The sequence below is a fragment of the Solanum stenotomum genome, chromosome 1, assembly GCF_019186545.1.
Source record: "Solanum stenotomum isolate F172 chromosome 1, ASM1918654v1, whole genome shotgun sequence".
Classification (NCBI taxonomy): Eukaryota; Viridiplantae; Streptophyta; class Magnoliopsida; order Solanales; family Solanaceae; genus Solanum; species Solanum stenotomum.
The window spans coordinates 1190541-1254696 of NC_064282.1; the positions used below are offsets into that span (position 1 = coordinate 1190541).

Sequence of the window (64156 nt, forward strand, 5' to 3'; positions counted from 1 at the left end):
ACCCGCATAACTAATCACTGCATAAAATAATACATAAATTCCCTTATAACTAATCAATATATTACTTATACCTGCATAACTTTAACCAACTACCAAAACGACCCCTAAAAGCGTTTTATATTTCATGTTACTAATCTCACTTTTTAACATATGAATATATCTTCTAGGTGACGTTATCAAGAAAATGTTAGACTTACTGATGTGGGCAAGCTGAAGCATCCAAATAGGGGAAATGAGGCATTGGGGGTAAAGGAGGCCATGAGGGTAAATGAGGCAATGAGGGAGTAGGTGGATATGGAAGTGTTGATGGTGGTGTAGCAGGGGAAACAGGGTTGGGGTGTGGCTGTGGGTATGAAAATTTTGGACAGAAAGACATTGGATCTGAAGGCTGAGAAATCAAAGGATCAATTGTGTACATATTCATATCAAACATCCTAAATATTAATCTTGGTGACTTTCCTGGTCCTCCTCCTGTCCCACATCCTCTTTTCCCTTGCTCATTACTGCTTGTAACCTGTGGAACAATAATAACAATTACGCCTCAATCTCAAACAATCTGAGGTCGATCATATGAATCTTCATTCATAGTGTCACTTCATTTAAGCTCATCAGTCTCATGCTAATGTCATGACGAGTTGATTTCTCAGATGTTTAGTGTGTTGAAGTAAAATGGAATCAAGAAGAAAAGTGACTTTCTGAGAAATCAACCGTCGGTATAGAAAAAAAAATGAAGTACTTTAGATAAACCTGTGCAACACAGCCACTCAAATCTGGATTTCCATCAAACTTCATGGCAAAATTTCCTAGCCAATTTGTTGTATCTTCTCCCCATGTTGTCATTTGTCCATTGTTGTCTGGGCACGCCATTGCTACATTTATTCCTGCACACAATTTGGCACTCAAAAACTTAAGTAACAATGCTAGTAAGAAGAGGATTCTTTTCGAGTCTAATCAAGATTCAAGACTGAAAAGGGAGCTTTGATGCAATGTAAAGAGTCTTTGTCATAGATTCAAACAGTGGAAAGTAACTCTTCCAGAAATGTAAGGTAAAACTACGTACAATAAACCCATTGCGATCCAACCCTTTCCCGATCCTATGCACAGCAGGAGCTTTATGCACTATGCTGCCCTTATAACCAAGATTTTCAAGATTCAATTTTTCTGTTATAATCCAAGAATATCAAGAAGTAGGACAAAACATTGGATAAGAAATATCAAAAAACCCTGTCCATAACGGGAGCTTTGTGCACCATCCTGCCTTTTAATCAAGATTTTCAAGACTCGATTTTTCTGTTTTAATCAAGAAGCAGGACAAAACATTGGATAAGAAGTACCAAAAACAGAGTTGATTATAATGTCATATGGGAACTTAAGTAGTAATTAAATAGTTTTAGTTACCATTTAGAGGATAATCAAAGAGAGAGATTTGGCCATCTTTGCATTGGTCACAGAAGACAGTTCCAGAGACCATAGTATAACCATGAATTCCCCGAATGGCTGCTGCAACAATTAGAAAAGCTGTAAAGTAAAGTTTTTGTGACCAATCCATGATGTTCTTTTGAGTTCTGATGGCAAGAGAAATATGGAGTACTTAAGTAGTAGCCAGTAATGGGTTGGTTTCGACCCCAATCTTGAATGTGAACAAAAAAAAAAAGTAGGGAAGGAATTTATGAAGCTTTGGTTACACAGCAACACTCAACTGTCTCAATTAATGAGTTTTTTGAAAAATTGGCAAGTACTATTCCCTCCCTCTGTTTCAAAATAAGTGTCGTTGTAGCTCATTTCATATCTATTTTAAAAGAATGTAAGGTATAGTTTACTAAATTACTCAATTTACTGTATTTTTCTTGAGATTTTAGAAGTATTACTTATTTAATACTCACAAGGATATAGTTTAAAACAACTATTGTTATTTTTGTCTTGATTTTTTTAAGCGATATTTATTTTGTGAGGGAGGCAGTATATTGGTACGGAAATTCATTTAAGATATGGTAAAAATCATTATGATCCAGCTTTTTATTGCAATCACCGACCTTTCTTATTTGCCATACTGCTTTATGTACAGATGGTACATAATTATAGACATAATTGCAAATTAAACTAGTAGTCTTTTAGAAACTTAGTTTCATGATCACTTAAATATCCTTCAAATTAATGTATCCATGTGTTTTAGGAACCATGAATATAATCGTTTTTAATTAAAGTGTCAATTTTAAAGATTCTTGATGACCCATTACAACTTAATTGTACAACTACTTTTGGATCAAGCGTTGAGGCATGTACGCAATAACAATTATTCTCTTTTAGGACTTTCGATCAAGCGTTGAGAAATGTGGATAGTTGTACTTTTAGGACTAAGTAAGACAGACATTGAGGGAAAAATAGAAATAAAGCTCCCATATTCTTTCTACAATACATCATTATTAAGCATTCGTTAAAAATTAAACCAAGAGTCATATGTCTCATGTGACAAGAATTGCTCATAAGAAAATGAATTATTTATTTAATTATACAAATGTGAAACGAAAGAAAGTTGCAATTACAGCTATGACTTTCAAATTGAGGAAACATAAAGTGTAAATATGCAATAATAATAGACAACATCTTGTTGAGAAATGCAGTTTCCAGTTGAACGTTGACAAACAGAGTAAAAAGCAGGTCCACTTTTGGGTTATAAAGGGATATCCGGTTGATGTGTGTGTGGTAATTATATAATAGTATCTCTTACGGTTGATGGTTAGTTGATTATCTAATTTTTCTTATCAAAATTGTTATTACTTTTCTCTTCTTTTGTTTTAATTAACATACTATTTATTGTTTACTGTTATTTCTTAAATTTGATTTTTTTTCCTATACCTAATTTGATACTTTCTTTTTTAGTCTGTTTCAAAAGAATGATCTTTTTCCATTTTTGGTAATATTTTAATTTCAGCTTTCCACGTACCATTTTTAAGGCCACAAGACTAAAGAACAATTTTGTATATTTGACATAACTTTAATTTAGGACCATAAGATTCTGAAGTCTTTTTTATTTTCTTAAACTCCGTATCAACTCAAACTAGGTCACTCTTTTTGAAATAGAGGGAGTATAATATACTTGAGTTGAGGATCTATTAATAAAAGTAGGAAATAAGATTACATACATATCACTCTTTAATTTGATTTCCATTTGTAAATTTACCGTGGTTGATGCATAACATATTAGAGAGCCGTCCGAGTCGTGTGGACTGTGGAGCATTCATGAATAACATTAGCTAAAGAAAACAATAACAATAGAACTACAAATGACACAATGATGTGCTGTCGTACCATGAAAATGTATTATGATTGATAATTAGAGACATTATTACTTAATAGTAATGTAATTAACGTGTCAACACATCGCAAAAGGACTAATCTATCTCTGAAGATAAAATGTGTAATCTGAAGATCGCCACGTATCTTGGATAATGAATGGACCTATTTCTTAGACTAAAGTTGTCCGCTTATTTTATAATTGTAAAATGACAAGGGAAATAGTTGACAATTACGTTTTAGTTCCAATATAGCTTTAGCTTTAGATGTTAGGTGAAATTGTTGCAAATAGTTCTTTAAGAAAATCGAAGTTACAGTTTCTTATCATAATGTCTTTTGATCTCTTGCCGACCAACTCGATACCAGGGAACACACAGCAAATGATCATGTTGTCCAAAGAATTTAAACTATAACACGCATTACTATTTTATTCTAACTTCTTTGATGTGTTACTCGAACTAAAAACATTTCAAAAACAGATAATATGCATATAATCTATTATCCGATGAAATATTGATATATAAGCAAATTATTTTTTTGTACTAACCATGATATGTTATTAAAAGAAAGCTCATATAAAGCATAACCCACTAGAGACAAAACGTTAGTATTTCTTAAATTTAAAGTCTAGAAGAAGCAGAGTGAGGAGATGAGAGTTCAATAAAGAAGAATCTTCATTCCAGTTAGAACTTAGAACATCTATTTTATACTAACAAGAACAGAACATGATAAGAATCACGGAAAAAGTCCAAAAATAAATTAAGAGTGATCATCAAAAATCAAAATCTATCATCTTTAACAGTCTTTATCCCCTTTGTGTTCCACACCCTAAGAATGATGCTTAAGAACAAACAATTCTAAATTGAGTCAACAGAAAAAAGAACAAACATAAATAGCAAAATGATAATGTTGGTGTAGGTACACAGAAAACAAAACACTAAGAATAACAAGTTCTATCAAAATTGCCTCAATGCTTCGCATCACATGAATCTATTTCAAACTCTGAAGGAAACATAGCTCATAAACTTTTACTTCCTTTGGCATCATATTTGTGGTTCACCACCAGATTCAGCAGTTTCCTTTACAGTTTCTTCAACAGCCCCGTTTACAGTTTCCTCAGCACTACAACAAAACATTACAAAAATGAGTGTCAGGAACCATGTCATTTAGGTACAAGACTGGTGCACAATCAGCAAAGTATGTAAAACTCAAAGCTGCGGCTCAAACAAAACAGAGGAACAAGAGAGAAAGTTCCCCCATCCACAGCATAATCGACCCAATCCTATCTGACTCCAAGTTGACTCCTTGCCAGAAAATGCACTAACCAGAAGCAAGAATCAGCACATCAAGCATTTTAAAGCCTCATTCTTTTCACAAGTTAGTTAGAGTTTGTACAAAATCATTTGTATACATTTTGCATCCAAACCCCCACTTTATTACCCTAAATTAGGAGGAAATGCATCGAATACAAATGTTCCTCTGAGGCCAATACATGGGAAAAAGGGGAAGGCAGCTTTTTACTGCATTGCTCGACACCAAGGTGGTTCACTAAGTCCTACCAATGAGTGTCAGGTCCAAGAGCTGGTTAATAATCATTCAATATCAAGCAAGCAGATAAAAAACTAGTGTCATCAATGGCTTTACAACTACACTTGGACTATGTGAATACACGACTACATCATACTTGGTACACACCATGCTCTAGCATATGGGAGTATAGGGAGTTAGATTTAGGGAAATCCAGCAAACAATAAAAGTAAGCTTAACATAACTTGTTAAACCCCTAAACAAGGCTACACAAATATCTATAACCAATTAACTAGTCACAGTATATTTTGCGAATAGCAAGCAGTAATAATCAATGAAGTCACGAAAAATTAAACAGCAATCAGCATACAAAAAGCGTTGATAAATCTAGAATCTAACATAAGAATCCATCAGACCTGGAAGGAGGAACTTCATTCAACTCGGGCTTCCTCCAACTCTTCTCGGTCTTGTCCTCGCGAAAAATCAGCTTCCCGTTAGGACTCCCCCAAGCTTTCTTTACAATCGGAGCACCATCACTGGACTCAGAAGCCTCCTTTACCTTCAAAGACTCAAGCTTTTGGTCAATCTCCTTCCAATCCTGTCCCTTCTCCTTCAATACCTCCTCTCTTGGTCTAGCTGCCCCAAATGGATTAGCCCCTTTCGGCTTCGCCACAGGGACAGGCGCAGGCTCATTACCGTTCTGCTGTCCTTCACTCAACGGCAATGTCCTTGGTTGCAAATTCAACTTTGGCCTACCACCACCAGCAGAAACTCCGTTCTCTTCTCTCTTCTTCCCCCAATTTTCTGAATCCACGCCACCGTTGGAATCATAGCCGCCTCTTCTTTCCCTTAAACTGTCGAATGCACCACCACCGGAGGCAAATCTCCGTCCACCTTCCTCTTCCTTCCTTTTGGTCCACCGATCCGAATCGGAATCACTACCGTTTGACCCAAAACTCCCTCTCCTATCAAATCTTCGACCAGAAGAAGGTACAAATGCTTTATTCGCAGCCCAATTATCAGATTCATCAGCTTTAGACTGGGAATCGGAGAAAAAACCTCCCCTTTCACCCCTCTCCCCTCTTCTTTCAAAACCATTACCAGCCGATGTTTTCTTAGCTGCACCCCAATCATCAGTCTCGTCGGCACGAGAGGGAGCAATTTCCCTATCGGTATCCCTTCGGAACCCTCCCTGCCTACGAGAATCGTCCGACGAACCCCTCCCCCCTTGCCTGTCGTAACCGTACGATCTGAAACCACCTCCGAGTCGAGACTGGTCAAGTTCCTCCGCAGTACGCTCGCGAGGACCGGTGGGGAGCATCAAGACTTCCTCCGGTGTCAGGCCTTTGGTTGCCGCAGCGGCGGCAGTTTGAGACTGCTTAGCAGCGCTATAAGTGCTGAACTCCTGAAGGGATAGGGTTTGTGGCTTCTTCTTCTTCGTTTTGGTGGTGGCGGCAGCGGCCAAAGATGGAAAATCGGCAAGGCCACCGGCACCGCCGCCATTGGAGTGATTTTCAACCTTCACTGACTCTTCCCTTTGAAGCTCCAACTCGTTCTCCTCCGAATCAAGTGCCCACGCGCCTGGTTTTGCCCACGCGCTCACGGTTGCCGCCATGTTTGCTCTTTGCTATTGCTCTTTGGACTCTCTAACTCTGTGTAGGTTTTTTTTGAGAGAATTCGCTTTCGTTTCAAGCGAAGAAATAGGTTTTTAGGATCTGTTGATTTAATCCAACGGTCAACGTGCGATAAGAAACGATTTTACGGAATAGATTCGTCTTGATCAACGGTCGATGTTAACTCCTTCGTCTGAAAGGAAAAGGACTTTGCGTTGATTATATAATTTTTATTTTTATTTTTATTCAAGACGTGTAAATGTGTAATTGTAGACCACAAATATTGCATTCCATATCTTGCTGTAATAGTAACTAAGAAAGTACAGGTAATCCTCATAATAATTTATTGATAACTAGAAAATAAAGAGGGAAAAGGAAAACCAACAAGTAGAAACACTTGAAAAAATAAGAAAGAATTAAAAGGAGTATTATGAAAAAATAATAATAATAATAATAGTGAGAGCTTGTGCTAGGATTTATCATGAATGGATAAATTTCAGTGTTTAAAGAAATAGGCCTCTTTTATATCGACTTAAGACTGATAATATGAATAAAATTATATCGATTGAGTTTAATAATAGGTTTAATGATTTATTAAATTCCTTACTAATAATTTTGTCAAGCTTTTCCAATATGTTGAGTATCTTATTACTCTTTCCTAACTAAAAATTACTAAATTAAATTCACAAATAGTAAATAGTCTAATACATATTGATAGTAATTCATAAACCGTTCTCTAATCTTAACATCAAACGAGAATTACTAATTATGATTAAGTCCTAAAAGTATGAATTACAAGTAGAACCTCATTATATTAATACTCGATTAATTAATAATCTTTTTAAAGATAATATTTTTCTTCGATCCCGACTTGGGCCAATGGAAAAAATCATTCATTTTGATAAAATAATATAGTATATTTTTAGAAGACCCCTATATAAATATATGGTCCCATTAATATTATAAATTAATAATTCTTTAAAAGTACAAATATATCTAAGACAATTTAGTGAAATATGATTCTAATGTGTTCTGTTTGTTTATCAAAATTTAAATCTAGTTGAAATTTATCACTTGCATCCAAACGTTTTGATGTTGTCTTTTCAAACTGTAGCATAAAATTGTAAAAAGTTCTAGATGTGATAAGTGATGTATTGTATAATTTTCAACTTTATCATTAACATTGTTTTTTCCAATAGTATCCACAATTTCTTCTAAGTTTTGGACCTCTGAACATGTATCATTTCCACCCATCTGACAGGTTATTAACATCCAATTTATTGCAGTTACAAAGATCATTAATCATGACCTCAAGTTAATGAATGACATTTTCACAAGTGATTTCATTCAAATTCTCTGAGATTTCATCCCAAAGGAATTTTACGATGTTGAAACACTCTTTTAAATAAATAAATACTAATTTATCAATTTTAAATAATACCTCTATAAAATAATAATATTTCATGGTCCCATGAGTTTTATTGTATAAGGAAAAATATTGTGATGGTAATTGTCTAACTATGAGAATAATTTGGGTTATTTGATCATCTATTTATGCTCATACCTACAAGTGCAACAAAACAAAAAATGTCCCCCGTTAGCTTTTTAGGCTAAATTTGTCTACAAAATGAACAATTCATCCAATCACTCTTAGATGTGAAATTAGCTCACCATACAAACATGAAACAGATTTTAAAGAGTGGCGGGTCAAGAATTTAGCAGGCCAGATTTCCATATCATGAACTCCAGAAAATACATGATCTAACTTACTGCTGCAACTATGCTACATTCTCACACTATAAAACTCCTAATATGTTGCACCAATTTGGTGGCACAATAAATTACAACATGAATCAACTAAAATCCTCTACACAGCCAACTGAATAAAGAGACATCACCGGGTATGTACAAACCTCAATTTGAACAGCAGCACAGCAAGGATCCATGCCAAGCTTCAGTTACAAGGTGACTTCGACTCAATAGCCTTTCCCAAAATTGTGCTTGTACGAGAACTTGCCTCCCACTTGTAAAGCTCAACATTGCAGAGCTTGAGCAAGAATGCTCACAAATTAAGCATCAGCTGTGGATACAGCTTCAACTTTTGCAGTCGAAATCTAGAATCTCTATCAACGAGATGATATCAGCGGAAATAGTTTGAATCATTCAACATTATGTAATGTCCATCCTCCATAACTTTTATATCTTCTCCATCATACCACGATATATTTCCTGCATAAACAAATGGATTATAAGCACAAACTTGCAATACTTTTGAGTCGTATAAATATATTGAGGCATCAATTTGGAGTTCCAAGTCTAGCTTCTACAGAAGCATTTCTAAGAACATAAAGTATACTCCAGACCTGAACTTCTACTGAAAGTTCTATAACATCAAGATTAATACCAGCATGTGCTTAAAAATTTCTGCCAATCACTAGCTCAAGGGAGTCATCAGTCCCAATGTCAATTAAAGGATGCCAATGTGTCACATGATGGAAACACATGCTCTTTTAAGATGTTTAACCATAGAACCAAGTACCCAAAATTAGAAGAGCATGTGCACCAGTTAAGAAAAATTGGAGCAGCTAATCTCACTATTTCACCATATGCTGCACCGCAAAAATTTGTGCTCCTTTCGTGGTCTAGCCCCATAACGAAGAGGAATAATCATTGTGAAAGGTCGAGTAAAATCAGACGGAGTACAGATTCGATTATTTTATTTGTGTTCCTTACCATCTTCATTGAAATCAGAAAAACACAAAGTAACCAAATTTAGAAGTTTCATTGAAAATAAGTAGTCAAATTGACCTAAAATAGGATAATTACACCCAAATCAACATATGTTTTTAGGTATTGCAGACCTACAGATCCAATGCCATACATTTTAAAAGATTTTAGACTGCATGATATCAAGGATATACATACATCAAGATGAGAGGCATACAATTTATTTAGCTAGCTGGTACATGCTTCAACTTCAAATTTTACCTGGTGGATTTGCTGGTTCTTGTTCTCTAGTCAGATGGAGTAAAATTGTTCCTGAAAGAACTGTGATAAATCCACAGATCTCAGATACTATGCTACTAGCATCTTGCCCAGCCCAGTCCTGCAAAGAAATATAACAAAGCAAATGATGGGTTCGCAGCCTTTGCTCTGCATACATATTAATGGAGGACCACAACAAAGAATAGCTTCAAATTGATAACATACCTTGAACATTATTGCGCTTGCGATGATGGTCAAAGTGGTGAACATTACATAATATATTGGAGAAACAATTGCAGCATTGAATGTATCCAGTGCCTATCAAAATGATGCATAAATGTTAGAAAATGCTTCAGACCCCCTCCCCCCCCCCTCCAAAAAAAAATAAAAATTCCCATGTGAATAATCCTGAAATATCATTCATATCACTAAATTGCAAAACCAAAAATTAAGCATAATAGCATGCACTGCCCATTTACTGCACTTTGTAATGGTCAAGGAGCATCTCAAGGTTCATGTAATAAGGAAAATTTTAATATCGTAAAGCCAAATAACTACAATAGGAGTAACATTCAAATTCAGAGGAATTGACATCCATCATATATACACATGATGAATGGTCTGAGTTAGTCCTGATTATAGGCATTTGTTTTAGAGAATTGGGAATTCACGCTAGTAAAGGCAATGCAAATGACTTATCAGATGGATTACAGCAGATCTCAGTCAAGCTGGAAAGTATTATGCCATTACCCTGTTTAGATAATTTAACTGCGTGATGATACAGATTACTGCAGCAGCTAGAAAAAACCAAGTCTGCGGATAGGCAATCTGACTAATTCCTTCCAAAGTAAGTTTTATTGCAATTCCAATAGCCTTTATGCTGACAACCTGCAAATACAATAAATTAATAGAAAGCCACAGAAACATCTTGACGGGCTAGGGAAGTGTTCACATCTGCAAAACAGCTTTATGTCCAAGAAGAACGTAGTGTACAAATTCTACGTAGGAATAAAGATGATGACTTGAAGAAGCCTAGAAGAAAACATAATTACCGTAAGTGCACCCATTAAGGAACATATTCCCAAATATATCAGCATGTTTGTCTGCCCATAACGAGGTTCATAATGAAACATCAAAGCTGCTACTATGGAGATTGTTGCTGCTACATAAATCACAAATGCTGCAGGCAAAATCAGAAGGAGAAATTCGTAATGAGCTCACAGGAGAGAGAAATACCATAACCTATAGCAAGATAAACAGGAAAAAACACTAAAAGTCCAGAACCTGGTTGAATTGCCAAAATCCAGATTTCTTGTACAGAAGTTGGCATATGCTCCTGAGGTGCATGTATAACAATTACCACAGATCCTACTATGCACAATATGCATCCCACTACACCTAATCGTTGTAGCCGTTCCCTCAACATACAGTGTGCCAAGACAGCACTATTCAGATTCACCAAGGTTAGTTATGGAAACATCAGCAGGAGTTCCTTGACAGAGTTTCAAAACAGCACATAAGACTTCAAAATCTCACCTGATAATTATACTCAACGCACCAAGTGGGGTCACAAGAACTGCTGGAGCATAAATATAGGCCACAAAATTGGAAACCTCTCCAACAATCACTGCATAGCCAAATCCAAATGTCATTAAGACCACAACAATACTAATGCATATTTATCCTGAATGAAGTTTACTCGTGGAGACAACTCATGATCCACTTACTTGTAATCATGCCTGCCCACCAAAGGGGTTCAAGCAAATAAGTATAGCCTCCAACTCCTGCAGTGAAGATCACAGTCGCCAATAACTGTTTAACCAGGCGAATTGAAGTTGACAAAGTATACAATAAGGAAAAAGGATACGAGAGAAAATGTTAAAGTTATTTGGCCAATTAAAGTACTAAATGGAAAATTGACACACTAGACTGCAGTCTGAAAAACAAAACAGTATAAACTTTCAAGCAAAATATGCTCCGCTACAAGTACAGCCATAGGTTACTCCTTGTGAACTCATAAGTACTTCATGGATAAAAGATTCTGCTTGCACTATAATGTCCAACCGAAAATGGTTCTTCTTATGTAATGTATGGATTGGCAAGATCATGAATAAGAATAGAAGCTGTTCAAACTGGCGTTGCAAAAATTTAATCAGCTAGAAAACCAAGTATTATTTATCAATCTTCCTACTCATGGTTCAAATTAAAGTAACTGACAAATGGGATTAGAAACGTGAATGTCAAGAATCCAATTTTCCAATTCACATCATGTAACTGTTAGCAGAAAAAGAATGGACCTAATGGGGTTAGAAACGTTGTCAACACACACAGCACGAAAACGTTAAGATGAATAGTTTGCCTTTAGACCTCATATTTGATAATTTTCGCATTTCCTGTCCATTTCCAAATAATGGATTTCATGTGTTCCATCCCCCACTTCATTTGTGTTTTCCAACACATGCCTGAACAGTAACACCTGACTGAAAGTGATCCTTAATGAAATTGAATCCACCACCGAAATGAGCAAAATCCTAGTAAACTTAGCTCTAGTTGTATGTCAGTAGCACTGTTTACCAGACGTATCTACCAACCCAATTAAGGATCAGCGAACTATCTTTAAAAAGATTGTCATAATCAATCAAAGTAGAACCAACAATACAACAAATTGAACAGAACAGTTCACTCTATATTGAAGATATACAATATCATAAACATGCTTAGGAATTAAGTACTATATAAAATAACAACATCTACCAAATAAGGAATTATAAATGCAGTACACTCTTTCACTAATATAATTTTTCCCATGTGAGTTTCACAAAGCATATCGGTCCTAAGCCATGATAAAGGAGGAGGGATGGTCAGTGTAAAGTAAGCCGACTATAATGAATCTTTTGAATATCGAACAAGCGTCAATTGAGAGGAATAGAGTTCATAAGGGATAATAATTCGCAGTTGATTGATATATTATTTCACTAATATCACACATTGAAGCAGTTCACAACCCAAACAATTCGCAGTTGACTGATACATTATTTCACTAATATCACACATAGAGCAGTTTCTCAACTCAATTCCATACTTAATTGCTGGAATTGTGCATCCATACGAGCACTGCAACTTTAATGCAGGAGCAGTTACATATACACAAAATAAATGAGAAATCAAGCAAGCGAACAGATTGTCCCAATTCAGACCTGCTCGAGTGCCAGCAGCAGTAGCACGCTTGAGACCTTTCTTCTTCAAGATAAAACTCGTTCCAATAAACAAGCTTGAAACCATTGCTAGAACTAAACCAGTTGTGTTCTCCGAAAACCCCATCCTCTTAATTACTCTTCAATATATATAAATACACACAATCAAACAATCAATCTGTAAGAATAACCCCTCCACTATACCCTTCCTAATTCTTCTTCTTCTGTAGGTATATATATATATATACATATACACTGTCAAAAATGTAAACATATACAGAACCTGAAAGAATGTTAGTTCCACAAAATTCTTACAACTGTATGTTGGGAATTGGGAGAGGGAGATCTGAAACAGCTGAAGAATAAATTTAACTACAGTTTCAGAGAATTCTCTTTCTCTTCTCCCTCCCCAATAACCCAAACTTATCTTCCGCTGTAAGCTTCCGCACTATGTTACTCCTCCTTCTTCTTCAAAGTTTACTGTAACGCGGAGACAATTTTTGTTAGACGTGAAAAATGAAGCAAACTTAACGCCGTTAATATGAGCTTTGAGGAAAATGATCAGATAACGGTAACGAGTCTAACGAAGAAGGCCACCTCAGCCGACAAATAAAAAGGGTGTGAGCTGTGACCCAACTGACCCTAATCAGTAATCAGGCAGCTGCCGCATATTCCCTTCCATCTCTAAATAAATTAATGTGCTATTTTCACTATTTGATTTAATTAAAATAAATTTTAATACATATTTTAAAATGGAGTAACAAGATCTAAACGATACCTAATTACGTTTACAAATCACAGAGACTCCCTCGTGAAATCATGATTCAAGATTCACATCATCACAGTTTATTATTCTATCCTAATTCACTTTCATGATATAGAATCTTTTATAATTAGCTTTTAACTAAATTTTAATCGACCAAGGTAATATAGTAATATGGCCTAATCAGGGCCGTCTTAACCCCTAAGCCACTAAAGCCATCGCTTGGGGCCCCATATATTTTGGGGGCCCATTTAAAAAAAAAAAACAATTATTTATATATGTTATTTTTAAAATAAAAAAATTATATGTACTATGAGTGTTATGATTTCTACCAAGGAAATTGCATATGAGATGAAAATAAACCTGAATTTCGTAAAAAACAATTTGATGAAAATAAGGATAGCGAAATCACAAAGTCCCTTGAAGAATCTTTTAGAGTTGATTGCTTTATATATGTAGAATAGATCAAACTATTTTTTCACTTCAAAATAGTTTTGGACCAATTGAAGCATATGAAAATATTTTTGATTTCTCATTTAATGGTAAAATATTGAGATCACTAGATGATGAGAATTTAAAAAAATATTGTCTTAACCTTGAACTTTTTTTAACACGTAATAGTTATTAAGATATTGATGGTTTAGATTTATTTTTAAATTTAAAGTGTGAAGAGAAATAATACAAGTAGAAGGTAATGATCTAATGAAAATACTCAATCAAATAAAAAGACTTGATTCTTTTTCAAATACACATATTGCTTATAGATTAATGTTAACAGTTCCTGTAACTATTGCCTCAGCCGAAATAAGTTTTTTCGTAATTAAAATTGAATAAATCTTCTTTAAGATCAACAATGTCCCAAGAGAGATTGAATTAGTTAACTATATTATCATTTGAAAATGAATTATTAACACAAATCGATTATAAAACAGTACCTAATGACTTCGCATCTAAAATAGCTAGAAAATTAGATTTTAAATAAAAGTTATATGATGAAAAAAATAATATTAGGACCCCTCTCTTGAATTTCTCTTTAGGCCCCCAATGTTGTTGAGTCGGCCTTGGGCCTAATTAATTTTTCTTTGACTGATTATTAAAAATATGTATATATATATATATATATATATATATATATATATATTCATTAGAATCATCTCTATCCTAGGTATTTCATTTAATTTGAATAAATCTATGTATACACTATCTCAAATGGGCAACATATTAATCAACTATAATACTCAAAAGACTCATGTTTCAAACGTTTTAGAATAGCAAAACGGTCCTTTTTCCTCTCTATCTTGCGAATTTTTTTTATGTATATATAAAGTACTTTTATCATTATTCAATTGACGCAAATGTACACCTTCTCTGTTATAATTGTCGAACATCCAATACCATGTAGGGATGGCAGTGAAGAGGGTTGGGGCGGGTTGAATTTAATCCGAATTATAAGAGTCCGGAGCTAAAAGGGTAAAAAAATTGAGTGACATTTCCAAAAGAACAATAAAAAACAAGGTTGAAATTAAAAGGGCAACATTTAGACAGAAGGATAACTCTGTAAAATTTTAGTGGAAAGGTGCAGTGTCCTTCCGAGACGCAAGATACAGTGTACTTGTAAGTCGCAGGATTGCCTGCACCTCGCTTTCTAAGTTTTGTCAGAAGCAAACAATTAAGGTGCAAAGTTTGCCTTCTTTTAAATATTTTTTTTACATTCCTTTAGATTTTACTTTTTTGCATGTGAATAGTTATAGTGTTGAATTTGATTCAACACTATAATTTTATTAAGAAAATAAGTATAAATACTGTAGTGTTATTGTTTAATATTTTCAAAAATTTTGAAACATATTTTGAAGAAAATAAGTAGAAATAATTTTTTGCATAATATGTACAGTTTGCTTTTTAAATGAATTGATTTTTAATTATTATTTTTAAATAATACTATCAATATATGACTATCTCAGTCCCTCTAATTCATATAAAGTAAATTGTTGAAGTATGACACACTTCTTAAGAAAAATATTCAAGGACATAAATCGAAATGCTACTTTCTACTATAACTCTTTTAATTATTTTCAAAATTATTCTCTTAAGTTAAAAATCATGTTAAATGGATAGTAAATTCAATTATTACCTAATAATTTATATTATTTTTAAAAAATTTTAAAAATAATTGAAAATGTAATGTAAAATATTTATAAGATATATTCATATTATTTAATATTTTCACTTGTATATTCATTTTACTTCAATTTTTGTTAGATTGTTATAATTTGAGAGATTAAAATAAGAACACAGAACATAAACAACTTTTTATTTTTTTAATAACTTCAATTCTTCACGAAATTATCTCAAATTTTTTGTTACATCATTAATTTCACTACATCAAAAATGATTTGTAGCGGCAAATTAACAGCAATAGCTCAATTGTCGCTAAATATGTATTTTTAGCGGCAATTAGAACTCTTTGTATATGTCCCTAAAGCCTTTAGCGACACTGAATCTAATGACAATTAACTAATGTCAATAAAGACTTTAGCACTCTTTATTAATGTGTCTATTTATTGCCGCTAAAAGTTATTTTTTGTTGTAGTATTTATTTTTTAAAAACCAAAATTCTAAAATCATTTGTAAGTTAAAAAATTGGGAGGTAAGAAATGGTTTTGCAAAATCGAAGTTAAAAAAAATGGCATGAATGAGCCTTTTCTTTAACAACAATAGTATAGATGAACCAAACTTTTAACAGATAACCAAAATAAACCTTTTCTAAAAGTTAGATGGCATATTTGAGTTTTATCCCAATATAAAATTAGTTTAGAACCAACTTGAAACACTAGCAAGATAAATTATAAGAAGCAATGAACGTGTCTAAAAAACTATTGCAATTAAGAAATCATTTTTGCAATTCTTTAAAAGAATTTATAAGAAAATACTTACATATTTTTAATCAAAAGTAGATAATATAAAACTAAAACAATAAAAAGTATTGAAAAAACATAAACACGAAGATACATAATTTCAAGCTATTGACTCATTTAAAATATATTATGACAGCAAATCGATGAAGTGACTGTGACGGTGATAAAGGCAAAACTGAATCATACATATCGTAACAGAGCAAAATAAAATCATACATAAAGTTTCTCGTGTTGCTCATTATAATTCAAGAGATTAAGGAACTTCGTTTATGAGATTTTAAAATATAATGTACAAATAAGATAAACATATGTGCACACTTGATACTATTGATCAATTCTTAGTGATATTGGGTGTCTAATTCTGAAATTTTATTTTGTTCTTCTTCCCCCACTATTTTGCAGTTGAAGTTCACTCAAAAATAATTCTTCAAGAAACCCCAAATTTCAAATATGAACTCCCATAGGTGTTCTTGAGCTTTTGTAAAATGCTCACTTAAAACAAAGTTCGTTCTAACCTAAAATTTCGAGTTTCATTTATGGTGCAAATTAAATGTAGCTTAAGGATCAAATTTCACAGTTCAATGAACAATATATTTTCAACAAGAAATTATCACTTCGAACTCAACAACTCCATTCAATCTACTCCTTAGCTAAATTTTCATAATCAAATGAAATTTTTAATACATAAACATTAATAGTTCATCATATGGGTCAAATTTGTTTAGTGGATCGAGTCATGCAAGTGACAAAAGCAAGTAAATTAGATTATTTCAAGTGAAATCGAAAAATTGAGGTTGATTTCAAGAGATACATCAAATTAAGTATAATAAAATTTAGTAATATCGAGAATATAAATAGATAAAGTTAATTAATAGATGAAAATAAAAAAGGTATATTCCAAGAAATAAAGAACATGACCCTAAACTTTCAGTGGAGCCAATAATGTTCTCCGAGGTCAAGGACCACTAGTTTCCACAAGAATTTCGAAGTGAACGACCATTATTTTCAAGAGTGGAGGAAACGAATCTGATAATTTTTATTTATATCTTATATTTTTTATGCATTTTTAAATTTAATATATACAAACATATAATTGCAAACTTAATTATAGAAACGAGTTATGTATTCGTAATAAAGTTGGAAAGCATAAATTTTGGCATCTGATTATATATCCTCACTTCAGTATCAATGAATGTGGTAGAAAAAATACAATTCAAAGTTGTCCACTTCCCATTTACGAATGAATTCCTTTTAAAAGTCTTTTGAAACATAGAATCCAATCATTTCAATTTCTGAAAATGATGCTAGGACACATGGCCACTTGTATATGGTCTTAAAAAGAAGGACCTCTAAAACCTCAAGAATAATTAAATCCCCTAAATGCCTATTAAAGTTCAATCTACAACAAAATAGCATTGACTATTTTTGTCACAAAGTCCAGAATATTAATACAACGAAATGTGCACCATTCCCACATTTTGCAAAAGGAAAAACTTTGTCATTTCATTTAAAAAACCTATCATTACTAATAAAGTTGAAGGGCAAATGAGAGCGAAGTTAACAAATACTGATAGATTGATGTATTAGATAATATCTTGTCTAAATACAATAGATGATCCCCTAAACAAGTTTTCATATTTCATTTAGTCACCTAAAATAAATTTATTTTCATAATAAACTAATCTATACTAAAGTGGTGTTATGAGGACAAGTTAATCATTCTGAAGTGACCTCTACCTCCTAAAATTAGTACTACTAACTATTACTCCTGAAGTAGTATAATAAACGCATAGTGGAATCTTGCTTTAAATTTTTTTGATTGGCACGGAATATAAAAATAAAAAAGTTGTTTAGCACGGAACTCAACAAAGTAAAGAGACTTTAACACAAATGTATAATGTTTAGATATACAATTATATTTATAAGATTTATTAGCATATTATTCAGAGTAAAAGTCTTCAAATATGAAGTTTTCTTTTGAAAACATATAAAAAAAAAAAGTGCGACATAGGTAAAACTAGAAAATATTACAAGGTATAAACTCTTTACCAAACATTTTTCCTCTACAAAAATTAATGCAAATGTTCTTTTCCTGAATAAATCAGTTAGGATTATGTCTTTTAGCAGTTGAAATAAACCAAGGAATATGTACTTCTCGATATACAGAAATATGTAAACAAATTTAAACAAGTTACCATTTCTATGAGAGCTAAATGAGTCATACATACACTCTAGTTTTCTAAACATAGTCCTCTGTTTTTTCAACTTAAACGAGTCACACATATACACTTCTATCTAATCATCCTTATTAAGTATAAATCATCTAAATATTGAAAAATAAATATTGTTTGATAACAAAAATAAAATAGACATAATACGATAAATTATTCATTGATATTATAAAAACGACCGGAATACTAACTTATGTATAATCTTTTTTCTAAAAGACCAACGACAAAACAATCTAAACGAGTCACACTAGTATATAAATACTAGTAACTTGTCCCAAATGGAGTATCATGTTTAGTATAGTTTTCGAAAAGTAAATTTATATCGAAGGTTAAATGTAAATTGCAACTATTATTATTGGGGAACAGCGTAGATAAACTTTTCTTGTTATGCTAATTAACGACACAAGGGCCACCTCACTTAATATTACACTCTTCGGTGGTGCGCCACATCCTGCAACTGTGGACCCTCCACAACAATCACCGTTCAATTTGATCTTCAACAATTTACCACAAATTTAAAATATCGGAATCAGATTCAAGTGTAGGACCCACAACTCTGAGAAAGAGTGACACATTCAATTCACGCAAACCACCCCGGTCAAAAGTCGGTCACATCTTTATCGACCAAAAGAAAACAACAAAATAATGACTTGGTTCAGTAAAAGACTAGACAACATTCAACCGGAAATTGGAGATTAAGTAACAAAATCGAGATTAGCAGCAAGTCTATTATCTTATTTAATTGTAGTCTTAAGATTAAACATAAACTGGTAGAAGCAACACCACAACCAATTACGGTTAACCCTAGAACTCGACCCGACCAGACCCAAGCAAGTAAAGATAGGTTGAAATTAAAAACAAAGCCTAAAACGGCGACTCAAATATAGAAAAGACTGATAAAAACTAGATCATCATCAACGTTTATAACATCATCATCAGATCTAGAGTTGACCGCAGTCAGCAATCACCACAGGCTTGGAACACCTTCCAGAGCTAGATCCAACAGCCTCGGCCTTCTTAATCACATCCAAGCCTTCAACAACTTGTCCAAACACGACGTGCTTCCCATCGAGCCACTCAGTCTTAGCGGTACAGATGAAGAACTGAGAACCGTTGGTTCCAGGTCCAGCATTAGCCATGGAGAGAATTCCAGCGCCGGTGTGCTTCTTCACGAAGTTCTCGTCCTTGAATTTGGCGCCGTAGATCGACTCTCCTCCGGTACCGTTTCCGGCGGTGAAATCACCTCCTTGACACATGAACCCTGGGATCACACGGTGGAAGGTTGAGCCCTTGTAGTGCAAAGGCTTACCCATCTTTCCAACACCTTTTTCACCGGTACAGAGAGCTCGGAAGTTCTCAGCGGTTTTGGGAGTGGTATCGGCGAAGAGCTCCATCACCACGCGGCCGGCTGGTGCACCGCCGATGGTAAGGTCAAAGAAAACCCTTGGATTTGCCATTTCTCTCTAGATGTTTCTCAAACTTACAATATGGTACGATTTGTGCTTAGGGTTTAAGCGAGACGGAATATTATATAGGAAGATGTGAAAGCGGATAATTTATGAAAAAATAATCACCACCGTTTGATCGGACAGGTGTCAGGATCTTGGAGAGTCTGATAGAGGACGGACTTGAGTTAAAAGTCACCGTAGTTGGTGAAAAGTTACCATAGTTAGTTATAGATATGGCAAATCATGTGATATATGCGTCACTGATGCTAACGGGCCGTTTTAAGGCGGCAATATCTATAAGCCCATTTCTAAGCCCAAGCTCTTTCTGTGCGGCGATGTCAGCAAGCCCATTATTAATGGGCCATTTTATTGGGCTTTGTGTTTGCAGGCCGCAGGGAATCCAAACGTTGCACTCTTTTCTTTCTCAACTGGACATGTCTCTCTTTCTGATAAGCTTTTTTTCTCTCTTGTTAATTTGTGCATGAATTGCCATGCTTCTCCACTTCCTTATTATTATTTTTTCGATCTGCTTTGAATTGTTGTTTCTTTAGCTAAGGTCATATCTGAAGGCTGAAGCAACCTCTGAGTTCTGAGGTAAGGGTAAGGTATGATGTTCATGAGATTACACTGGATATGTTATTGTATTAATTTGTGCATGAAGAGTAGTTCAATAATGGGAGAAGGCTCAAATTTGCCATTGAACTTTGAGAAAAATGCTCAGTGTCCGTTTGACTCATTTATGTCAATTTCTGGACATTTCCGTTTGATGGCATATTTGAGTTTTTTCTAATTTAAAAAGTGATTTAATTAACGATGTGGCTGAATCATAATTGACTACGTGTAAAAACAAATTTTGAAATAAATGAGTCAAACTAGTAAATATAAATTAGACTTTTCTCAAAGTCCGATGACATATTTGAGTCTTTTCCTTTCAATAATTATAAATATAAATGGCTTGCAATGTTTTTCCTCATACAATTACCAATTTATCATATAAACCTTGTTTCTTAAACGAAAGCAAAAAAAGAAAAAAGGTTTCATTCACTCACGAGCTATATGCAGCGGTGGCCTCAGTGCGGTACAATTTATTTGTATTATTTCAAATTATTATCAAAGATTAAAACTTTAAGTTAAAGTGTGGCACTGGTTTACAAAGTACTCTAAGATTATAGCTGGACAAATTTAATGGAATTAATTAGGAATAGTTCCCATAGGAAATAAATTATTGTCTGTTAATTGCTTAATCATGGATTGCTAATTATAGGTGTTGAAAAACTCTATGCACAGCGGAAGCATACTAGAATCTTACTGCTTACATGAATAATAGATAACCAATAATCATTTATGCTAGATCACATAATCATGCTAGAGCACATAAACATATTGAAATTTAATTCGATAAATACCTCTTGAAGCGTGAACAGATACCTTCAAGCGAATCCCCAAGTTAGACAGACTTTCAAGTGAATCTGCAAGATAGCTATGGTCTTCTACAATGATCCCAAGTTCACATCTGAACTCTCTCAATACTTGGGTGGGCAAGTATCGAATAGAAAACTAATCAATCTTTTTCTAGGTTAGGAGAATCTCTATTTATAGAGATTTCTTCCCCAATCCAAAAAGGAGAAGAAAACCCAGTTTTCTTGAAAAACAAGAAAAACACACGCCTACTCCTTTTTCCCCTAAGAAATAGGATTCTGAGTTCTAGTTACATATGGGCACTGGAGGGACCACAAAATTAATTACTGAGGCTTCCTATTATGGAAATAATTTCAAATAATTAATTTGAATTATTCTTACCATAATAAATTACAAATCATTCCACTAGAAATTCGTAATTGCACTCCTTTATTTATATTTCATAATTCCCCATTAAACACTTATGAAATTCCCCATGTTAAGATTTCAGATACTAATGAATAAATTAAATTACTGATGAATTTAACTTAATGATTAATTTCCTTTAGAGCACTACTTAACTTATTTCATGTGTCGGATTCATAAATTCACTTGCAAGGTTTGACACGATGAAAACTTATAAGTTTCTCAAAAAGACATATCAATCAATCTCTATAATGAGACATGAATTCCATCAACTAACTTATTATTTCACAAATATATATTATTATCATCCAACTTACCAGGCATATTGACTCATCTCAGAATGCACTAGCACAAAATGCACTAGCACAAGAAGTTGGAACTATACCGTTCCCTAATCAAGATAAATTACATATAACCTTTTGCTACAATCGTACCGATGGCATGCCCAATTTTCATCCTAGATTGTGAACAAAAAACTTTATACTTATAAGAACCGATGATTTAATCCTCTGTGTATAAACTAAAACTCTACACACTAAATCATCTACTATATAAGTAAATAGACACCATAAACGAATATATGATCTATTAAAATTGAGCAAATATTTATTCTATAATAAATATTATTTCTTAACACATGATTAATAGTATATATCCCAACAATCTCCCACTTAGACTTTTAACTATCACAATTGTTATAATGTACTGTATCTAAATGCATGGTTAATAGTATATACCCTAACAATCTCCCACTTAGATATTTAATCTTGAAAATTGTTAGAATACTATGTCTAAACACATGATTAATAGTATATACCCTAACAATAGGAAGATTGATTGTTTTATCTACACATGTAGGTAGATAGCATTTAATGATATTTGTCGGTAGCCGTGGAATCTGCTACATAATTAATTTTGACTCTTTAATGCAACCGTAAATGAGCATATAAGCCAACAATGATTGATAGAAATGTGTCATCTCTATCAATCGCCAATGATTACTGAAAATTATATTCTAATAAGTATCCTAATACTGACACATTAGAAAGGAATAGGATCAAAATGGAGTATAAAAAAGGAGCAGTACAAGTTTCCATGAATAACAAAGAGCAATATGAAGAGTATAAAGAAAGGAGCAGTACAAGTTGACACATGAATAAGAAAAACCAACATTGCATTAAAAAGATATGAGTAATACAAGTGTCTATGAATGAGAATAAACAAGAAAATTTAAAAGATCCGTTCTTGAACGTGTACAACATATCACGATTATTCACTACCGGACCATGATTCACTTGAAGATATACAAACATTTGCATGAAAACTTAACTAAGCAAACCAACACTGTGAAATTAACTCCCCTATTTCTCTGATCTTTTACTTTGACATTCTCAAGCATCATATCTCTTGGCGGTCGATTTTATTCATTAAATTGCAAATAATTTTCATGGTTTTAAAACAGAAAAAGATTCAGCCCTACATACACCCAAAGGAACTCTTGAATTTTAATGTTTGGTCTATGGGTGAGGAATCTTAGGTGGAAGTGGTGGGAAGAGAGGATGGTGGAAGGGAGGAATTTTAGGGAATGGTGGAAGTGGTGGGCAAGGCTTTTTGTAAAATGGCGGCTTGTAAATTGGAACAGGTGGTGGAAGAGGTTTTACTACTGGTGGCTCGTAAATTGGAACGGGTGGTGGCAGGGGTTTTACTACTGGTGGCACGTAAATTGGAACTGGAGGAGGAAGTGGCTTCACTATTGGTGGCAGTGGTGGAAGGTGTGGAAATGGTGGACATGGCTTTTTGTAAATTGGAACAGGTGGTGGAAGGCGTTTTACTACTGGTGGCTTGTAAACTGGAACTGGTGGAGGAAGTGGCTTCACTACTGGTGGCTTGTAAACTGGAACCGGTGGAGGAAGTGGCTTTACTACTGGTGGTTCTGGTTTAGGCTTGGGTTTGTAAGTTGGAACTTTAGGGGGGCATGGTTTTTTAACTGGAGGAGGCTTTGGTTTTGGAACTGAAGGGGGACATGGCTTTTTAACTGGAGGCTCTGGTTTGGGCATGTAAGTAGGAACTGGAGGAGGTTTAGGCTTGGGCTTGTAGACGGGAACTGGAGGAGGCTTTGGTTTTGGTTTGTAAACGGGAACTGGAGGAGGCTTTGGTTTTGGTTTGTAAACAGGAACGGGAGGAGGAAGTGGCTTTACTACTGGTGGCTCTGGTGTGGGCTTTGGTGTTGGGTTGTAAACGGGAACTGGAGGCTTTACTAGTGGTGGGGGACATGGCTTTTTAAAAAGGGGAGGAATAGGTGGAAGAGGGAAAGGGTGGCCCCAGTGTTTCAATGGTGGCATTGGTGGAAATGGTGGCAACTTAGGGAACTTCTTCATCCAAGGATGATCTTTTGGGAAAGGTGGCAACTGTGGCAATGGTGGGTACTTATAGTATGGCCACAAGAAAGCAGAAGTGCACAAGGGTGTTGAGAACTTAAGATTTCCAGCTGGTTTCAATGTATGTTTTCCATCAGTTTTGATAGTAACAATCTTGGATGATTCAATGCCATTGTGTGCTGGACATGGTGCAGCTGATGCACTGTGTAACTGTGCATAGCATTCCTCTTTCAGCTTGCCATCTTTCATCATCTCCTTAGGAAGTGACACTTCAAACTTGCCATCTTGGTCAAGCTCTCCTTCACCCCTTGTTTTGATTTCTCCATTTTCAAGCTTGCAGTCAATGCTTACATGAAGTCCTGAAACCAATAATATAACATTGTTATGGAAATCTACTACGAAATTTTTAGACACGTTCCTTGAACCTAGCTAACTTAGTCAAAAGCTAGCTCAACAAGTGATAAATCTTTCAAAACCACATAAAAGACAATAACCTTTTATAATCTTGCATGCTCAAGAGTCAAGACGAGACATCTGGAGCATGAACAAGAAAATGTGTGATCCAACATTGTAAGCCTGACTCGGATACCATGTGTAGTAACTCAACTCCATCATATAACCATTATAATTTTAAGACAGTTAACATAACATGCATTCAAATGAAATAAGAAAGAACCTGATAGAGCATGAATAGTGTTAATGTTATTCTCCTTGCAATCAGCACATTCTCCAAAACCAACCACCTTAATTGTCTTGTCATCAGCAATGCAGAGACTAGAGAGTAGTAAAGACAGGGACAGTCCCAGAAGGACTCTGCCACAAAGGGACTGAAGCCCCATTCTGTTAATACAAAATAAATGTTAAGTTGTGAATGGTATTCTTGAATGTGTTTGTCTCAACTTACTTAAGGGTATATTTATAGTACTTGTTTACTTACCAACAAGTAAAGAAAAAGGCTGTTTTTATGACCGGCTCACCGGCACGTAGTTAAGGTCCTCACATGAGTTTAGGTCCCATGGTCTTGAATTTTTATGAATGACAGAAAGATTATAAAATTGAAAGGTGATTTTTGTAAATAAAAATAAAATTATTCGGGAATGGGTGGTCACAGACATAGGTAGCTGTTTGATAAAACGCCATTATCATCATTCAATGAGGTCTCCAACTGTACACAAAAATCCCTTTTCTAGCTGTTAACCTACTTTGTTAGCTCTCATTTATGTCACTTATTTTACTGAATATCCTCAATTATATGTGAAACTTTGACTACTTTTTGATCTAAACTGTTAATAATGATATGATTGCCATTCTTTCTATTATATATACTTCTTTTATTTTGTTTTAAATTGAATACAAGGGGCAGGTAAATGTTGGCATTTATAGTGAGTGACAAAAACATGGTCTCCCAATCTTCACGTGATTTTTTGACATTTATCAACTAACTTCTACTGCGGCAAATTATGGAACAAAAATTATTGTACTAATCATGAAGAAGGATAATTCATGATTATTTATGTATTATTATTCTAGACTACTTCTACCATAGCTGCATCCTCTTCCTATAATTCAATAACGTTCAATCTTGCATCTTTTGCATTGGTTAGTTGCAGTGGTGTTAGAGCGGGTTAGAATCCCATGTCAGTTAGATGGATTGATGTTTGTTTATATGGACTTGGGAAACACTCCCTTTTTGCGTTTGAGTTATGTGCATGTGTCGTATTTTTACAAAGTGGTATGGAATCTCCTCTACTAGAAAATTACATTATCCATAGGTTAAGTCTTTTTTAATAGATTGAATCTCATTAATATAAGGAAAGTTTGCAGTCTTCCTCTGTTGTTGTCAAGGTTTGTTGGGTACATTGACAATTGAGAGAAGCTACATAAAGTTGTTAAGAATATTTTATTAATGCGAGTTATTTTCGAGAAAATCATGTTAAGAGTGTCTTTGTGTCGGTTTAGCCCAATAAAGTGTGGAACAAAATGGAAGTGCATATATAAAAGACTTTTCCATTGGTTCCATTCATCGACAATTGATATGAAATCCTATTACAATAGTGTAATATATGTTGGGTTTAGCAAGGTGTGAATGGAAAATAAAAAGAGAAAATGAAAGAATCAATGAAAGTGGGGGAACCAATTTTGGAGAGAAAATGAAAAGTCATCATTGCAAAAGTGCAAATGAAAGGTCATTTTTACCATATCGGTAGAAGAAAGGAAATTATTGTCCTTATATTAGAAAACACTTCCTTTAGTTCTTAAAGGGTTAAGAAGAAGGTGCCCCCTCGCGCCGTCTTTGGCTTTGGATTTGGCAAATGATGTGATCGATTGATAATATTTTTGGACAAAATTTATTTAATCAATCTTGTTAAATCATTTCCTTTCTCTTATAAATTAATTCAGAATGTTAATTAAATAACATAATTAATTTGGCGCAACTGAATTTCAAAGTAACGGTAATCCTTCCAAAAAGTCGTTACTTTTCCCAAACGGTAATCCTTCCGAAAAGTCGTTACTTTTCCCAAAGGACACAATGTTCTGGAAAAAACGGGTCTGAACAGATTTTCTGAACAGACGCGTTCCTTGCTGCAAATGGCTATAAATAAGAGGTCTTTTTCGTTTTTTCAAACACTGAAATTTTTCCTCTCTGCATACATTTTCTTACATAAATAAAATTGTCGATCGACTGAGTCTGTGTGTGCTCTTGTTGCTGTTCTTGCGTTCGCTGAAGTTATTGAAGTTTGCGGTACCGCTACTTCTTTAACAGGTTAATCCATTTTATCTTGGGAGGAATTAATCTGCAACCTCGGGTACAGTGAGGGGATTAAATTTCTTAAGGAAACACAGTGATTTCTGTGGACTCAGATTAAAAATTATTCTGTCAATTTCATCTTTTTTCTATTTTTGTATTTTTGACTAACCTGAATACAGGAGATAACAATATAGTCTGGGATAATTAGAATGTAAGCTCTCATTTTTGTTACTTATATATGATTACCCCTTTTATGGGAAACAAAAGGGGTCGATTTAATAAATGATTATGTAACTAATACTATTAGTTATTATCTGAATGATCATATAAAAAATCAAACTCAAAACAAAATCGTGACATTTGAAAAGTTCATTAGTTATTGGACAGTTGAATTGACACATACTGCAAATATATATCAGTAATTTGTTTGATTCCGCTTAAAAGATTAATTTTTTAAAAAAAATGAAAAAGGGGAAGAAAATTGCTGTCTTTTGTTTGTCCCGCAAATTAAATCCCACCTCTATCTACCTCGTGGTGGCTTCTTCACTTACCTATTTCTGACACACAATCACTGCAAAAAATGTTACTTTCATAAATTTGACTTTTTAGCTCATTTTTTTGTTCTTTTATTGACTTATGCATCACACACTAATAAAAATTGTTTCAAACTGTCTCGTCATATGACTTTCATTCCTACCCTATCTTAAAATATAACTAAACAATATCTTGATTGTCATTGCTGTCCAACTTGCTTTGTTTGGTGCTGTTCAACAATATCTTTATACTATTAAGAAAATTACCAAGTATTAGATTGTAAATTTAGTTATTTAACTTTGAAATTTACGTTTTGAATTCACCGCTATCTCTTTTTACTTAGGTGGAAAAAAAGAAGAAGAATAAGAATGGAAAGTGGTTAAGCTTTCTTAGAACCGAGTAAATGATTCCCCAACTGATTAAGCATGATTTCACTTGAATGCGATTTCCCACATGCAGCGTTGTACTAGGCAAAGCACAAAATTGGTTAGTCACGTTAGAAGGTTTGTACTTACGTTGTCAATATTAATTCCAATGTAACGCAATAACAACAAGCTTAGTAAAATCTCACAATGGAGTCTAGGAGTATGGTGTGCAAATGTTCATTCGTAACTGTTAATGGGAAATATTTTCAGATGACAGTAAAGATATCGTGGGGTGCAAAATGAGTGAAAAAAAATTCGTTTTTCCCTTTCTCAAACCAAAAAGAGGAAGGAAAATGATACCTCACGGTTAGCAAAAAGTTTTGTGAGGATCCACAATTAAACATATAATGAATGGTAGCTTTATTTATTTTCTGTGGCATGTGATGATTAATTGCATCTACTATTTTAGAGCAATAAACAAATGTGGATACTAGACATCCAGCAAAGCTAGAAAATAAAATATCTTTAATGAAATCTTTTGCTTCTTCACCAATCTCCTAAATGTCATAATAATGAAACAGGGCTTGATGATCTGTATTGATGTGATCTGCTTCCATCTAAGTTAGGTGTTCACATTCCCATGGTCCAACCTATCGCTGATTTTGTTAGGTTTTTACCACATTATAAATAAATAAATAAATCTTCCTAGATGACACAACTATATGGAAAAAAGGGCAGTCTGGTGCACAAGCATCCCACATTAGCAGGGTATAAGGGGTGTGATATAGACAGAACTATCTAACTCAAAGAAACAAAAGGGAAAGTAAATTTGTTGCAAGGGGAAAATGAGAGTGAATTTGACAAAATTGTTTCTTTGCATCCTTGATACCCAGTTAGTTCATTGGCAGTAAAAATTGGAGGAAAATAAGTTATACTTCATGCTACAACAGTGAAGCAGGTCTAACAATTCTAATTTAAAACCTCACGTTTTGGAGATCACGTGAAATCCAAGCCGAACTCAGGATTGTAGACTTCTCATACTGCTTCATACAGCTAAAGCTAGTAGCTTCAAGTCATTCATTTCTTCTTCTTCAACTTGTTGGCCTGCGACTGAGAATATGCAGTTCCCTAGAAAAAACAGAACAGGACAAGTTAGTCAGCGAATTCTTGAAAACCAAGTCCAAAAAATAAAAGTAAGCATTGATAATTTGAAGACTAGATTGCCAAAACATTTCCAGAATTATATTCTTTTAACATTATAATAAACCACAAACCTGCAACCATTCGTCTGTGGATGCATCAGTTGTTGCAGTTCCAACTTCAACCTTTGCCTTTGGTGCTCTCTTAGTTTTCTACACACATCCAAAATGAAAAAGAGAATGATTCAGAAGGGGAAAAAAAGCACAGGAATTTTTATGCTTAAACCCCTAATGTGATTATTGCTGACAAAAAACAAAAAAGATATGTTACTCAGAAAAGAGCACTAAGTTGCACTAGATGGCAAGGTATATTTATTAGGTCCCAGCTGCTCAGCAAATCGTTTTGTTCTCATATGTAATGCCTCAAGTCTGAAAGACCCTCTCACCATCACTGGCACATCAGCTCTCAGTCACTCTTAGAAGCAGATTTCAGGGTCCTTTGACACAAGACATGTCAAGAGGATAGTGATGTAAGATATAAAAAAAAATAACCCCAGATACTAACTACTTGTGGCCCCTCATACATGCCCTACAGGCATTTTACGAAATCACTGAGGTTTTGAAGCACATTTATCCAGTCTTACAAGGAACATAGGTAAGTATAAGCACCTTCGAGAGATTTTGTATCTGACCACGGATCCAGAACCCAAGAAGACTAAGGAGGGCTACAGCAAGACAAAACAAGAAAACTGACTCAACACTGAGAAGACCACCAGGTTCAGTCACTTCAATAGTTCCATTGTAGAACACGTTTTGGTAAGCGTTCTGATCTATCTCGTAAATAATTGTGCCAACCAGATCAAAACTTCCAGGCTGAAACATGACAGAACAGAGTCATCAGTGCAGAGAAGAAACTGTGAGAATTACGTGAAAGCAAATTATATGAAAATAAGCTGGACAATATTTTCCCTGTTAGTTGATGAGAGAAGAGGGTAACAATGCTCTGTAAACAAACCTGCATAAATTTGCTGACAGCAAATATATATGGAAAGGTAGCCTGAGCTGAAGGAGGAACTGTTGCGTTGTTAAAAGCCTAGTAAATGAATGAACATACACAATTAGCCAATTCTCGTATCCAAATCACAGTTAACAAAACATGAAACATCGAAGAGATGTTTGAACAAACACATATAATACACAACAATAACAATAACGACTATGACAACAACAATAAAGACAATGACAACAACAATAACAATAACGACAAAGACAACAACAGTAAAACTGAGAATAATAATAGTAGCAGCAATAATAATAATAATAATTTTTTAAAAAGAATTCCAAAAAATGCCGGTATAGATATGGGTTATTAAAAGCAGGAAAAAATCCTGTGGCAATATATCTTCAGCAATTGCTACATGTGATTACCAATTCTCATGACCGAGTACCTTAAAGTAAACTAATACCACGAACCCTTTTTATATCACATATTGCATATCAGCAAAAACCAGAACAATACTGATAACAAGAACAACCACCACAACAGCAACAATTACAATAACAAAAACAATTCATTCACAAAAGCAATGTCAATAGCAAAATAAGACTAAGGTTTCACCATAAGGCCAACATAGACAGTGGAGATAGAAAGTAGAAAGGAACAGCTTGTGGGAATATAAGTTGAGCAAGCTACATGTGATCACTTGTTGCCCAATCGGTTCTCTACTTCTGGTAACATAAAATGTTGACCCTCACCCTAAGGTGCCTAGTTGAAAGCGATTTTTAAGAAAAAGAAATTTTAATGGAAGCCATATCCTCAACTATTGTCCTTTTATTTTGCCTGTTCTTTCTTTTATATCACCAGCAATTCACTACATGGCTAACTTCTTGTTTTTTGCTATAGTGGTGAGAAGATGCCACTTCAAATTAAAGGTTTACATCACTGCTTCATCACCTCTAAAATAGAAACCATTTGCCTGACCAATTAGAAATCTTTTAAGATTAAGTGAAAACCTGTTTAAGATTGAAAGAACATTGAATAGTTCTCATGCTGCTTAGCATATTTAAGCACTGAACACCCTTCCCTTGTACTAAATTAACAGTTCAAGTTTTCTTTTTAGGTCATCAATTATGTCACTCAACTCCTTAAATCATCTATTTCACTCACATAGTTGATTGATTACGATACTTCAATAAATTAAAATTCCAGAACCTATAACTCTATCATTGGACCAGATATTTGAAAACCTTGTGAAGATCACCACTCAAGATAAACACAATTCTCAAATGGTACCATATGATTTCAAGTGCAAAGCTTGAAGTAGATCAGTTTAATAGACCTTGTGATATAATTCAGCTAACAAGGCAATGCATCCTACAAATGATGGCTTTTCTTTTTTTTTTTTTTTTGTGTGTGTGTGTGTNGGGGGGGGGGGGGACTTATAGCTACTCAGCAGAATTGTCCGCTTGATCTCAGTTTTCTTCCCCATTTTCACAACTGGTTCACCATAAAATTAACAGTCCTTGAGTGACTGATACTAATAAAACTGATAAATACACAAGCTTAACAAAAGGGCTCACATTCTTAGAAACTATTGACTCCAACTCTCTATTCAGAAGAGAAGAAAAGCTGAACCAAAAATGAATAGGAACTCATCTCAGTCTACCTTGAGAAAACAGGCAACATAACACAGATCTTACAAAAAATTTAACCAGTAAGACTGTCCTTACAACCTGTGAAATACTAAGAATGAAGAAATAAGAAAATTGTTCAGGTAAGCCAACAATCACCTGTACAGAAAGATTTTGAACCAAATAGCGGTGATCAAAAGGAAGGTGAACACTGGCTTGGATAGCAATGATATTCAGATGTGCTTCCCCTGTTTTCAGAACCCAAAGTAGTAAATAAATCCATTAGAGCAGATAACCAACGAGATGCTATCAGAACCTTACTACTGAAAATCAAACACCAAATAGGCAAACGAGAAGGAAAATACAGAACTACCATCATTTTTCATGCCAACTAACAGTTCACATTCCTCGCCAGCTGCCACTACTGCATAGACCACAAAAAACATGATTTAAGAGAGCAAACCATTAACATCTACCTTTTCCAAAGCAAAATTAGGTAAAGATAATAAAGACAAGAGTAGAACACCCAATTTAAACTTTCTTACCTTTAGAAGGGTTTTTAGGGAAAACACAAACTGTTTCAACCCCAGCTGCAGGAGTATAACTCTCACTGCTAAAGTCTTGAACATCATCGCCAACAATTCCAAGATCCCCTGCTTCCTCAGTACCCTCAACCACTTCTGCTGCAGGGTCAGATTGGCCTCTAGCAACTAAAAGAAAAGATCAAAGGAAACCATCATTAACTTTACATATACAACACTAATAACACTAAGACTAACAACTACTATGCCTCAATCCTAAACCAGTTAATGCCATCTACACAAATCGGCAACATACATTTTACTGAAAATGACCTTAACAAAATAACAGGTTAAAGTGTGAAAGCCAACTCTCACAGTATAACAACAAAGATCTAGCTAAGCAAAAAGAGCCAACAATTCGATCAGGGAATAGGCAATGCATGCAACAACAGTTATGACAAGTTAAAGACAATTAGTTTGACTAGCCAAAACTAGCAAAAAAAATTCATAATTAAAAGTCAACTTTCAATTCTAATGTTTACTATTTCCAAATGGAGAGGATTCAAGCATAATATTTAATAATATTCCAGATTTACTTGAGTAATCAATATCATATTGAGAAATTAAATCGAAAAGAAAAATACAAAATTATTCTACAGTGAAACCTACTAACATTAAATAGTCGAACATCGATTACATCGAAGAGAATCTCAATTTCCAAGATCAACGTAACAGAGTATATTAAACAAAGCTCATTACATAAAAAGTATTCATGAAATCGTGCAGGTAAATGCAAATGCAAACAATCAAATTAGCATGCAAAGATGAGGAATTTGATTAAGGAAATGAACAAGCAAGGGGATCTACGATCTGTGAAGCAAACCTTGAAGGAATGATGAAGAGAAGAGGAGAAGAGCCAACACACAGAAAACCCTAATTTCCATTTTTGAAGCGTTAGAGGGAAGAAGACGGAATACAAGAACAAAGACTTTAAGACGAAAGTAAAACAGAAATCGGAGAAGAACAGACGGTCTAAATTTTTGTTTTATTTTCTCTTCTTTTTTTTTCTTTTTTTTTTCTGTAAACAAGAGATTTATTCGGCCCAAATATGAAATACTGCCACTTTGGGCTTGCAAGAAGAAAGAGTTACCACCTCCTATTATTCATTTCGATTAAAAATAAATGAGTTTTTAGGCACAAAGTTCATTAATAATATTAATTAAAAGTTTATCTGTTAATACTATTTTTTTTGTTAAGAGTAATTTTTAAAAGGAAAAAAATATGTATCTTTCAATTTTGAATAATATACTTATTTGAACAATTTAAAAAGTGCTTTTAAAAATTGGATTAGAGGAAGTAATAATTGATTACGAAAATCTATATCTCACAAATTTTAGTATTAATTAGTACTTTAAAAAATGGTTAATGATTTTTCATAATTTTTTATGTGCAGTATAAATAATTTTGCAGCATTAATATAAGTTAACTTGTTATAGTTGATAATTGATTTATTTTTGAAGTTACCATATCAGATTTGCTATGAAGAGTCACTTGTAAGTCAACTTAATATGATCATGAGTAATTACCTTGCTATAATAGGTAATAATTGATCTATTTTTCAATTTATCATATTAAAAGTTAATATCTTCGGAAATCTAAACTTGCTTTCCGAAGTTGAGTGACATACAACACACTAGTGGAATTAGTAAAATGAGATGTAAAACTTGTGAATAAGTTTTAAGTCTAGGATTAAAATCACATTTAAGTAGTATTAAATTAGATCATTAGCCATACAAGCTTAAAGGTAAGATCTTATTAGTGACACATCTTTGTTAAATTATTTTGCTTAAAAAATTCATACTAACATGTAACAATTAGCATGTTCATCATGCTGAGATCGTGATCTACTATGCCTAGCAAGTGGTGTCAACAAACATAAAATGTAGTGAATATACAACTGAAAGTGACCTGCTAATAATTAAATAAAAAGTTCAACAGGGATATTCTATGGGAACTGGAAAACAAAGTAGAATAAGAAATACAAATTTCAATACATTAATAATCTAGAATAGGAGTTCTTAATCCAAAAAGTATAATATATTGGGAGTAGAAGAAATACATCAACACCTCCTTTGATCTTACACAAGCATCATACAAGTAAAAACTATAGTTTAAACCCTTTCTGTCTTTAACATGTCAAATGACGGTGAAAAATGGCAATCTCATTGGCGATGACACTTAATCCCCGTGAATTGTATATCGCTCCCACTTCTTTGTTGGGTCATATATCTGTGAAACAGAAAGACAACCAAAGGCATATTACGCAGAAGAAAATAGCTATACAACATTACGGATTTGAATGGTAGGGATGGAAGGGTTGTTCAGAGAGCAACTACAGTATTTTGTTTGGTTAGTTGGGAGTATGGTCAATAGCATAATTAATATACTCAAGAAACTGGTGTCAACTGAGCACTTAGAAGACATGACTTGATAATTGTCAATCAAGTCCATTGCCAGACAGTGAAGAAAAAAAAAACACAAGGGCAAAGGAAAATAGAAATAGAAATGTTACCTCCCATCGTGAAGCTGGAAAGATATGCTTGTTCTTTTCATACCAATGCCTCTCTACAACTTTTCCAGCATGTGACTGTAAATCAGTTGTAACATAATTAAATTAAGAAAAATCAATGCTCAGTTGGAATGGACAAGTGACTTGACCGAATATGTAAAGTATCAACTAATTTATAGTCGTCTTCTTTACATAAGGAGAGAAAAGATGGATTTGAAAGATCATCAGCAACCACAAGCAGAAACTTACATTTATGGGATGCCTCCCCCCCTTCCTCTCTCTCTCACACACACACTCAGGGCTTTTATGTTATCTGTGATTAACATTGGTTCCAGGACATCATACTAGATATTTGCTATTGAGGTTAATTTCAGAGGAACAGATAGAAAGAGGAAGCAAAAACTAAAAAGATAACCTTCTATTTCTGATGACAAGGGAAACCCACAGCCGCTACCCTTTGGGTGCGCACAGGGTAAAACCCCGCTCCTATGCAATAGCTCGCAAACCACACAAGAGAGGTAACCCGCACTAGGCAGGCCCGGTGCGACAAGCTCGACCCAGAAGGCAAACCCCTTGCTTTCACTGGCAAGGGGTGTCAAACTTGAGACCTCCAACATGAATGTCACAAGCCCCAAACCACTGGGTCACCCCGAAGGAGGATAACCTTCTATTTCTATTAGTTAAAGAAGCATATGTCATGCTACACCAGCATCTAAAGTTCTTTTAATCAATCAATGGCATCCCAAAATTAAAACATGTATCATACTAGGCACTCAATATGATATATCATGGTGAAAAGTTTTTGAAACCAGCACAATTAAAAATCACTTAACATGGAGAAAATGGATCTGCATAGGAAATCATACCTCATCTTTCTCGATAGTAGCATCAGCAATGGTCCGCACATCTTCATGGACATCAAAGTGAAAAAGCTGTCCAGAGAAGTAAAGATATTTCTGAGTAACTGCCACATGATCTAATAAACGTGGAAACAAGACTAGAAATCAGGTACTTGACATCACACAAAGACGTAACTTGTAAGGCATTATACAAAGACCAAGATGCAGACTTACAGATACATAGTTATACAACTTTTTGTAATTACTATTGTTGGACATTCTTTAGTAATTACACGCATGAAAGGACGTGCGTGTGCTCCTTTACATATAAAATAAGCTTTAACTGAAGACAGTCACGTACAATAGATGTTAAAATGGAAACTATAGGTATCCTTCAAATTTCAATTATTGTGTTAATCAAAGCGCAGTTGTCGGGGATTGGGAAGTGAATGATCTGGTAGACCTTTTTGCTAGACTACATCATTGTCACATTAATCTCCAGGCAGCTGATAAGCTCAAATGGGGACACCAGAAAGGAGTTTATACAGTCAAGGAAGGGTATCAACAGTTGTGCTCTAGAAACCCCGTGATAGCTAACTGGCCCTGGAAACTCATTTGGAGGACCAAGCTACCACCTAAGGTAGTTTTTTTTACTTGGATAGCTCTACATGAGGTATGTCTCACCCAAGACAACATAAAGAAAAGAAAAATCCAATTCCCAAACAGATGTTATATGTGCAAAAAAGAGGCTGAAACCCCAGACACCTTCTTCTTCATTGTGAGGTGGCCTCAGAATTATGGAGCATGTTTTTTTGTCTCTCTGGCATCAATTGGACCACACCCCTCACTGTTAAGGATGCATATGAGAGTTGGAGTCTATGGAAAGTTGACAAAGCCATCAAGAAGATCTGGATTATGATACCTGCTTGTATTTTTTGGTGTATTTGGTTAGAGAGGAACAAGAGATGTTTTGATGGAGAGTCAACTGCTTTAGGCATTTTGAAGGCTAGGTGCACTGAAAATTTGTTTAGTTGGACCAACTTGTATCCTGCTGTTAATGCAGAACAACTTCAGGATTTTACTAACTCATTAGCTCTGGCTTAGATAGTTTGTATAGTTAGCCAGAGATTTTTTTGTAAGCTCAAATGCCATATCCTGTAAATTTTGCATCTTCCTGATGTTGTTATTAATACCACTTATCTTATCAAAAAAAAAAAAAAGCGCAGTTGTCGGGGATAAAAGATAAACCAAAAAGCAAAGATCATTTCATGAGACGTCTCTTTTACACAGCCACCTCTAACACCCCTAGTACTTCATCATTTTCTTTCAAATGCTATTTTATTTTTTTTTTTTGATGACAAGGGAAACCCGCAGCCGCTACCCTTTAGGTGCGCACAGGGTAAAACCCCCGCTCCTATGCAATAGCTCGCAAACCACATAGGAGAGGTAACCCGCACTAGGCAAGCCTGGCATGACGAGCTCGACCCAGAAGGCAAACCCCTTGCTTTCGCTGGCAAGGGGTTTCAAACTTGAGACCTCCAACATGGAAGTCCCAAGCCCAAACCACTTTTTGATAACAATAAAGTTCTATTTTTTAAAAAATGCACTCAGTACAGCAGAGAGATTCTACTTCTTTGACTAATTAATGTGAAAAAATTGGAAACGGTATCTTGGTATTCTTCTTTTCTTAGACATAAGCCACAAGCTACGTGATGCATCAACTTCACCAGAATATAGGTAGGGGTTGAACATTACCGGTCCACTCTTTCCTCTGGCTTTGTTTATAATCAGCTCATAGAAACTGTGTTGCTGAACATTCAATAAAATTAGTTGTAAGTTAGCCAATATTCAGCAAATTAGAAGGTAATACATGAATCACACAGGTAAGAAGAATCTTACATGAGGAATGATTAGATCTTCCTTCACATAAAGAAGATTCTCCACTGAAGTAGTTCGAACCTCCCGAAACTCAGGTGCAAGTTGCTGCTGAACTGCCCGAAGAAACTCTCCTATGCTATCACCCTTCTGCACCTGGAAATGTTAGAAGTACAAGTGAATCCAAAAGTTTGGAAAACCTTTGGGATCTTCATGCCTAGTAGTTACTGACCTGGATCACCCGTCTATGGCCTGTTCCATCCCAATAGCTGTAAGTTATCTGTAGAGGCTCATCTAGAAATATTGCAAGAGAAACAATCAGAACCTAAGCTTCTTCAAACGCTTCAGATTTCTAGGAAGCTGTTTCAAAAGACGGGGTAAGGGAATACTGGAAAATGTTTAAACAAGAATAATATACTTACTTTTGATTAGCTCCTGCTCGCGCAACCACTGTTTCCGGAGCCTTTCACGTTCGGCTTGTTCCTCAGCCTCCCTCTCACTGAAAAAGTGCACTTTGAATTCCAAATTACATTAATGAGTAAAAAGGCCAGAAGAGAACACGATAAGTAAAACAAAAGTAGAAAGGATTTATTTTGGGGGAGGCAGATTATACGAATGCCCAACCTGTCCGGCAAGAAGCTTGTCTCTACTGTAGGATCTTTCCCAAACTTTCTCCACATGCGCTTGTCAGATTCTTCATTCTCTATATAATAGATGAAAGTGAATGGAACTATAAGTACCATGCCATCACAATCTGAACCCAATTTATATCTTCAACTATGTCAGAAATAATAGCTAAAATAATTGTTTAGACATGATCATGTTGTGGATGGCCCTGCACGTACATATGCATATCTGGTGACACTTGATACTTGATAGTGTCATAGTTGCCCGCAACATAGCAAACATACTTAAGAGACTAAATCTTGATGAGGAAGAACAGAAAAATTAGAGTGAGGAAGAGATGATAGATGAAACAGGATTTTCATTAAAGAAGTCATGAACTGTAGGATATCTACTTTCAGAAACTCCTGAATCCCAAGTGCATTTACCTCCAAAGCTGAAATCATGTCAAACTGCAGATTTATGTGATCGAACAGACCAAGCAGAAAGTTCTCTCACGTTTAATACTGAGATAATTGTGCCATGCACATGTCAGAGTTCCAAAAAAAGAGATGTCACAAGCCGTGTACCATCTATGATCTACCTACTAGCAATATCCCCAAAATCCTTATCCCGACAAAACTAAAAAATTGAAAGCATACAACAGCCATCCCCTCCCCTTCTAGCCTAATAGTAAAGGAGGGAAAGAAACATCTCACTCTAAGGTAGATACCCAAGTGACGCTGAATAATGTGTTCTGAAACATGGCAAAAACAAACTAATATAAAGAACTGAGAAGACTGCTAATTATTCAGCTTGTTTGGGAACCAGACTGAATGCAACCTCAAGAAAGTTACCCAGTCTCAGAAAGAAGATTACATTCTTAAATTAAATATCGTAATCACGGTTTCCATAAATTCACTTCAAAAAGAAGCATGTAAATGAAAAGTCCCGATTGCTCTGGAATACTTCAAATTTCAAGACTAGATAAGAAAATTATTTCTTACTATTTTCCTCGTCTTCATCTTCATTGCCATTATCCAAATCATCACAAAAGGAGAGTCGAGGGTCAGCCTTAATCTTCCTCTTTTTAAGCTTTTGTAACTGTAGCTCTTCTTCCCTATGATAGAAGAATCAGTCGACAAATTTAACATACATCACAACAAAATTCATACATATTACAATATTTCAGCTTAGCAAAAATGCCACAGTAAGTAGGAAATACTCACTCTTGTTGCAATTTCTGAAGTTTCTCCTTTTCTTCCTCTTCAAACTTGGTTTTGATAGTGACCCTCTACCACACGTGAACCGAAATACAAGGAGCAGTCAATTTAAACCAAAGATGAAATTGAAAAATAAAGCAATGCTTAAAAGCAAATGAATTGGCTCACCTTCTCAACATATTGCTCCCTTGTAACAAGACCCACAGTTTCCTTTTTAAAGGCAGTCTCAAGAATCTGAAACAACATATTTCGACAATAAGAACTAACCTAAGCAACAATATCTAAAAAATACATCAACTTGTCTATTCAGTGAGTCAACAAGTTAAGAAAAAAACATAATTACCACTCTTCCTTGCAACAAGAGATTAGAGAAGGAGCATGTCTAATTCTCTATGAGCAAAAGGTTGAATAAGCCCAGGAGTTATAAAAGTCAAATCTTGTGAGTTACATTTCAATAGATAACAATTTATCAACTAGGCCTTAATCAACAAGCTAGTTGAGGTCAGACTATATGAACATTTATATCTATTCTGCTCTATTGGCTCAATTTCATACCAAATTAGTAACTCTCCACTCTATTTGGACGCATTATATGCAAAACTAGATACTTTTGCCTATCAGTTAAAAATAAAATAAATAAAAAGAATGATCTTTGGATGCAAATGTAATCAAAACTTCGGATGCGCAAAGGCTGAAATAAGTTAAGGTGTGACAAAGTCCCAGAAATCTGGTAAGTTATTTATTTATGTTTTGATAACCATGGGTCCGGACCAGTTTTTGCGCACCTTTACTAATAACTCGGGATACCTACCACCTCCCATGGGTACCAAAGGACTACGTCCAGCAAGGCTATGAAGAAATCACCTAGTGTTTTTGTCTCGGCTGGGATTTGAACTTGAGACCTCATGGTTTTCATTCCACTTCATTAGCCACTAGGCAAGTTAATTTCAATACATAACAATTGATCAACTACACCTTTATCCCAAACTAGTTACGCCAGCATATCAGTTAAAAGGAAAATTAAATAAAAGAACGAACTTTATATGCAAGTGTAATGCAAACCTCAGATGTACTAGACCCAAATTGAAGAAGCCCGGGTTGACCTTTAGATGAAGCAGTCTTGTTCTTGAGCTCCTGAATTTTTCGCCTCTCTGCTTCTCGCTGCTTTTCAAGCCGTCGGATTCTGACGGCGTCCTGGGCCGTGCCCACATAACCATCTCCCATGCCCGACATTATTCCTTGAATTTCTTATTCTAGGGCACAAAGATTTGAATTTGAACAATGGATTGTTCTACAGGAAGATGATTAAGGTTTATTGGTGAGCGAGGGAAATTGGGGGCGTAAGTCGGTTCACAATCTTAAACCCACTGCAACAAAACCAAGTACAGTAAATGTAAGTATTGGTTAATGAGAAAGACCTACCTGCAGATTTCTCTTAATAGCGCGTTATCTTCCTCATAGTTTTATATATGTTACGCAAATCCCTCTTGTTCTAGTTCACTTTTATTTGTTTCAATTTAACTTATTACATTCATTAAAAAAAATAAAAAATCCTATTAAATAATTTAAAAAATATGTATTTAATGTTAAGGCCTAAGGGTAACACATAGAAAGAATTATTGTCTTTTCATATGTCAAAAATAACAAGTAAAAATGAAAATCTATTTTAGGAATAAGTGACAAGTAAAAAATGAACAAAATTGGTTGATTTTATTATTTATTTATATTCCTCATAACTTAGAATTATTATTTTTTTATATATCAAAAGTGACAAGTAAAAACGAAAATCTATTTTAAGAATTAGTGACAAATAAAAATAAATAAATTGTTTAATTTACATCATTTATACTCGTATGTTTTCCATTTAACCACAAAATATTTGTTCTTTAAAATGTATGTAGATCTTATCTTATCTCAAGTATGTAAAAAGGTTGTTACTGAAAGACTCTCGATTCAAATATAACAAATCAAAAATAAAATTAAAATAATATATACATACATATATATATATATTTGGAAAAAGGAATATGACAATGAAAAAAAGCATGTCTATTAATAAAGAAAGCAGAATATAATTCACAGGGAAAAATGTAGCAATTGAAACACAATAGACAACATACGATAATAAATATCAAAAGTAAAAAATTACATGTGTAAACCTAATATTACGACAAAGATGATGCTCTCAAGTTCACACCGAGTTTAATCCTATCGAAAATGAGACAAAGTTTAATTACCTACTAATTTTATACCCTAATTCGTGATCCTTATACCTTTCTAATAGTTGTGTCCTAAGTAAACTAAATATAAATATTTAGAGAATAGTAGTTTTATTTTTATTAAATTTATATTTTTAATTAAAATATATTTTAATACATTTATAAATAAATAATATACATTGAGATGTCCATTCAGATTATATGTTGTATTTCATAATGAGATGTAAATCCAATTTGGACATGACATTCAAATTGACGAAAGGTTCAACTTTCAAGAAGGTTAAAAAACAGAGAAAATGCAAATATACTCCACAGGGTATACGTGCAACTATCCTATTGAAAGAAAGTTGAGTGTTATATTTTCAAGAAAGAAGTTGATAACGAAAGGGAAAATAAAAATTTACTAAAATAAATATAATGGATAACATGAAGGTGGAATCTCGCATCGGAAAGCACTGCGCAAAAAGAGAAAAACAAAACAGTGCATAAATTGTTGTTCTTCGACTTCAAAACCCTAGTTTCCCGATTCAATTCGCGGCCACATACTGCAGAAAATGGATCAATTAAACCACGGCGGCCTCTATCAACCGAATCAGCTTCCAAATCATTGTTTAACAGAGTTAAATCAGCTTCCTTCTGATGTTTCCATGCCTCCCAATGGCTTGCATTCTGAATCAAGGTAAAATTTTATGTATTTCTAGCTTAGGCTCTGATTTCTGAATCTAGCATGTTTAATTGATGTATCTGAGTTTGTCCACATATTTTATGCTATTGGGTTTTAGTTATGCTACTTCAATTAGTATTTTTTAGAAGTTCCATTTTTCAAAGTAATAGTGAAATCCAAGAGATAAAAACACTAGGTGATTTTCCCATTTGTCACAGCTTTAATGGACAGAGTTAGCTAGTACCTGTTGATAGTAGGAGGTGGTAGGTATCCCGTGAAATTTGTGAAGGGGTGAGAAAGCTGGCGCAAACACCACAGTCATAAAAGAAAAAGTAATAGTAAATTCAATGGAGGAAGTTGAATACAGAACCAAGTTTAATTAATCGAAATTCTAATTGATTGTAAAGATCTGTATCTCATTTAAAGTGTTTTTTCCACATTTGCTGGTAGAGAAAGCTGCAGCAATTGGTATGTTGCTAAAATGGTGAACTCTATGTGGTTGTGTGGTATTATAAGGGTGTTCTTGTCTTTGGTCAGTGTGTAGTGGGATTCTCCATTTCAAGATATGGTAGGAATTTGAGTTAAGAAGATACTTGCTCTGGAGTTTCTTTTGGGGTGATCTGAGAACATAGAAAAAGCAAGAAGACTTGTAAACAGAGTTGTGACTCATTCACTTCAGTCCTCCACATTTGCTGTTTACTTTTGTGAATTTTTTGTCTATTATCATTCTGAGATGCAATGTGAAAGTGGGCAGCTCAGAATCTGATTCTCTTCCAACTATGTGGGGCAATTCTCAGGCACAGCAAGTGCTGCTACATTGTGTCATTGCCAAACTTAACTGTTTTACAAGCATGACAGAATAAATATCCACAAAATGATGCTGCAATCCAGAGGCAGAACTAGGATTTTAAGTTTATGGGGTTCTGGATTCTAGAAGAAACAGTTTACTGCATTCTGAATAAATTATTTATACATGTTAAGTAGATTCTGGGCCAAAGCTACTGCATTCTACCAAACCCGTAGACAGGCTTGTAGCTCCGGCCCTGCTGCAATCAGGCAAACATCCAGTTAGCTACATGTAAGGAAAAATACTAACCGAATTCTGACAAGTATCTAGGTTAGCTGCACGTGCAATGGAGTTTTTTTTTTTACATGTCCTTTTCCTTGGCACTATTACAAAGAAATATAAATGTTGTTTCAATATGAGTTCATTGAAACTCTCCTGAACTAATTGAACTAATTTCATGTACAGCAGCAAACAAAAACCTGAAGCAGAACTCAAAGACTCTATTGCTGCAAGAAAAGTGCAGAAGGCAGATCGAGAAAAATTAAGGAGGGACCGCTTGAACGAGCAATTTTTGGAATTAGGAAAGACCCTTGGTAAATTAGCACATCTTTGTTTGATATACTTCTCTTGATATGTTTTGTTTTCTCTAACCCCGTTGGCACATTTGACTGCTGCATGTTGTTTTACCTCATTGAGACATGTTACTTTCAATTTGAAGCTGCACATTGACCTTTAGTGTTCTTGTTTTTGTATTGCACTATTTTGTTATATTTAAGTTTTAAATCAACTCACTATTACACTCATCTTTTTGAGTAGGGATCATATTTGATTTTGTAGGTCCATGGTGTTTGATTCTGCAAATGTTTTCATTAGTTGTATTGTAGGGTTCATTTTGTACACTGATAACAAAATATGGTTAGTTTGGTTTGCAATTTGAATACCTTTTTCTTGTTTCAAATTTAGCTAAATTTCTATCTTTCACATTGTAAGGGGTTTAAAGTCATTTGAAGGCCTCACATGGCATATTGACAACACTATCTGTTCATTGGTATGATGTTTGTTAATTCGCCAATTGTTAATACAGAGTACCAAAGGGCATACTAAACACCCAATTATCTTATACAGTGTCCAAACATAAATTTGGGATGGAGTTCCAAATGATCTCATATAGTTAGTTTTTGTGCACACTCTATGTATACATTCTTTTAGAATAAAACAAACAGGCTTGTAGGAAAAAATAGGTTCAGGAATGAATTCTTATGCAGTCAGAAATTTAATATGCAGATCCTGATAGGCCTAAAAATGACAAAGCATCCATCCTAAGTGATACTGTTCAAATGCTGAAGGATTTGACTGCTCAGGTCAGCAGATTAAAATCTGAGTATGCTGCACTTACTGATGAAAGCCGTGAGGTCATCTCTTAATACATTCTGAAAGTAATGTTCTACTTTCTCATTTCATAGCCATAGAAGTTCTTATTGTTTTGTTTTGTTCTCAAGCAGTTGACCCAGGAGAAAAATGATCTCAGAGAAGAGAAGGCGTCTCTTAAATCTGATATTGAGAGCCTTAATGTCCAATATCAACAAAGAATGAGGACTATGTATCCATGGGCTGGGATGGATCATTCTATGGTCATGCATCCGCCTTCATATCCGTATCCAATGCCCGTTCCGGTTCCAACTGGACCAGTTCCAATGCATCCATCTCTGCAGCCCTATCCTTTCTTCGGCAATCATAATCCTGCAGTTGTTCCAAACCCTTCATCTTTTGTTCAATACATGACTCCCAATACATTGATTGAACAGCAACCGACTCAGTATATGTCTCCAATTATTCAACCAGGTAGTATGACCAGACAAGAATCCAGGAACAAGTCATCAGATCAAGGAGAGAGCAGAATTGAGAAAAGTGAAGATTCCAATGAAGTGGCAACAGATTTAGAGCTTAAGACACCTGGATCTACATCTGAGCAGGTTAGTTAGCACTGCTGATTTACTTGGCCTACTTTCCCTTTTAAAATATCCCAACTTATTTGACCTATTTCTTAAATGGCCAAATATCTCCAATCATTCAAATTAATATTGATTCCACCTTTTTTTTAACCTTTTTGAATAAGGAAATTTATCAAACTATTCAACTACTCTTATTTTACTCTAGCATTGCCTCATTTTCACTTCTACAAAGCTACTTCACTTTTATATATTTCAACTAGCATATATTTAGTTATTCTGTAATAACGATTCTCATGACCCTTCAAGCTTTCTTTTCTTAATGTATTGTCGGTGAAAGAGCGTTAAATAAAATTGGAGAACAGAGTATCTTCTATGGCCTAAAGGATCTTTGGCAAATTAAATATACCATCATGACATGCTTGCAAATTCTGCAGGACCTTTCATCTGGACAAAAGAAATCCAGAAAGTTGCCAAGGAAGGATAACTGCCTCACCGATGGAAGTTCCTCAAGTAAATGTTCATCATCCCATAGTGTACATGCTGTTTCTTCAAATAGTGTAGTTAGGGGAACAAAGACGGGTGATTGACGTTTGAAACCGAATAGGAACCAGGTTATTACCATTTTAATTACTTTTCCTTTCTAGCTTCTTCTGCTCCATCTGTTGTATAAAAAGGTTTACAGATAGAGAGTCAGGGAGCTGTTGCTAATGCAATGGGTTTCGAATTTGGATATTTCTCATGTATCCCTAACAGTTCTAAGGGGCCGTCACATGGGAGACCAGAACGTTGTTCATATAAGAGAAATAGTGAATGAAAGGGAAAGCTAGCTTCCCTCCATGAACTAATGGTGATACTTAGTGCCATAACATCCATCGCCTCACATACCTAATCCTTAAACATATCTACAAAATTGTATCCCTTTGGGGTGTGAATGTTTTGATGAATTAAGAAGGGTTAGTTTTGTTGTTAATAACTATTTGAATCTTGGACTCTCACAAAGACCCGCCTAGTTGTACTGGAACTTTTAGTGAACCTCACACTTGAAGGCCCCAATGCATGATACAAGTATAAAATAGGTTTTCCATTTTGATCTACAGGGAAGATCCATAGTTGCCTGTAAATGTGAAGGATTCATCATTGGAGTTTATGTTTACTATTTCAGGCAGCTCTTTGTTGCCATGGGAAAAGCTAACTTCTTTTATGCAAGTTTTCAAGTCTAATTTCACGTCCAAACAGAGGAATGTGATTTGGTGTAATATACTAATTTGACCGATATTAGTAGATAAAACGAATTCCCCCCATCTAAATCCCGAACAATTTAGTTAGGAGAATTTCAACTTTCAAATACTCTATTAGTTTAACTTACCTTTATCTTAGATCTCAATTTAATCATGCCAAACAACTTAAGTTTGGCAAAAGTTTATTTTAAAAAAAAATTCTAGTTACTCCTCCTACTAGTTAATTTGCTACTATGGTCTGCTAAACGAACCACAGAGGGGATAGATAAGAGGTCTTTTCTATGGTAGCAAACGTGTGATTATCAGGACCTTGGAAAAAATATCCTTGAGAAACAAATAATAAATTAATTTTTTTTTTTTTAAAAAAAAGAAGTTAATGACTTGTCACAGAGAATCCGGTCTTTCGGTTGGTGGATGGACATAGAGAAAATGACGTCTTTCCTTCTCGACTTCGCCTGCTTATTCCGCAAGACAAATAAATTAAAACTAAGAGATTATTTCATATAACTTTTGTGATGATTTTAGAAGTTAAATTGAATTGCATTATTATAAATTATTTATTACAAATATGTTGTGAGAGTAAAGTTAATGTTTTTTAAGATAAGAATGTACGATAATTTTCTTGAAATAGAAAGAACTATAGGATAAAATGTACATCTAAGTAAATGTTTCATCCTATTTCTATTTATGTGAACAAGAAATCAGGTAATAAAGATAACTTTTTTGGTACAAATTATACTTTGAATTTCAAACAAGCATGAAGAGATTAATAATAATACAAAATTAATTATTTTTTGAATTGTTCAACATTGTGTTGCTACATGAATCAATCTTAAGTGTCACTCCTTAGATATTGAAAGTCCAGAAACGTAAAACATCACTAATTTGTATTTGAACTTGTTTAATATGGGGTTTGTGAAATTTAGTCTGAGTAAACAAAAATCATCTTACTAGATTAAATATTTTTAGGTGATCGATAATAAAATAAATATCATAAACTTTTTAAAAAATATAATGTAAATTGGGTACGAAAAAGAGATCACCATGTAAATTAGGCACCAAAAAGAGACCATTTTTTAATCTCGATATTGTGAAAGGAGAAACACGAGCTCGTTGTTGTTTGATTCCTTCCAAGTTCCAACTAACATATTCGTTTTTATAATTCACCAACTCCATTTAAATCATTAAGTGTTGATTAACCAGTAATAAATGAAATACAAGAGAATGCTTGATTCTAGTAAAAAATAAATGCAGCTAATACGTGAACATTAGGATAATTGACATGTGATTATTTATCATTTGGTAAAACACTTCTATCACCAAAATAGGCAGAAAGTGAAAGGTTTGAGCAAATGATTAGCAATTGTAATTACAAGTCATTTTTTTTAAGGATGGGTAAAGGAAAAAATATTTAAAGATATATTTGTAAATGAGTTTTTCAAAATAATATGAATAAGATCGGCATATGTTTTTATTATTATACTAATGTAATTTAGCTCATTTATAATTAATTAAATATTGTTATAATTAGGACCTATTACCTAACTAATGCGTTCGATTTGTAATTAGATGATAGCAAAGAAACCAGCCGTTGGATCCTCTATTCCCCTCCCCTCACCAACCTTAATTTAAAAATAATATTACAAAAAACTCACCAACCCTTAATTAGGTTTAACCAGTTCGTGTGTTCGACGCTCCGAAACACGGGTGTGAATAGACTAAACATAAATAGATATTGGCAACACCGGCACTTTATTCAGGCGCACAATAGAAGCACTAACAGAAGAAGCAGGTGCCGAAACAGGGGATATCATCATTCATCAGTTGCTGTTGAATTCCAAAAATGGCGGTAGCATCAACATCTCTAGCTTCTCAAATGTCTGGCCCTAAATCCGCCACTTCCATTTCATGCCCGCAATTCTCTGGCCTCCGGAAATCTTTCTCCAAGCTTGATAACTCTGTTTCCTTCTCCACTTCTCAAGCTTTCTTCCAAACCGTCGATTCTCACCTCCGACTTTCTGCTGACCGGAAAGGTTGTAGGGCCGTTGTTGCCATGGCAGGCTCCGGCAAGGTGACCTTTTTTACCCTTCTTTTTGCATACCTACTACTTCCTCTTCCTCCGTAGAGGAAAATGGTCATCTTTTATCTAATCTTACATGTTGTAGTAAGTCATCATCTGTTAATTAGAATTTACTCGAGAAATAGTAATCTAATAGAAAAATTGTTTGATATTTCTCGTTATAGTATTGTGCTTTTTAGGATCGAGGATGTACATTTTTAGATCTGTTGTTGGTTTGTTAACTTTTTTGTATTTTACTCTCTCTTCTCTCTCAAGTTGGAGGAAGGAAAAAAATGGCCTTCTGGTTTTTAAATTTTACTTCTAATGCTAGTTGAAGAGTTTGAACGGTTTAGAGTATTGTTTTTTATACTCTTATTTAATTATGTTAACTTCTACGAGTATTATAGTATGCCTTGTGAATGAGTCAACTGACAGTCTATGTGAACTATTTGGATACTTGGAGCAAGAATTAATCAGCTGAACTTAGTTGGAACTAGCACTGTTTACCTGTTTAAGCATAACACCTTTTTACAAAAAAGAAATCTTTGTACTTATCAAAAGCAGAAAACACCCCGTTGTTTTCCCATGGCCCCATCTTTTTTCCTGAATGTAAGCTGCAGAACTGAAAATATAGCTTTAGTACCCTGGGATGGATCATCAGCATGACATTGGCCTGCACTCCTTAGACTGATTGGATTGAGGCTAGTATCATCTTCAGTAATTGATGAGCATCCAATACAATGTCTGCACTAAGTTTGCCATCAGACACTAGAATTTTCCCACAATATGCATGATCATATGCTTTCACCTTCTTTCTCAATGAGAATTCTGAAATAGTCGCTTAAGCTGATTCATCCTTTTCCGTGACTGCAAAGTCCTTTTTTGGGTCACGAGACACATGAAACTTTGATATTACATCCTCTAACCGATAATAACAGAGTATTATAAATGTTAATGATTATTAGAGATATTGCTACTATTGTGTTCTTAAATCATTGACAAATGGATTATTTATGAGATTTAGAGTTTTAGTGTGAAAAAGTTAACTGCTTGGCCTTATTCATATTTCCATCGATAGCATTTATAATAAATTTGTGATTTCAGTCTTGACCATTCATTTTAACCGTTGGTCCCAAAAAGGCTAGCCTTTACATTTTCTTCAAGTTGGTGATAATTGCTCAGTTGCTAAACCCAAGGAAGATTGAATCCTACAAGACTAATAAACACATCTAAGTATGGAATAACAAAGATAACTTGTTACTTGTTGATCTGAAATGCTTAAAGTATTATTGCATAAAAGGAAATCCATCTCATTAACCAGGCAGAAAAAAATGTTGATAAACAACAAGAATTTGAAGACAATCGCTGATTTCTTGTGGCCTAATTTGATTTCGAGAATTGGTATCTTAAAAGCGGAAGTATTGAAACTGCTAAATTAGAAAAAGGGAGAGATGAAATTAGGTGCAATGGATCAGTCTAATGGTCTGTTCTTTTCAAGGCTTCTATTAGTCCTTTTTTACATGTTTAAATTATTCTCCTTTTCCAATTGGGTATCTGATCTCGTCTTCCTACTTGCTTGCAGTTCTTTGTTGGCGGAAATTGGAAATGTGTAAGTATCACTTCTTTGTTTCCCTGTAAATTTATTTAGGTGATATATATTGTGATATTTATCTATGTCTGGTCGGATTTACTTTAATATATTGTCCATGTTCTCTACTTTCATCAACGTTTCTACCAGAACGGAACAAAGGACTCCATAAGCAAGCTTGTCTCTGATTTAAACAATGCTCAGCTCGAGTCTGACGTTGGTGAGTTCTTCTACATTGCTATCATATCACCTATAAAATGTATCTATATATAACAACATTTCTAGGAAGGTTGGCAACTGGCTCTGTGGCCAATCTAGAATTTAATTAGTGAATGGCTTAAATGATCTTTGTGATCATATAATAGTTTCCAGGGCATTTGACCTTGGTTACTCATGAATACTTCTCAATCTTCATTCGGCAATAGTTGCCATGTTCTTTTTGGAACAGCTCAAATGATCTCCGTGATCAAACAATTGTTGCCAACACTTGACCTTGGTCTTCTCAGTCTTAGATTCTTAGTTTGACAATAGTTTTTGCCATTCTCATTCTGTTATCCTTTACAAGATGATATTTGTTTTGTTCTCCTGACTACTCAGATGGCATTGCTCTTTTATATGTTTGCATTTATATATATGTGTGTGCGCGTGCTCATGTTGCAATTTTTGTGGCAACATTTCCTTTTTAGTTCATTTAAAAAAGAATAAGAACATCTTATATCTCTTACCTCAGATGTTAATGCAAGAATCTGCTTTTGGAAAATTTCCAGATGTGGTTGTAGCACCTCCCTTTCTGTACATTGATCAAGTAAAGAATTCACTCACCGACAGGATTGAAGTTTCTGCCCAGAATTGTTGGACTGGAAAAGGTGGAGCTTTCACTGGTGAAATCAGGTACAATTCCATTTCCCCAAGCTTAAGACTAAATTTATTCTCATCTAATGGCTGGATTGATTAACACTCTTGGTATGAGATTTTATAATGATGATTTGAGAAACTTATAATAATGATATTAAATTTAGAAGGCTTGGTTTCAATAAACTCTTAAATCAGTAAAGTTGCAGTCTTCCCAACTTCTGAAAGCTCAGATCAGAAGATCTTGGATAAATAATTTACATTGCACAGTGTCTCTTGTTAAAAGGGCTCATTGCTATGCAATGATAAGATACGAGCTCAGTACGATAAGATACAGGCAGTTGGTTAAGTGATTCTACCACAGTAACAGAAGTGTGTCCACGATCTTACTTGCTTAACCTGACTCCAGGTTAAGTTTTAATTGGTTTGCTTCTTTCCTTGTTGCATCAACCCTCTGTTCTTGTCTGTTTATATCTGAGAGTGTAACCAGGACTTTGGTTAACATAGTCACTGCATGGCTGTATTGGTTAATAATATGCACAGAATATTAGGTAGGGGTCTTTATATGTGATTTCTGTCACATACTTGATTGTTATCTTTACGACAGGTTGTGGAATTTTTTACCTGTATAGCATCCTTAGTTGATATAACTTTTTATTTTTTAGATTCCTTGTTGTATATTGTAAAATTGATATATTATGACTTTGTATTTTGCCGCAATAAAATTCCTGTCATTGCTGAAGTGAAGGGTCACTGATGGCATCCAAGGGTGTGACCTAGTTGTCAATGAAGTGGGAAGAGAACCGTGAGGTGTCATGTTCAAATTCCGACAGAGGCGAAAAACACTAGACAATTTCTTTTCATCTGCCTAAGATTTGATGTGTAGAGTCACACCCGGTATGTGTGTTGGTGAGATGAAGCAGGTACCTGGTGAAATAGTTGAGGTGTGCAAGTTAGCCTAGACACCACCTTCATTAAGAAACAATGAAGGGTTATAAAAACCATTATTTTCTTTGTTGTTTACTGTGTTTGCCTGCAAAACTATTGTAATGGATCTACTTTGAGTTCGCAACTGTTATCCTTGTTGTGTTGTTCTCCACTCCATGATGTTTGTCCTTCCATATGCAGTGTAGAACAAGTGAAAGATCTTGGCTGCAAGTGGGTAATTCTTGGTCATTCAGAGAGGAGACATGTAATTGGAGAAAATGATGAAGTAAGAGTTATCTGGAATTTTTGATTTGTTAATAGATATAACACTAAGAATTTTGATCACAAGTCAAACAAAGAAAAATATGCAACATCTGCTGATTGTGAGTTAGAGCTGCGTAAGGACTTAACCAAACCATTCTTATGCAGTTTATCGGCAAGAAGGCTGCTTATGCATTGAGCCAAGGCGTTGGCGTTATAGCCTGTATTGGAGAGCTGTTACAAGAAAGAGAAGCAGGAAAAACTTTTGATGTCTGTTTCCAGCAATTGAAGGCTTTTGCAGGCAGGTTTTTCTGATTAATATCGTCTCCTTTCTCTCTGAAACATTTTTCTATAGACAAACAAGATTAAATATGATTGATTCTTAATAAAGACAAAATGTGGAAAATCTTAGTAGCCAGTTGGTTGGTTACTATTTCACCTTGTTGGTAGAGGGTTCGATTCCCACTTGTAATCCCCTCCTGTTTCCTTCCACTTCCTAGATATAATAAAAAAAAGTACTTGCTGAGGGCAGATATGGGGTATTCGCTTAGGGTAACTTGCTTGAATGAGTTTATCTGATATGATAAACACAATGCACTCAAAAGCTTTATTCCTTCAGATCTTTTTAATTATTGTTTTTTACTGCACAGATGCTATACCAAGTTGGGATAATGTTGTCATTGCGTATGAGCCTGTCTGGGCTATTGGAACCGGTAAAGTTGCCTCGCCTGAGCAGGCTCAGGAGGTACATGTAGCTGTCCGTGATTGGCTTACTAAGAATGTTTCAGCTGAAGTTGCTTCTAAAACACGCATTATATATGGAGGTATTTTAGTTCATATATAGTACTCCTCTTCCATCTTTTATTCACAAGATAGCATGAGTTGTTTGGGTTGAATTGCATTTATATGTCATTTAGACATTGTAAAGGTTCCCTTGTTCGCTTGAGCAACATGGAACCTCTTTGTTAGAAGTTCAAAAGGAAAACCATGCACCTTGGTAAAATCAATGGCAAATGTTATGCTACAGCCAATGGATTTCCCTTGTTCTTTATATTTTAGTTTTGTCTTTTTGAGTTTTCAGATCAGCAAATGCCTTGTTAAATATGAAGAACCTGTCTTTTATATTGGAAGTGCTTTGGTTGTACTTGTTACTCTTTTCGTTATGTGAATGTGGAAATACCATGTTTCAGTGTCATTGACTGTGATTACTGTGTTGCCTAAAAAGCTGAAATGTTGTTGGCAGGCTCCGTGAATGGAAGCAACTCGTCTGACCTTGCAAAGAAAGAAGACATTGACGGTTTTCTAGTTGGAGGTGCTTCCTTAAAGGTAATCTAATTATTGTTAATGTGCCTGTCTTACTAGTCTAAGCTACAGTTCTTCAAATCCTTGGCCTCTACAACATCATCAGTTTTTGTCCACTATGTTGAGGAGTTTTTCTTGGACGAAGACGTTCTGGTAGATCGATGCATTATACCAGTACATGTGTGAATTAGTTATTTTCATTTTAAGGGAGATAGGGGAGTATAAGCAATAGTTAGAAGTTTGATGCTTTTTATGGTCATGGTTAACAAGAGTGACAAGATCTCGAAGCTAGATAAACAGTCTTGTTTATATGGTAATGTTTAGTGCAAAAATAGCTGTATGGAGATGCTGAGCTGGTTCTGAACAGGAGTAGTATATGAGTCATGTTTGAAGATCCTTCCCTTGTAGTTGTGCTTGGTTCCCGATATGGGGAAATAAAAATTTGATAGTTGATGGAACCTGTGAGGTAGCTTCTTGGAGATAAAGGAAGAGAATGGATAAGTACAGAACATCACCGATTTTGTGAAGTGTTGCTGATCTGATGTCATTTATGACTGATCCTTTTGGAGCAAGAAAGATGGCGTGCAAGGTGTTAGTTGGATAAATGTTCTACAGAAATGACATGGAAAAGACCGGGGTCTTGCTATGCTTGTGTTAATGGCATGAAGTGACAAAAGTAGCCTGCCTAAGTTTGATTGTATCTAAAGATTTCTGAATGGAGATGATCAATATATGTTGTTTTTATTTGTGTGTACAACTTCAGCTGGTTGGTACAGAGAATGATGCTTGATATTCTACATTGCAGGGTCCCGAGTTTGCAACCATTGTTAATTCTGTGACTGCCAAGAAGGTAGCTGCTTGATCATTTGTCATAGGTTTTCATCATGGAGAATAAACAGCATAGAGAAACACTAGACAATAAACTACTGGTTCAGTTTTGTGAATTGGAATTCTGATGAGATTCCAACTCTTCCAGCCTTTGTACCATGTTTTTCCATCCATCTCCCTTCTAATACAAGCAACATAAAGAGGTTTATTATTTTTGGCTGCTTGTATTGCGGGGTTTGTACTGCTTGCTACTATAAATTTTATACCCATATAGTTATGATATGTTCGATTCAAGTTTACAAGGTTTACAGACTTCTTACCCAATCTTGGGATCTCAACTAACTTCTGGAAATAATTAGCACATATACTGCTGTTTTTTAAAAATATCCTTCTCCACTTGAATACCAATTTTTTTTTTGCAAATCAACCAAAGTACAAATTCACTGCTGAAAGAGGACCAGGGTGTGGGGGTTGGGGATGTAAAATATTTACATTATTTTCCCTTCAATTGATAACCAGGGATTGTGCAGGCAAGAAAAGTCAAGGATTTCAGACTTCTATGTAAGATATACTAGTATATAATAATAGTCTTCTGCCACACGCTATATAATATTTGTTGATCTACTTCCATTGAAGGAGTCAAAACCAAAAGCAGACCGAAGTGGCTTAAAGTAGCATGGAGTGCAGTACCTGTGCCATAACTTTTGGCCAACTCCCACTACTCCTGCTTAGTTTCAGGGGACCACCACCACACTGCAAATAATTACTATGTAGTATTACGTAGTAATCGATAATCTGATAAAAATAATAATTAATTTTTTTAAGTGGATTAATATTTATTTTTATTCATAGCAGATACAAGAGTTCCGTTATCATTTGTCTTTTTGCAACTTTTGGGTAGCATTAATTAAGATTCGTAATTGCCAGTTTCCGGGTTTTATGTCTAGTACTCTCCATGTCCTTAATTATTTGTTTATCTTTGAATTGACACACCAATTAAGAAAAAGTAATTAATGACATAGTGAGTTTATTATTTTACTTCTATTAATTATGAAGTGGATGAAAAATTTTACATTTTTCAAAGTAATTAATCATTTAATTGAGGATATAATAGATAAAAAAAACATTGTCCTTTCTTGATTTGTTAAAATGGACAAGTAATTAGGGACAGGGGGAGTAAATCTTACTACTACACCAAATAGTCTATGCACTATAATTTGTCTGTTTTTGCCTTTTGATAAACAATGTGGCTGGTGGAACGATACTGATTAATCAAATCGACATTCAATTATAGGATAGATATCAAACCTCAAATGTCATTTTCAGGCCAAATAGGGTCTTTGGCACCAATAATTGCCCTTGGAAATTCATATCCTTCATGATTTCGATCGATAATTCTAAACCCCAATTGGTTAAATAGGAATTTTGGGAAACATGATTAAAGCTTAAAACCTAAGAAATGACAACACTACAAGTGAATCCATTTTCCACTTTAGTTACTCGCTATTTAAGACCTTAAAACATGTTAAATGACCTCCTATTTGTTTAAATAGACCTTTAGGATTTGTCAGAAATTTTGGAAAATATTTTCTCATTCTTTAAAAATGAAAATCAAAATGTCTTCCGTTGTGGCCTATGGGAGTAGGAAAAACAAATTCCACCAGTGACAAGTCCCATTGATTGTGTTCTCTCCACCCTTCAACACACCTCATCTTCTCCCCCATCCACCGGCCACCATTGCCCCTATCCCACCACCCAGCACCTACCACGCCTCATCCATCTCCATTCTCCATAGTATTTGTCAGGATTATATACAAATGCTTTTAAAAGTTCATATTTTTTGTTCACGTACTGAACACAAGAAAATAAGTAAGAAACTTATTTATCTTCAAGAAAACATTTTTCTTCATACCAAACACACTAACACTATGCATTACCGATGTTTATATCATACTTTTTTATGGGTGCGATTCTTTTCCATTTTTATTTGAACATGAAATGTTTTGTGCACTAAAGTGTTTTTTCTAGTACCCTTAAGAGGAGTCTCCCTTTCTTATTTCTCACTCTTGTTATGTTAAAACATTAACCAAATTATTTGTCGGTAGAAGAGAATGCTTGACTCAACCACTCATAAAACTTTGCTTAAAATTTGAATTGAGTGAACAATTTACTCTTTTGGGTTAGTAGTTCATCTATCCTCAATGAATGTAAAGCTTAAAAAGACCATACCAAATAAATGAGAGCTAACCACCACAAGTAATTATCTCAAGATTGTGGAGTTTTATGTCTACCCTACCATCATGATTAATCATCCATTTTAAACACAACATATCAATCAAGTATATATATATAGACATATAGATATAGAGTAATATAAATGACAAAGTAAGCCAATCAACTTTATCTTTAGTTCTAGTACATTCCACTAAATTAAGTACGCGGTTGCCCGTAAATTTTAAATATTATTATAAAATTAAAATTGCGTTTGATTATTATTATTATTTTTAATAAAAAAATAAGATTAATCAGAACGATAGACTTGAAAACAAATATAAAGTAGTAAAATAAAGGTAAGAGTTGGAGATAATTATAAAAAAATTCAGTAATTTGAATTCTTAATTAAAATAGTAAAATAAAATGAAGAACTCAAAGTACTGAATTCTTGATCTATATGGAAATCACTTTACTGAAAATCTTGATCTTATCCAAACGAAAATAATAATTCGATAAATTACAAACAATAGTTACATATTTACACACTTAATTAATTCCTCTATAATTATAAAAACCACATATCAAGAAAAGTAGACTGATACTGCAACAATATTAGTAACAACACAATTAAAGCAGCCACCCCCCATGGTGAGCTTCCTTCCGACGGCATTTGATACGTTCTTCGCCGTCGATCCCACGGTGACCCGCCAAAAAACCAATCTGGCGGGTCCACCGTGGATAACCACTTGACGGCGAATAACAAGACAAGTGGCACAATCATAAGTATCCAACCAAAACTTTCTTCAGTAGCTTCCATCACTTCTTCATAGGAAACAAACCATTGAATACCAAGAAATATAAAAATAACAGCTAAAAATAATAAAACTGGATATGGTAAAGGATTTAGTGAAAAAAACTCCAAGATTGAGGAGGCTGTATTTTTTCTATGTGGATACATGAAAAAAATAATATTAAAAAGGGTATAATATAAAGTTTATTTTTTCTTCTTGAAAATTAGAATTTGGACAAGTTCAAGTGAGTAGCTGAGACAGAATTGTTAGGCTCAACTAATTTATATAGCAAAGGCTAAAGCTAAAAGCTATGTGTTGTGTGTGACAATTGTCACTCACTGATTTGAAGTTGTATCAAGGATGTTTTATAGCCGTTGGATTAAAGTCTCATTTTGGTTTGACTATCGGAGCGCGGCACCAGATGCGAATTTAAGATTTAAAATTTATAAATTTTTAATTAGATTTCAAGTTAATATACAATAATAATTTAATACGATTTATACTCCCTTCATCCCATATTAACAAGTAAAAATTATCCCAAAATAATTACATAATTTTAGGAACTCAAGATTATAACTGCTCGAGTGATAAAAGGAGCAAAAGAAATGAGAGCCGGGAGGGATAAAAAGAAAAAAGACTAAAGTTGATAACTATTTTGAATTATACCGTTAATATTAATAAAAATCTAAATATTTAAGAGGAAATAAAATAATCAATCTATTTTTATCAAACAAAAATAACTTAATAAATTGTACTTTATATTTATTATTTTTTAACAGACGTAAAACTTAAAAGAGCTAAAATGATAGATAAATGAGGCTGAGGGAGTATTTAAAGATACCTTATATATTTGAGCAAAAAAATATAAGATTTTCGTGAACTCATATATTGTACTTTAAACTTACCTCTAAATTCAACTAGTTCAAGTTTGTATAAAAAAATCTCACTTCAAAATACAAAGTGTTTAACTTTATTTTCAAGATTCGAACTTGTGACTTGTAATAAAAAAAAAATGAAAGGATACGTATAACAGCTTAACCTTTAATAGTGACATTATTATCTTTAGTTACATGTGAAAACTTTGTTTAACTTTACTTCCTGGAATTTCTACTTTAAGAGATGCCAAATGTTTTGCAAAGAACAAATCTTTTTACAGTGGCTTTCTTTTTAATTTGTCACATACTTTGATATCTACATATCTCCGATGACCGATCGATCCAATTGCTGAAGTCTGAAGATGAAAACAATTTGTTTTGTTTTCTACATAACAACATTACTAGTCATATTTTGAACCAAAGAGCAAATTATATACTTTCTAGATGGTTCTAATTTCAGTGAGCACAAATTTTAACGTGATACTAATAAGATATACATAAAGTTAATGAGAATAATATCTTAATCGTCAAAGGAGACAATTATTGTGAACTTTGGGCTACTTTTTCTTCAAAATTAGGTAAAGCAGATTATAACTTGAGAATCAATTTAAGAAATCAGATACATATAATGTGTGTGAGAGTTATGTTGAAATTTACCCAAGTTTATATGCTGACTTTTGAATGTAAAAGCTCCAATACAAAAGAAAATTAGGATACGGTGTAAATTAGTGGTCAATGAAATAAATTAAAATTATAAAATTTAATTCGAGTTTTAGCTGAGGCGACAAAATTATTGGATACTTGTGTGGCTGCCGAGCTGGCAATCAATTTTACAAGTAGATGATCAACTCCAGGTAAGCCGTTTCGGCCCAATCAGTTTCCAGAATATGGGCTCAAACGTGAAAGTGACACCAGAACCCAATACAAACACAAAGATTGAGGGCCCAAATTAAGGCACCCAAACACCAAAGTCAGGACTATTGAAATAAGTGGAACTTTCACATATAGCCACTCAAAAATAACCTAATTACTCTTCATAGCTATAGTTTGATAATTACAATTCGTAGCTACATGTTATAGGGAGGAGAGAGGCGAGCTAGAGAGGGCAAAGAGTGGAGAGAGGTGAATTGTATATGTATATCGGTTAGATAGTTGTATATTATACATATGTATTTGTATATATGGCAAGCGAGATTGAGAGGGGGAGGAGAGAGGCGAACGAGATTGGGAGAGGGAGGAAAGAGGCGAGCGAGATTGGGAGAGGGAGGAGAGAAGCGAGCGAGACTGGGAGAGGGAGGAGAGAGGCGAGCGAGAGAGGTGAATTGTATATGTATATCGGTTAGATAATTATATATTATACATATGCATTTGTATATATGGCAAGCGAGATTGGGAGAGGGAGGAGAGAGGCGAGCGAGATTGGGAGAAGGAGGAGAGAGGCTAGTGAGAGAGGGCAAAGAGTGGAAGAGAAGTGAATTGTATATGTATATCAGATAGATAATTGTATATTATGCATATGTATTTGTATATTCTGGCAAATTATACATATACAAACATGGTTAATTATACAAACTGGAAGTCAACCCCACGTAATTAATGTATAATATTAGTTGCGAGTGGTAATTATAGAAAATTATAGCTATGATGAGTAATTAAGTGATATAAGTTTGCTTAACCGCATAGTTTTCTTTGAAATAATAATAATAATAATAATAATAATAATAATAATAATAATAATAATGAGATTAATTATTTATGGATAAAAGTGATAAAACTATAGAAACGACGAAAGTACTCTAAAAGTCTCTCAAATTCTTTTTCATTAATCCCTCCATTTATATTTAGGAAAAATCCTTTTAGCCATAAAATTTGGTCAGAATGGTATTTTACTTATGTTATTTTATCTTTTTGAACATTTTTACCTTTTTACTTTAATACCTTTTAATTAAAAAAAATGGAAAAAAGATCAATTTATTTTAAAATTAAAAAAAAATTATAAATTTTTAAAATTTCTGGCCAAATTTTCTGGCCATTTAGCATTACCCTTATATTTTATATGTCGTCTTTATTAAAAATAAATGTTTCTTAATATTTGTCATTTCACAAAACTAATACTACATAAATAACACTATTCTTTCTATTTTACCATTAAGAGTTATTAGCCTTGAAAGTATAAATTTGACCAACATAGGAAAATTAAATGATTAATTCATGTTCATTGGTCAATTCAATTAATCAAAATAAATTAATTATGTTCATTTATTAAAAACTTGACTTCAAGAGAACGCTAAATAAAGATATAATGATAAACTTATCTAGTTCTTAAGGAATATGAAATCTAAAATAGAGTACATTTTGTAAACATGCAAGTAATAATTAATGCGATGTACATTATTTTTAGGGAAAATGCTCAAATATGCCATCGAACTTTCAAAAAAGGCTTATTAATGACATCTATTAAAAGTTTGGCTCATCTATGCCATTACCGTTTAAGAAAAGACTCATTCATGCCATTATTTTTTAACAGTAATTTTGTAAAACCATTTTTTACACGTGACAAATTATAATTCGGCCACGTCATTATTTTTTTAATAATAAAAAATCAAAATTCTGAACAAAAATTGTTAAAATAATTCACCCAAGTAAAGACCCACCCAAAATTTTAAAAATCCCTATAACCCATCAGTAACCTAATTCTTTCATTCACTTTTAATCTAAAAAGCCCTTAGATCCAATGCAGTCGCTGCTTCCCAGAGCCCCTCACTTCTGGCGATGAAACCCAATATGAGAAATGGATAAGTATAAATCGACATAGCTTCAACAGCAGCTGGGAGTACAAAACGTCTTACACCCAAAAATGCAAGCAATTTTTCGATGCAGGAAAACAACAAATTGAATGAAAGAATTGGGTTTGGATTGAAAAATTGAATGAAAGAATTGGGTTACTGATGGGTTATAGGAATTTTTAAAAATTTGGGTGGGTCTTTACTTGGATGGGTTATTTTAATTCAATTTTTATTCATAGTTTTGTTTTGTTTTGTTTTTTATATAAAAAAAAAATGACGTGGCCGAATTATAATTGGCCACGTGTAAAAAATGGTTTTGCAAAACAACAGTTAAAAAATAATAGCATGAATGAGCCTTTTCTTAAACGGTAATGGCATAGATGAGCCAAACTTTTAACGGATAACATAAATGAGCATTTTTTGAAAGTTAGATGACACATTTGAGCCTTTTCCCTTATTTTTAATGGCTGAGATAAAAAGTAATTAATATCAACTTTAACTTATCGTCAAATCAAACAATCTCACCTAACAAATTAATTCGAAAATTAAGATAATTTATGCATTACAAAAATCAAAGAGTCTTTTCTTATTCCTAACTCAAGGTTCAATTTTCAAAGAGTCTTCGCTCTTTTCCTTTTGACTCAAACTGCCTATAGCAATTTTCGGTATTTATTGTACCACAAATCAATGGATTAACTAACTTAAAGTCCCGGATTCTTCAAGAATCAAAAGCACGATATTACTTTTCCCTTTTCAAAATAAGTGTTATTTTTAGCTCATTTTATACTTATTAAGAAAAATAATAAATATACAATATAAAATACTCTCTTTTTTTCATATTGACTGAATTTGTGAAACAATGCACACATATTAAGAAAAACTTAAGGACATAACGTAAATTATAATTTTCACTATTGCCTTTGTGAAATAATAAGTATACGAGTAATTTTGTAAGTAGTGTAATTTATCTTCTAAAAAAATATAAAACTTTAATAAATGAAAAGCCAAATATGAAAAAAAAATCAAACATCTATTTTGAACAATGAAAAAAACCTCAAACATTCCCTCAATATAAAATAAAAGAAATATTTTAGTGTATATTACATTATGGGTAGGGGTGTTCGTGGTTCGGTTTGGATCGGTTATCGATTAAAATCAAAATCAAACCAATTTAATCGGTTTTTGAAATTTCTAAAATCAAACCAAACCAAACGAAAAAAATAACCGTCGGTTTGGTTCGGTTTTTCTGGCTTATTCGGTTTGAAAGTAATAGTAATTTTTTTGAGGACTTCCGTCGATAGACACAAACACCTAGCACATGAACAATTCACAGAAAAGCTATTGTTGGTTCAATTAAGCAATTAAGCAATACTAGAGTTATTATTACCCAAACAAAATGTTTCAATTAAGAGAGAGTGTGACTATTTTATGTGAAGTAGGGTAGGTAAGACTAAAATGAATTTTGATGGACTTGGACTTATGATTGTTATAGTTTGACTCAAGTGTTTGAGCTTGAGAAAATTGTAAAGTTAAAGACTTAAGTTAATTAAAATTTAACAAAATATTTATATTTTATTTATAATTAATATATAAATAATTATAAATTTTATATATCTAATTTATCGGTTCGATTTGATTATTTTTGCGATTTTTTTTTTAGTAAAACTAAAACCAAATCAAATAATATCGGTTTTCAAAATTTAAAACTAAACCTAACCAAAGAATATCGGCTTTCAAAATTTAAAACTAAACCCAACCAAATCCAACCAAATATCGATTTGGTTCGAATTGCGGTTTGGTTTGATTTTTTAACCATAACCATGAACGGCCCTAATTATGATTTATGGGTATTGCTGAATGGCCAGAATTTAACTAGAAATTTTAAAAAACTATAATATCTTTTTTATTTTAAAATAAATTGATTTTTTTTTCTATTTTTTAGTTAAAATGTATTAAAATTAAAAGGATAAAAATATTCAAAAAGATAAAATAACATAGAAAAAAATACTATTCTGATCAAATTTTAGCAAAACATTCTGACCATAAGGATTTTTCCCTACATTCTTATATATTTGACGTTTCTCGAAAATTAGACATTATTAAAAGGAGGTAAATAGTTAAGTCTAATAATTACTTCAATTTTTTTAGTTTTGAATTCCTAAAAAGACACATGTTGTAGGACAAAACATTTTTGCTATAGTTGCATGCTTTTTGGTAGAGTCCCCACCTCTCACATGGCGCAAGACTGAACCAGAGCAACGTTTTCTCACATGGCGCAAGACTGAACCATACATAGTAATAACCAATGCACAGAGCATAGCATTGTTATTCTTAATTTTGGGAGGATGGAAATTAGTACCTTGTCTTATTTACTTATCCATTTTTGACTTCACAAGTCTATTAAGAAAATAATAGTGAGTTTATTATTTTACTTCTATTAATTAATATTAGAATTTCAAAATCAATTTACTTATTAAAGATGTTCTATCTTTTTCAAAAAATATTAACTATCTAAATAATTGAGGATATAATAAGTAAAAAATATTACTTCATTATTTCTTGATTTTTCAAAACTGACAAGTAAAAAGTCAAATTTAGATAAGTAATAGGTCAAACCCATCGGTTGCCCCTAAAATTGACAACAATTTTCACTTAGACACTTTAATTAGACTTTGTTCGTTTTAGACACCTCATATCAGACCCCGTTATTTCATTTTGACATTTTTTTTCTCAAGCACATGTTGACTCCAAGTGTGTGAACACCAAGTGACGTGACTTAGATGTCCAATTATATCATGCCAACTCATTTAAAGTCTATCATAAAAAAATAAGAATCAAAATATATGACAAAGTAACCAATGAACAAATGACATGTGGTCTTTTTTCCCAAAAAAAAATTAAATAAAATATTTTCACAAATTTAATGAAAAATGCAACACCCCCATAGCTTCCTCAGTCGTCTTCTCCATTCCATTTTTATTATTTGTTGGGCCTTATTTTTTCTGCCATAAACTCACCCACATAATCTACACTATCATATTCCTCCATTTTCATTGTCTTTTCCGTCACACCAACATCCACACAGTCATATTCTCCATTTTATTTCTCTTTTTCATGGTTTTTTTCAGCCATATTCATCCGGATTTTGACCGTCTTCTTCACTGCACCCTCTGTCACATTTCTTCATTTGATTTAGGGCTAATAGGTGCTAATATATAACAATAATGATTCATATTTTTAAGAATGCATCTCTTTTTCTTTAATTTTATGAAATTTTGAGTTGTTGGGTTGTATGTAAGGGTGGCAATTTCAGCCCATATAAGTGAAATGAAACCATTTTGTCCATATTAAATTAAATGGATCACTCATATTTTCTTTCTTTTTTTTTAAAATGGGTTAATATGGTCTTCAACCTATTTAAGCTCATACAAATATGAATAAAATGGGTTAACATGAAAATCCATATCCAGCCCATATAAGTGAAATGAAATAGATTTTTTTTTGTTATTGAAAAACAAAAAAAATTAGGAGTCGGTTGGTGGAAGGTGGGGGGTTCCCGAGGGGAGGGGGTAAGTTTTTTTTTTTTTTTTTTT

At 33.9% G+C, this 64156-nt stretch overlaps 9 protein-coding genes across 10 annotated transcripts in view; 2 read left to right on the plus strand and 7 right to left on the minus strand.

The window, feature by feature from the left end:
- The window catches only part of LOC125842541 (uncharacterized), a 2677-nt gene extending 1054 nt beyond the window's left edge, over positions 1-1623 (minus strand). The window contains exons 1-3 of the mRNA XM_049521851.1: positions 1399-1623; positions 748-881; positions 198-514 (exon numbers count right to left, since the gene is read on the minus strand). Coding sequence (XP_049377808.1) covers positions 198-514; positions 748-881; positions 1399-1549 — 602 coding nt within the window. The 5' untranslated portion in view covers positions 1550-1623. The remainder of the gene's footprint in view (positions 1-197; positions 515-747; positions 882-1398) is intronic.
- Positions 1624-4066: 2443 nt separating this feature from the next.
- LOC125842515 (eukaryotic translation initiation factor 4B3) lies at positions 4067-6514 on the minus strand. The gene is made up of 2 exons (XM_049521819.1): positions 5238-6514; positions 4067-4416 (listed from the first exon to the last, which is right to left on the minus strand). The coding sequence occupies exons 1-2, from the start codon at positions 6434-6436 to the stop codon at positions 4338-4340; spliced, it is 1278 nt and encodes a 425-aa protein (XP_049377776.1). The 5' UTR covers positions 6437-6514; the 3' UTR covers positions 4067-4337.
- A 1562-nt stretch (positions 6515-8076) lies between these two features.
- Positions 8077-13076, minus strand: LOC125853736 (probable magnesium transporter NIPA6). The gene is made up of 9 exons (XM_049533472.1): positions 12617-13076; positions 11147-11203; positions 10956-11046; positions 10704-10864; positions 10472-10599; positions 10170-10307; positions 9645-9737; positions 9423-9540; positions 8077-8663 (listed from the first exon to the last, which is right to left on the minus strand). Exons 1-9 carry the CDS (start codon positions 12738-12740, stop codon positions 8575-8577), a joined length of 999 nt encoding a protein of 332 aa, XP_049389429.1. The 5' UTR covers positions 12741-13076; the 3' UTR covers positions 8077-8574.
- A 6176-nt stretch (positions 13077-19252) lies between these two features.
- On the minus strand, positions 19253-20032 carry LOC125853888 (peptidyl-prolyl cis-trans isomerase). The gene has a single exon (XM_049533636.1). The coding sequence runs from the start codon at positions 19977-19979 to the stop codon at positions 19464-19466; it is 516 nt and encodes a 171-aa protein (XP_049389593.1). The 5' UTR covers positions 19980-20032; the 3' UTR covers positions 19253-19463.
- Positions 20033-22951: 2919 nt separating this feature from the next.
- On the minus strand, positions 22952-25076 carry LOC125866337 (proline-rich protein 4-like). The gene is made up of 2 exons (XM_049546690.1): positions 24849-25076; positions 22952-24531 (listed from the first exon to the last, which is right to left on the minus strand). The coding sequence occupies exons 1-2, from the start codon at positions 25009-25011 to the stop codon at positions 23312-23314; spliced, it is 1383 nt and encodes a 460-aa protein (XP_049402647.1). The 5' UTR covers positions 25012-25076; the 3' UTR covers positions 22952-23311.
- Positions 25077-28662: 3586 nt separating this feature from the next.
- LOC125842833 (translocon-associated protein subunit alpha-like) lies at positions 28663-33173 on the minus strand. Its single transcript, XM_049522133.1, has 8 exons — positions 32995-33173; positions 32136-32300; positions 31964-32014; positions 31750-31838; positions 29975-30052; positions 29629-29832; positions 29095-29172; positions 28663-28948 (listed from the first exon to the last, which is right to left on the minus strand). The coding sequence occupies exons 1-8, from the start codon at positions 33053-33055 to the stop codon at positions 28898-28900; spliced, it is 777 nt and encodes a 258-aa protein (XP_049378090.1). The 5' UTR covers positions 33056-33173; the 3' UTR covers positions 28663-28897.
- Positions 33174-34138: 965 nt separating this feature from the next.
- Positions 34139-40659, minus strand: LOC125846632 (protein XAP5 CIRCADIAN TIMEKEEPER). Its single transcript, XM_049526191.1, has 12 exons — positions 40283-40659; positions 39389-39454; positions 39227-39291; positions 39005-39117; positions 38019-38097; positions 37817-37893; positions 37627-37688; positions 37419-37550; positions 37275-37328; positions 35547-35612; positions 34684-34758; positions 34139-34400 (listed from the first exon to the last, which is right to left on the minus strand). The coding sequence occupies exons 1-12, from the start codon at positions 40451-40453 to the stop codon at positions 34350-34352; spliced, it is 1011 nt and encodes a 336-aa protein (XP_049382148.1). The 5' UTR covers positions 40454-40659; the 3' UTR covers positions 34139-34349.
- A 1130-nt stretch (positions 40660-41789) lies between these two features.
- Positions 41790-45574, plus strand: LOC125846351 (transcription factor bHLH121). Of its 2 annotated transcripts, none has more exons than XM_049525761.1 (5): positions 41790-42118; positions 43359-43483; positions 44175-44302; positions 44393-44863; positions 45277-45574. In XM_049525761.1, the coding sequence occupies exons 1-5, from the start codon at positions 41994-41996 to the stop codon at positions 45427-45429; spliced, it is 1002 nt and encodes a 333-aa protein (XP_049381718.1). In that variant the 5' UTR covers positions 41790-41993; the 3' UTR covers positions 45430-45574. The 2 variants fall into 2 exon arrangements, with proteins under 2 accessions (XP_049381718.1, XP_049381709.1); XM_049525752.1 differs by having other exon boundaries at positions 41803-42118; positions 43356-43483.
- A 2161-nt stretch (positions 45575-47735) lies between these two features.
- LOC125852208 (triosephosphate isomerase, chloroplastic-like) lies at positions 47736-54161 on the plus strand. The gene is made up of 9 exons (XM_049531947.1): positions 47736-48151; positions 49722-49748; positions 49878-49947; positions 50495-50618; positions 51708-51792; positions 51936-52068; positions 52418-52591; positions 53011-53093; positions 53875-54161. Exons 1-9 carry the CDS (start codon positions 47924-47926, stop codon positions 53929-53931), a joined length of 981 nt encoding a protein of 326 aa, XP_049387904.1. The 5' UTR covers positions 47736-47923; the 3' UTR covers positions 53932-54161.
- The last annotated feature ends 9995 nt before the right edge of the window (positions 54162-64156 follow it).

Coding starts and splice junctions, on each gene's coding strand:
- LOC125842515 (XM_049521819.1), bottom strand. CDS start 6,436: ATGGCGGCAACCGTGAGCGCGTGGGCAAAACCAGGCGCGTGGGCACTT. Junction 4,417..5,237: donor AATGAAGTTCCTCCTTCCAG/GTCTGATGGATT, acceptor GTTTTGTTGTAG/TGCTGAGGAAACTGTAAACG.
- LOC125853736 (XM_049533472.1), bottom strand. CDS start 12,740: ATGGGGTTTTCGGAGAACACAACTGGTTTAGTTCTAGCAATGGTTTCA. Junction 10,600..10,703: donor GATTTTGGCAATTCAACCAG/GTTCTGGACTTT, acceptor TTTTGCCTGCAG/CATTTGTGATTTATGTAGCA. Junction 9,541..9,644: donor CAAGCGCAATAATGTTCAAG/GTATGTTATCAA, acceptor ATTTCTTTGCAG/GACTGGGCTGGGCAAGATGC.
- LOC125853888 (XM_049533636.1), bottom strand. CDS start 19,979: ATGGCAAATCCAAGGGTTTTCTTTGACCTTACCATCGGCGGTGCACCA.
- LOC125866337 (XM_049546690.1), bottom strand. CDS start 25,011: ATGGGGCTTCAGTCCCTTTGTGGCAGAGTCCTTCTGGGACTGTCCCTG. Junction 24,532..24,848: donor CACTATTCATGCTCTATCAG/GTTCTTTCTTAT, acceptor TATTGGTTTCAG/GACTTCATGTAAGCATTGAC.
- LOC125842833 (XM_049522133.1), bottom strand. CDS start 33,055: ATGGAAATTAGGGTTTTCTGTGTGTTGGCTCTTCTCCTCTTCTCTTCA. Junction 31,839..31,963: donor AGTTGGCATGAAAAATGATG/GTAGTTCTGTAT, acceptor TTCTGAAAACAG/GGGAAGCACATCTGAATATC. Junction 29,833..29,974: donor CTGTCAGCAAATTTATGCAG/GTTTGTTTACAG, acceptor GTCATGTTTCAG/CCTGGAAGTTTTGATCTGGT.
- LOC125846632 (XM_049526191.1), bottom strand. CDS start 40,453: ATGTCGGGCATGGGAGATGGTTATGTGGGCACGGCCCAGGACGCCGTC. Junction 39,455..40,282: donor TTGGGTCTAGTACATCTGAG/GTTTGCATTACA, acceptor ATGTTGTTTCAG/ATTCTTGAGACTGCCTTTAA. Junction 39,292..39,388: donor GGGAGCAATATGTTGAGAAG/GTGAGCCAATTC, acceptor CACGTGTGGTAG/AGGGTCACTATCAAAACCAA.
- LOC125846351 (XM_049525752.1), top strand. CDS start 41,994: ATGGATCAATTAAACCACGGCGGCCTCTATCAACCGAATCAGCTTCCA. Junction 42,119..43,355: donor GGCTTGCATTCTGAATCAAG/GTAAAATTTTAT, acceptor TTTCATGTACAG/CAGCAAACAAAAACCTGAAG. Junction 44,303..44,392: donor TTACTGATGAAAGCCGTGAG/GTCATCTCTTAA, acceptor GTTCTCAAGCAG/TTGACCCAGGAGAAAAATGA.
- LOC125852208 (XM_049531947.1), top strand. CDS start 47,924: ATGGCGGTAGCATCAACATCTCTAGCTTCTCAAATGTCTGGCCCTAAA. Junction 52,592..53,010: donor AACACGCATTATATATGGAG/GTATTTTAGTTC, acceptor TGTTGTTGGCAG/GCTCCGTGAATGGAAGCAAC. Junction 53,094..53,874: donor TTGGAGGTGCTTCCTTAAAG/GTAATCTAATTA, acceptor TCTACATTGCAG/GGTCCCGAGTTTGCAACCAT.